Here is a 72,089-nt window from a genome sequence, read left to right on the forward strand (position 1 = left end):
GAGAGTTTATTATATTCCCTGGTTGAGGTACCCCTACTACTACTTAGAGAAAGTGAAAGTGAAAGTGAAGTGCAACACTGCAGATGCAGTTGCAGGGGAATCAGTTAAACCGTATTTAATTTTCACAACCTCCAACTCCACCAACTTACCCAATATTCTTTACTTTCTTCCTCCGTCTTCTTCCCTTTCAAACCCTAGAAACAGCAAAATCCCCCTTTTGATGCAAATGGGATCACTCCACCAACTCTAGAGCCACACCCTTCAAGATTTAGCTCATGCCCACTTCAATTATGGCTCCATTTTCCACTTCCCCCCACTTCACAGCCTTCACCTTCCTCATCTTGTTCCTCAAAACACAAGCTTTTGATCCACTCTCTTTCTTTTCCTTCACGGATTTTGAGAAAGATCCAAATTTTAAGTCAAGTGTGGGGCTTTATGGCAATGCAAAAGTTGTCAATAATGGTTCTGAGGTTCTTCTTTCTGGGAATGGTGGGAGAGTCATCTACAAGAAGCCCGTCAAGCTTGTTCATAGTGGAGCAAGGGAATTGGTCTCATTTTCAACTTACTTTGGGTTTTCAATGTCCTTGGATAGTGAGAAGAGTGGCTTGGCTTTTGTTATGGTTCCAAGTGGTGTTGAAGGTGAGGTTTTTGGTAATAGTTCATATGGGCTTTCTTTTGGATTGAAGGAAAGGGAATTTAAGGTTGTAGGTGTTCAGTTTAGTGCTTATGGTAGGAATGGGGGTTCTGGTAGTTGTATTGTGTCCATTAATGTTGGTAGTTCTGTTCCTGTTAAAACAATCAATGCCTCATCTGTCATTATGGGTCTAAAAAGTGAGGGGAAATTGCATGCTTGGATTGATTATGAGGCGAGTTCAAAGCGCTTAGAAATTAGGTTGAATCAATATGGTCAATCAAGGCCAGTTGATCCATTGCTTTGGCATTCAATGGACTTATCAAATGTTTGGGGTACTGAAGAGATGTTTGCAGGCTTTAGCACAGTGAAAGAGAATAATACTTCTCAAACATGCTTTCTCTATTCATGGAGCTTTATTGTGAGGCATTTTCCACATTGGATGCATTCTGAGCCTCTGAATCCAAAGGTCCTTGCTAAGAAGACTGAAACTCCAGCAGTGAAATCCAGAAGTGATTGCCTTTTGAGGGTTCTTGCTGCAATGATATTTGGTGCTGGATGTGGAGCATTGACAGCATTCATTGTGCTTTATTTGTGGACCATCTTTGGTAATAAACGACCGGTGGTGCCGGAGGAGTATGCTATGCAGCCTGTAGATTTTGAGTACAAGAAAGTGAGCATTGTTGTAGATAAAACAACCATCATAGATGCTAAGGAGTAGATCTACAGTTGGATGCTTGCATTGTAAATCAGTGTTTCTTGTATTCAGGTTTTGCTTTGTTGTAGTTTGATAAAGAACTGTTTTATTTACTTATGTCATTGTCTATTTTTGAGCAAATTGAGATCCAGATCTAACTCTGAATTAAGGATACATGGCTTACCCTTTTTTTTTGTTTCTGAATCATGACCAAATGTCTAAATCTATGTTACTATTAATTTATTATATGATGTTGTTGACAGAGATTTTATTGTCTGATGATGACAAATAACCATAATCAGTTTGTATATTGAATATTGGTTGGCTAACATTAGCAGCGTGATATCTCTTGATACTCGGTCACGGATGATTTTATTGTTGGTTTTCAAGTGTAGATGTGGAATTATTTTATTTAATGATATTATTTTGTAAATTAGCAATTATTCTGTAGCTCCTCCCTTTTATCAGGTTTCTCAGAAGACAAGAACCTTTCTCTGCCCTTATCTTTCTTGATGTCCTTCATGCCTACTGTGAAACCAATTAGAGGTAAAAGAAACTTGTAGCTGTTTCATTAACAGGCACTTTGATTTGTTTGTGTAATCTGCTACCTTTCATCAATATTGAAGCACTTAATGCTACATAGGTTTGGCTGGTATATACTTTTTAGGCATTCTTTCAATCGTATTCCCTGGCTCTCTGCCTTCAGCAGAAAATGTTTCTGCTATAAAATCATTTAAGTAAATATTTCTTTACTATATTATATATTATTAATGATTCTGTTTGGCATGATTCAATCTTATTGGTTAATTGCAGACAATAGTACCTAACCTTGTCCTGGCCATTATCCTCTGGTAAATTAATGGGAATGGAAATAGGTTTTCAAATGGCTGCATTGATGAATATGATTTGTCTATAAGCTGAAGCTTTCAAAGCCTGAAGTGAAGTTTTGAGCGTGTTTCTGTTTTAAAGATTGAACTTAGTTTCTTGTTCCTCTGTCATGCATTTGGAGCACATTTCTATGTGCTGTTCTGAAATTGTCTTTCTAAATGTGTATGTTTGCTTACATTTTCTCAAATAATCTGATCATCACGTGATATTGACTGCCAAATTTTGTGGCATGAAGTATATCCTTCTTTAACTTAATCTTGTAATGCTTCTCGGAAGGAATTTCTGAACGTTGATACATCAATATAATTGTGCTTAGCATTTTACGTTTTGAAAGTCAGACATCTCTTTTGCCAGCATTGCTTTCTCCTTTACCTGGGATACATTAATACATTTAGTATTCATGGCCTATGTGTGACTTCAGATTTGATTTTGTTTGAATTTTTGTATAGAAAGGTCGCACTGGAGTTAAAACTTATGATCAAAATTTCAAAATAAAACTTGGCAGAGCATTCGGTGTGATAAACTTTTGTGTAATTATTACCGCATGTAATTAGTTGTTGATTAGTTAGATGGTCGTGGTTAGTTAAATGGACAGTTATCTTTGATATAACCTACCTAGTATCTATCACTAGGGTGTAGGGTAAGTAATTTCTAACTGTACTTATCTGAGGGTATGATTGTAACTCTTCTTTATTGTGTAGCCTAGGGTTCTCATTTGTGATTGTTGCCTTCCTCCGAGTGTCTAAGGGGGTAGGGGGTATTTTGGTCTGCATAAATATGTAAATATTCGGGATTTGTTCCTGGAAAATTTTTATTACATGTTTTGTTCTCATACAATTAAAATGTATCATCTTTTGTCCTGCATGTAGGTCTAGATATCTGAACCTATGATGATGACTTTTGGCATCAGTTATATATATAACTTATGTAAATGTGACCTTTTTTTACATTGGTCATGCATATAATCAATATAAAATGTGACGTTTTTGTTGTGCATATAATCGATGTAAAAAAGCAATTTATATAAGTTTGGATGTCTAAACCTTGCTCCAAGCCAAAAAAAGACATTTTCATTTTGTGAGGACACAAAATGTACTAATAAATTTGCAGGAATGAATTCCAAACATTTTTATATTTATGAGAACGAAAAATATATTTTGACCTTATTTTGGAAAGATAATATTATGGTAATATTATCTTTATATTATTATTATTATTATTATTATTATTATTATTATTATTATTATTATTATTATTATTATTATTATTATCTCATCATATAATTATTAGTTTTATATCTTATCTTATCTTTTAAGTTTTGCACTCTTTAATGGTCAGGTTGTAGTTCTCGTGAAAGTTATAATGTTTCCGCTAATCAGCCTTTGGGGGAGTGGATGCCTTTGAGGTGCTCGCATGATTTTCGAGCTAAACGCCTCTTTGAGAACTTGTTTGCGATTGGTGTTCAAGGTTGTGTATTGGAATACGTTGGTTGTGGGGAACCTCTTTCCTTGGACCCGTCTCGGTTCCTTTTCTTCCCTTCTTTATTAGCATTTTTTCTCTCACCAACTTGTTCAGCCCACGTCTGATGTCGAAGCTTGGCCAACTCTTCCATCTGCATATACTTAGCCACCCTTTGGCATAACTCATCCATATATGACGTCGACTTCTTATATAAGCTATTCACGAAAAGGCCTTTGTTGTAAGGCTATGGTCCAATGGTGTAAGGCAACACTGAGTCCAATCCTCCAATAGAGGGTGACCTTGTTGAACCTTCCATGAACGTTCTGAGAGGCTCCTTCTTGTCTTGCCTGATATTGACTAGTGCCATGAAAGTCAAGTGATGGGGTCGACTAGTAGCAAATTGAGTGTCGAACCAGGGTGCCAAGGTGTCAAACAAATCGATGGAGTACAAAGGAAGTTTTGTGAACTAACTCAATGTCGGCCCCTTTAACAAAGTTGGGATGATTCAGCATAAAATATAGTCATTACTTGTGTATAGGTTGACTTGGGTAAGATAGACATCTAAGTGCTCGTTCGGATCCATGGTACCATCATATTTGTCCATCTTGAGACCCTTCCAAGAAGGAGGGGGTGCTTCCGTGATACCATCGACGATGGGATGCCTTTAGGTTCTAGTTACCATGGTTTTCATTACTGAGGTACGAACCACCAAAGCGCATGGTGTCTCCCCTTGCTAACTATCCTTGTACCTCACTAGCCGTGGGCATACAAGTGGTGTTAGGTGGGTCTGGGATACCTTAGTTTCCTTTCATATGATGGGTTGGTCTCCAAGTTGGGTCTTGTCGTTGGTTTTGGAGTGTTGCTTGTTGTTGCCAAAAGGTCTATATTCCTCCACATGACATTTTTTCAAGGCCTCCAACTCGACCTGTAATTCTTCAACTGCGTTCGAGTGGTTGATCATGTGCTTATTGTGCACAGAGTGTGCATTGGTGATGCTCTATGCTCCTATGTTAACACTACCTTTCGTGTTCACCTGGCTCTTTATCATTACCATTACGTATAGGTTGTAGGAAATTTTCACTTGGCCCATGATGGATGCCAAAATGTACTTGTCCAATAGTACAATTGTAATTCTCATTTGTTGTGCCGAATTGCCTTCCTCCAAGTGTCGAGGGGATGGGTACCTACAAAGGTATCCCAACGCTTAAATTAGATATCATTCAATATAGTAAAATAAGAACAATAATTATAATGAACACTTAAACTTCACCTCAAGAATCCCATCATATTTTAATGGGCCTTATAATATGATGATATTATTATTTTGGTAAGATAATTTTATGGTAATATTATCTTTATTATCATTATTATTAGGTTGAAAGGGGGGAGGGGGTACATTATCATGTGGTAAACTTTAAAATAATGGTATATCTCTTATGTCCTTTTTATACTATGTAAAATTAGGAACAAGCTACAAGGAAAAAATAATTTGTGTGTATGATGCAACAAAATTAATACCCTTTAGATTGATCTCATTCCATGGTGTTATGGTACACCTTCCACGCCTTACCACCACCTTTCTCCTTTTTTTTTTCTTCCTTCTCTCTCCCCTTCTTTCTATTGCAAACCACCATGATTCTTTGAGGTCTTCTTCTCTTCGACTACCAATAATCCTAAACCGCAACCACACCATCCTTCTTCCTCCTAAAAGATCATGTTGAACAATGGTTTCGTGTTGGTGCATCATGTTCGGCTTTTTTGGTGGTGCCTCGGGCTTAGATTTGGTGGTGATGCATGGCATTGGTTGACGTGGAACACAATGGATCTGGTGGATTCGTTGTTTCTGTGATGGGTTTTGACACAAAGCAACCTCACCCAAGCATTTTATTTTTGCCATCACATTCTTCCTCATCAATTCAAGCCCAAATCTACAATCAGCAAACATTCAAAACATCATCAATTCTCCACCACCAACGTAGCTATATTTCATGTTTCCTCCAAGGAGATGGCTTCCAAGACATTCATACGTACTATGTCCAACGTGGGGTCTACAAACTGTCATAAGCTTTCATACGGTCATGATATATTATTAGTATTAATATTGTTAGTTATGTATACATTTATCAGTATTGTGGTCTATATGGATTCATAGAAATCAAATTGTTTTCAATAATGGCCAACCAGATCGGGGGAGACTTGGAGAGTGATGGAACTTGTTCAAATACGGTCCTAGCAATGGAGTAGAGCAAGAGTGAAATCCTGTACATTTTCGTGGCATGGCTGGAACTCTTTTTTGGCATAGTGCTTGCAATCTTTGCTAGTTAAGAACAGCAGATTCCATCTTGTAGAGTATGGTGCTTTTTGTCCCATTACGGTTGCTGTTTGGAGGGTGTGCTAATCTCGCTATAATCCTGCTGGTATGGAGTGTTAGTCAGTGAAACCACAATGATAGGGAATGCCAATTGGTGTGCAGATGACAGTAAAACTGGGACTATATGTCTTCTGCACTAGGGTGGTCATACCTCACATCGGTTACTGCCTCTATTTATGAGATATTATCACCTAAATATTTCATAACTTTTGTGGTTCTGGACCTGATTTGGTACTACAGTTATGCTGCACCTGTAAGTGGTATTTCTTATACCACTTTCTCTCATTGTTTGGCCGATAAAATTAAATCAGCATTTGCATTACAATTTTATTCAAACCATCATTTTGCAAGCCAACACAAGAAACTCAAATCTGTTTTTTTTTTGTTACAGAAGAAACTCAAACTCAAGAATGTAATATCGTTACAGATATTAGATTAATAATTTAATAAGATTAAGCACCTTGAAGAAATGCTTGATTGTTAAGCAGATGTTATACCAACCAGATATGCACAATGAATTGAGGAAACTACTAGCCAAGCAAGATCTCAGTAAATTACGATTATCTCCAGTTCCTTAGAGGAAACTACAGATAGATAACGCAGTCTCTGAACACCATCACAGATCCCATATATTTCCCACGATACATGCTTTAAGCACTAATAGGCTTAAAAAAAACTAAATACATAGGAACACAAATCTAAATAGAATAAATATACAAAATACACAACAGAACTCTGCAGCTGGTAAAATCCATAGCTGATACAAACAATATTCAATACCCATTCAAAGCTTAAAACAAGTTTTTTTTTTTTTTTAAAATGGTGTGCGACCTTGATTTAGGCCACAATGTCAATGTTTGTACAACAAAATCGCAACAACCACAATTTAAAACCTCGAACTGAAGCTCTACCAGTGGAAGAAACCAAACCATATCAAATAAAAAAATGCAGTCATAGTAGGGGCAAAGGATGTTTATCAGGCTCAATCATATAGATTCACATCACATTGAAATAACGTGGTTTATTAAAAAAAAACATAAATCCAATAAGAACATCAATGGATCTCAGCAATATATGGTTATCTTCAATTCCTTTGGGAAGATTCGGATAGATAACGCCGTTTAAAATAAACATCACCGATCCATAAATCCAACCAACTAAAATGCAAAAAAAAAAAAAAAATCAAAATTTTCGGGTGTGAATAGGTCAAAAAGCTGAAATTTTTAGAAAAAGAATAAAGAGAGAGATTGCAGAAAGAGCATCTCAGAGTAACCATTCCCCATTAGCTTCTTCACTGGCAATCAAAGTGCAAGGATAACATTGGAATTGCTCATCACTGATGCTCGCAAAAACAGAGACGAGAATAAGTAAAAGACAGAATCGCATGTTTGAACCTCAGATTTGATTCTTGGAATTCCGAATGAATCTAAGACGGAAATGAAGGGGACGAGGTTTCTAGTGTAACAATTAAGACTGCGGCGTTAGTGTTCTGAGAATTTAAAGAAGCGCGTAGAACCCTAGGGTTTTGTTTGAAGCCTTTGGATGATGCCTTCATTTTCCGTTTTCTTCACAACGGAAATTTGGGCTTTTTCGTGTCATTGTTGAACTTTAAAAGCAATAGCATTTGCTGTCAAAAGAATCTAATTATAGTATTTTGGCATGTAAAATTTGCTTAAAAAGTATGAAAATTATATACGACAAATATTTATTTTATATTAATAAAAATTGTAATAATAAATATTTAAAATATATAAGTTTCATTATAATGAAAACTATAAAAACATTATTTTTGATATATAAATTCTACTTTATATTTATAATAAATAATTTAAATACTAATATTATATGTTTGAGTGAAATTACACTTGAATCTCATATATAATATTTGGAGTTCGAGTCTAAATAATAAAAAATACGATAACAAAAATTATTTTTAAATTATTGACATTCTTTTAAAGAAAAAAAATGAACCGTTGAAATTTAATTTAGAGTAAAGATTTCTTTTACAGAATTTAGAGATAGAGATAAATAAAAGAATATACATAAAAACAAGCGTTTAACAAATATGTCACAAATGTTGTAAAAAAAATATGTAACAAAAATAAAATATTTGACTGATGTGTGTTCTCATTTTATTATATATGATGATTTGTGATGAAATGATTATCAAAAACTATTTTACACTGAGCATAACCTATTTTCTCCAAGAAAAATAGATAATTAATTTTTTTTTTACAAATAAGAGTTTTCTTTCTTTCTTTTTTTTTTCTTTTCTAATTGCTAAGGTAATGTGAGAAATACACATATTAAAGAGAGAGAAAAATGTTAAAAAAATTAAATGAGATAATGAAGAAAGTACTCACTCCAAAAATTTATAATATAAGATTATACATATCATCTCACTTCAAATATGTTTATTAAAATATGTTTTCTAAGTTAAAAATAATTCGGACTTTGTAAGATAACTAGCTTAGTTAGCCACAGATGTTAAATTCATATTTTATAATTTATAATAGTAATTTTTATATTATTTAGATTTTAATAAAATTATTTAATTTAAATTTTAATAAGTACATATTAGTATATATGTCAATAAATATTTAAATATATTTTATATATACAATTGTGATAAATTTAAAACTTTTTAAATTATAATATATAGTATTTAGTAAATATATAGAATAAATTAATGTTGGTTTAAATTTGTTTATTAGAAAATCAATTAAAATTGTGTGCATATATATTTCATAATAGTAAAATAAATCTATGTGAATTGATTTAAATTTTACTTGTAAAAATTTAAAAAATAGCATAAACAACTCTATTAGTTGTATTCACATAAAATTTACTTTTCACGATAATTACTATATTTCATTATATAGCTGTAATAAAATATTTTTCAAATTTTTACTTTAATCAACAAAAAATATATCATATCAATTTACATGATTCTTAATCTATTATATAAAATTAAAAAAATAAATATAAATCTGAATATTTTAATTTATACTATTATTGTGTATTATAATTGATTTATTTAATTCTATTGAAAATAGAATAAATATAAAATCTGAATTAATTGAATTATTTGGAGAAAATGAATATGAAGGAGTCATAATATCATCCCATAGAATAAATCCTTGTTTATATATATATATATATATATATATATATATATATATATATATATATATGATTAAATATTGTTAAATGCTATAGTTAATTATTTTGTCCTTTTATGTTGAAATTGTAAGTAAAGAATTAATTTAGTTTTAAAATTGGTGTTATTTTCAGAAAGAAAAAAGCTCCAGAGACTAAGACAAACATGAGTTCTTGAAATTAGCATTATCGATTGATTTGACTCAAAAAATTGAAAATACAAGCATGTTTGAGTATTTGCTAACTTGATTCTCCTTGTACTACATCTTTGCTTGCTTCATTATCTTTTGGAAGACTTGTATTTTGGACTTTAACCTAATACAAGTTTGGAAGATTAGTATTTTAGACTTGAACCTGCTATTATACTTCCATTCCATGCAGACGAGAAATCAAGGAATGAAGCAAACATTGAAGCTTTAATAGAACGAGCTAGAATTCCTACTAGATGACGATTTTTTTATGAAAAAAAGAAGATAAAATACAGATCCTGAGCTGAAATTTATGATCAAACCAAGTACTCGTAATGAATTTTCTGTTTGAGTTACTACTAGTCTTGGGTACCTAAGGAAAATGATACAAACAAGCTAATGAGTGATTAAGAGAAAACTGAGGGGGCTTGTCTTTTATTTAAATAATTCACATTTACATCAAAGAATTCACCATCAACACTCAACTTGAATCTAGCCTTCATAAATATAACCTCATAGCTGTGATCCATACAAGCCAATTAATGGCACTGCCGGTATAAAATCTTCACACTATTAATTAATTAAAAATCAATCTTGATATGACTTTTAAAATAGTTATTTTAAAAATTAACAAACTTACGGTAATATATGATAATTCGTTAGTTATTTTACATGGTCAATATATAACCTATTTTTTCATATCATAAAGTTCATATGCACAGCCCTCAAACCCTGAAATCTGCTTGTGTTATTACCAAACCGAACAAACACACAACTCACTAATGTGTAGATGAAACCTTTGCAACTGCCCAATGCTGCAAGGAAGAAAAGTTTCAACATTACAACTTCAACAACTCCAAACAAGGACACAGGCCCCAACAATATCTAGCAGGGTAATAATCCTTCAAATACACCTCTCTGCCATATTCTATGATGTAGAAACTAAAGGATTGCCGACGCTGAGTGTTATGAAGCAACCACAGAGCAAGGAAGCAGCAGACAAGGTGCAGACCAACACTAGCAAAGAGCAGACCAATGTTCATACCAGTTGCGCATACCTCAGTACTTAGAGGATTTCGTAACCTCTAACAGAAACCATCGCTGAGCTGGCAATTTGTGATTGGTCAACGAGATTCTTGTTGCAGACAAGAATAGTGCAGAATCCATTTCCGTTAAAATCTTGCCCTGTATAGAAAGGAATTAGAATAACTTGTGTAATTTTGCCTTATATATATAGATGCCATTGTAAATGGAAAAGAACACAAGCCATAACAGAAATCTTTCCTCTCAATTCTCTTCTTTCTTCTGGAGTTTTCCTAGTTCTCGAATACTAGGACATAACATTGAGACATGGTAACACGAGTTACTGGCAATACTGAGATTGTGTGCTTTTCACATATGACTGTTGCAGTGGCAAGTACTTGAGCCCTTTCTGCAATGACTTCAGAAGAGAATTTGTTGAGAAAATAAGAATCTGCAAAGAAGGTTGGAGTGCATTGGTATGCCTTAGTGTTGCACAATTGAACCCCTTTGGATCTATGGGAAACATCATCTGGTACTGATGCTGCTCCACTAGTTGCATTTACTTTCCGAGTTGAAAGTGTCTTCCTGTAAAAAGCACAAACACGTGTTCCTTTAGCATTGCACTAAAGGGAATCAATATTAAGCATACCATGAAACTGGATGCCTTAGGAATCTCTTAAACAAAGATTATATAGTACCATTCTGGTCCAATATTTATAAGAAACAAAAGATAACAGTTTCTTGATCCTAATTACAAGAAACCTTAGATTACTATATTGTTAAATTTCCTTTTTACACCTAATGATTATTTTCTTTTCCCCAAAAAAGTTAATGTATTTATTGAACTATCAACAAAACAAGACACTCATTTATTGAAAAATTATCTTTTGAAATATAATCATATCTTTAATCATTTAATATCATAGATATTCTTAGAATAAAATTAAAATTTATGACAAATTAACTAATCTAACTATTTTTATTGGTTTTGATAAATTAATTAATTGTTTCTTATGTATGAGAGGGAGATAATATTAAAAGTTGCATTTGATGTTTTGTAAGTTTACAATATTTAACCTAGTCTACAATAATTCTAGTGACAGATTGCAATTCTGCACAAGGAATTGAGCAGTAATGCCCACACATCAAAGTGACACAGGCCTTGCCCCCTAACTAATATTTGGAGTCACTACTTAAACAGTACAAATATTTTTATCATGGTCATGGATAAACAAAGACCATTCAACTATATATAACGATCCATTTTCTAAAAACTCTGCTCTGTATTATTTCAATTGATTTCCTCCTTTCTATCATCTTCTGGGTTTTGGCTTGAATTTTTATTGTGTAAACGAGGACATCAGAATTTTTATTTCAATCAAGTTCAACTTCGAACCATCATGGGAACCTCTGGTACTACTTTTCTCAATTAGATTTTGTATGTTTAATGGATCTCAAATCTATGTTAAACAACTCTCCCATCAAAACAATTCAAAGCTCTACCTCCAGATAATATATTATAATTATGTACAAGTTTGATTATAATTATGCACTCCTCATACCTATTAAAGGTACAAAATGAGGCAAGGTATGATTAGACACAGCCAGATTGACATACCATCTAATAATGGCAAGATTGCGTGCTAGAAGAGAACCACTCCCATTACATGTTGCCCACTTAATTGTCCACGAGATCCATAAGTCACACAAGGAATCTTTCCCTTGCCATTACATTTCACAAATACCAACTTCCCAAATACCAACTTCAGGTCCATTATCCTTTCCGTCAATACTGCCACCAAAGTATGGTTCTGTCTCTCTTATGATTTCTCTTTCCTCTATAAATGTATCTAGAGTTCCTACATAAACATTACTGATAGAGAGACATAAGTGCAGGGAGATGATAGCATGGAGATGATAGCGTAACAGCAGTAACGGGGGTGCAGATAGTAGAGAAAGGAACCACAACAGCAGAAATGGGGGTGCGGATAGCAAAGGCTAAAAGGAGGATTTCCAGACCTGTTTGAGGTTGAAGATGCTGAGCTGGTAGAGGGGATATGCTGGATAGCGCTTGTTTGCTGTTGAGGGAACATTCCTAACCATTTTCCGTTAGTGAGAATATTCCTACATGATTAGGAAATCACAATTCTGTTAGCAGTAGGCCTATATATACGCATATGAAATAACCAGCGATATGAATGAGAAAAATAGAAATTCTTCCCCTAGCTTTCTTCTTCTCCTCTTCTTCTTCTTCTTCAGGTCTCTTCTCTCTTATACCTCTGGAGGCATTGGTTCCTCGAAAACTAGATATCCTTGGCATGCAACACCTCTAACATTTGGTGCTCTCGTTGAGAGTCCATGGTTGCCTTCCATGGCTGTCATACCAGCTTCAACTACCGCAACCCACACCATCCGCTAAACAAAGATCCCGTGGTTTCCTTCCATGGCTACCATTCCAGCCCAAACCATCGCAATCCACAACACCCACCAAACCACCTTGAAGTTTCTCCCGCGAGTGAGGACCTCCTCGAGGCCGTTTTTGCCAAACTTACACTCAATCAGCTCAACCTCGCCGTTGCTGTCGACATCTTGACCACCACCATCAACAACCTTCTTCAGTGACTGAGCCCTCGCAATTCCACTCTACAATTTTCATCTTTCGTCCCTGCGCAGGCAACAATTGACATCATATCACCTCCACCATCCATTTAGACTGTGCTTCCATGTCCTACACCCGTGCAACCATTCACTGCACCCTTGCCGACTCCACGTCCCATGCCTGTTGCCTACCTCCCCGATCTCTGCCACACTCGTGTCATTGTTTCATACAACAAACTCTTCGGTACTTTTGCTCCGTATAGCCGTGCAACAACTCCTAATGTCAAAGCTCCGGAAGGAAGAAACATGACGTTGTTTAAGATAGGAACTGAATACCATGGTTGCATGCAAGCGCCAACCAGCTGCTGACCTAGAGGAGTCTCGCCGGAACAAACCTTGGGATCTCGGTATCACTTTTGGAAGACATGCGTTGAACCCCTAACACCTTGAAGACAAGGTGTTTTTGCAAGAGCCGTGGAATGATAGAGAGATAGAGGTGCAAGGAGATGATAGCATAACAGCAGTAACGAGGGTTCAGATATTGGTGCAGATAGCAGAGAAAGGAACCACAACAGCAGAAATGGGGGTGTAGATAGCAAAGGCTAAAAGGAGGATTTCCAAACCTGTCTGAGGTTGAAGATGCTAAGCTGGCAGAGGGGATATGCTGGATAACGCTTGTCTGCTACTGAGGGAACATTCCTAACCATTTTCCGTTAGTGAGAACATTCCTACATGATTTGGAAATCACAATTCTGTTAGCAGTAGGCCTATATATACGCATATGTAAATAACTAGCGATATGAATGAGAAAAACAAAATTCCTTCCCCTAGCTTTCTTCTTCTTCTCTTCTTCTTCTTCAGGAGGTACTGAAGAAGCAAGGGCTACAAGGCCCAAAAGGGAGACTGCACCACCAACCTACTTGAAGGATTAACTGCAACATGGTTAACAGGAAGCAAAACGCAGGAAGCAAAACGTGCTATTTAGATAAATAGGTTGTTAGAAAAGAATAATATTGTTATCATTCTGTTAGGATATTTTGTGATTTTGCTTATCTTTTTGTTAGTGCTTGTCCCCCAGCACTCAGCCTTATATATGTATGCAGGTGCTTTCCTTTGGGAGGCAGTGAAAATAAAATTTGAAATTTCCTTTCTCCTTGCTTTAGGAGGTTGCTTGGTCCTCGAATTCCAAGTGCTATCTTCTTCTCTTCTTCTTCTTCAGGAGGTTCTAGACCCTCGAAACCAGCTCTTTAATTTCCTGCACGTATCAATTTGGTTCTTTCATTGAAAGCCCATGGCTGCCATACCAGCTTCAACTACCGCAACCCATAGCATTCACTAAACAGAGCTCCCATGGTTGCCTTCCATGGCTGCCATTCCAGCCCAAAACACTACAATCCACAACACCCGCCAAACCACCTTGAACTATCTATCGCTAGCAAGGACCGCCTTGGCCAAACTTACCCTCAGTTAACTGAACCTTGTCGCTTCCATCAACACCTTGGCCACCACCATCAACAACCTTCTTCAGCGATTGAGCACTCACAATCCCACTCCACAATTTTCATCTTCCATCCTTGTGCAAGCACCAACCGCCATCATATCACCTCCGCTGTCCATGCCGACTCCGTCGCCTATGCCACCTCTGTCATCCATGCCACCTCCGCCGTCCATGCTGCCTCCGCCGTCCATTCTGACTGCCCCTCCATGTCATATAACCATGCACCATTCACCGCACCCTTGTCGACTCCACGTCCCATGCCTGTTGCCTACCTTCCCGATCTCTGCCACACTCGTGCCACTGTTTCATGCAACAAGCTCGTCGGTACTGTTGCTCTGTATGACCATGTAACAACTCCTAATGACAAAGCTCTCGAAGGGAGAAACATGACGTTGTTTAAGATAGGAACTAAATACCATGGACCTACCATGGTTGCATGCAAGCACCAACTAGTTGTTGAAGCCCTAACACCTTGAGGACAAGGTGTTTTTGATGGGCTAGGGAATGATACAACTGCACCACCAGGGGGGTCTGCAAGAAGCAAGGGCTACAAGGCCCAAAAGGGAGACTGCACCACCAGCCTACTTGAAGGATTAACTGTAGCATGGTTAGCAGGAAGCAAAACATGCTATTTAGATAAATAGGTTGTTAGAAAAGAATAATATTGTTATCATTCTGTTAGGATGTTTTGTGATTTTGCTTATCTTTTTGTTAGTGTTGTCGGGAGCTTGTCCCGTAGCACTCAACCTTATATATGTATGAAGGTGCTTTCCTTTGGGAGGCAGTGAAAATAAAATCTAGAATTTCCTTTCTCCTTGCTTTAGGAGGTTGCTTGGTCCTCGAATTCCAAGTGTTATCTTCTTCTCTTCTTCTTCTTCAAGAGGTGCTGGACCCTCGAAACCAGCTCTTTAATTTCCTGCACGTATCAATTATAGGCTTCCACTTGATGAATCCTCCATGTTTGAGCAGGATGGAAACCCCAACAGCAACGATGACCAACATGATCAATGAGCAATTCTCGTATCTCTACTTCATCCAAGATTTTCCTAAAAGTGAATGACCTAGTTAACAAGATTATTTGCCAATATAGAACTGGAATATTGAACTTGAGAAATTCATATCATAATGGCCTTTATCAAAAGGCATGCATTTTAAAGATAGTTGCATGTGGAAAGATAGTAAATATTTCAATGATCTATTAGAGGAATTCAACCAAAAAATTCAAATTCAACCAAAAAATGCATTGCCAATTCCATGACCTATTAGAGGAAAGAAGACAATCTAGTAAATATTTCAATGAAGTCTCTTAGAATGTGGATTTGAACTTAACCCAACCTCAACCTCAAAAGTTAACTCATAGAATGATGGTTGTCTCTTACTTATATATCCTATGTTTGCACTATCCCTAGTCGATAAGGAACTTGAGTTTTTTTTCCAATACATCCCCTCACGCTCAATACTTTTGGGTTTGGTTGCATAGATAACATGGTAGGTGAATCGTGTAATGGATCTATGATAGACTCTGATATTATCTTAATATGGATTTGGACTTAACTCAACCCCCAAAACTAACTCATGGATGAGGGTTGTTGGATCAAGTGGCCTTGGAATAATTAAGAAGGGGGGGGGGGTTGAATTAATTATTAATGTACCTTGACTAATTAAAAATCATCATTCTTAATGTTACTAGATTCAATTAGGCTTTTACTACTAATTTAAGAAAGTAAAGAATAGAAAAAGAAACTTAACCAAAAGTAAAAGCGATAATTAAAGTGCACAGCTGAAATTAAAAAGTGTAGGGAAGAAGAAGACAAACACAAGAATTTTATACTGGTTCGACAACAACCCGTGCCTACATCCAGTCCTCAAGCAACCACCGGTTCTTGAGATTTCTTTCAACCTTGTAAAATCCTTTACAAGCAAAGATCCATAAGGGATGTACCCTCCCTTGTTCTCTTTGAACAACCAAGTGGATGTACCCTCCACTTAAACTGATCCACAAGAGATATACCCTTTCTTGTTCTCAGTTACAACAACCCAAGTAGATGTACCCTCTACTTGTACCACAAAGGATGTACCCTCCAATATGTTAAGACAAAGAATTCTCAGGCGGTTAGACCTTTGAATCTTTGTAAGGGGAAACAAAAGATATCTTAGGCGGTTAGTCCTTTGAAATCTTTTGTTTAAGGGAAAGGGAAGAATCAAAAGAATTCTCAAACTGTGTCCTTTTGAATTCTCTTGAAAAGGGAAAAGGGAGACACAAAAGAATTTAGGCGGTTAGTCCTTCGTTCTTTTGGAAAAGGGAGAAGAGAGACACAAAAAGAATTCAGGTGATTAGTCCTTGTTGAATTCTTTTTGGCAAAGAGAGAAGAGAATGAAAAGATATAGCACACTTTTGTTTTATACATAATTTTCACTTACAGAAGAACAAGGTTTGGAAAAACAGAAAACTTAGAAAGCTTTTTGGGAAAGGAAGAAGAAGAAGAAAGATGAGTAGGAAAGGTTTCAAGATTTCTTAAAAGTTGTTCAAAGAAGTTCAAAAGTTATTTGAATGCAAGTCAAGGTCTTGCTTTTATAGACTCTTCATGTTTGGTCAAGAAAACCATTGGAAGAGTTATGACCTTGAGAAAATCATGTCAAGAGTTACATCTCTTGACCTTTTATTCGAAACTTGTCACTGGTAATCGATTACCATAATCATGTAATCGATTACACAATGCATTTTAAGAAAAGATGTGACTCTTCACAATTGAATTTGAATTTCAACGTTCAGATACACTAGTAATCGATTACCAATATATTGTAATCGATTACACCATTTAAAAATCATTTGGAACGTTGCAAATTCAGTTAAAAGCTTTTTGAAATCAAATTTTAACACTGGTAATTGATTACAGGAAATTGGTAATCGATTACTAGAGAGAAAATACTCTGGTAACTTATAAAAATTTGAGAAAACTCTTTTTAAAACAAAATTGTGCTATGTTTGGTTTTTGAAAAATCATTTTCAATACTTCCCTTGTGAAGTCTTGACTTGTTGCTTCTTGATTTCTTCTCTTGAATCTTGATTCTTCTTGATGTCTTTTCTTGAATCTTGAAATCAATCTTGATCTTGAACTTGTTGACTCATTCTTGAAATCATTCTTTTGGGTTCTTTTGGGCTTTTTGTCATCATCAAAACTACTTGACTCATACTTGATTCATCATCATGAAGCTTGCTTCTACAAGGGTTTTCCCCACTTATATATTTTATCTTTGCACCATCTCTAATAGTTGTGGGACTTAAGTTCTTTCCAATGAAGTCAATTGTGATGAAAAGTTTATCTTGCTCAACCCCGTTAATTCCTCTCCCCTTTAAAATTTTTAGAGCTATTGCTATTTTCTTAAGTGCAAAAGGGAGTAGTAATATATCTTTATGAATTGGAACATTTCCACAACAAATAGACTCTAGTATATAAATAAGTTGATTTGAGTTGTATACTTGTGCATGATTCCAAATGAATGCTGCAAAAGACCACCACCCAGATTAGATATATTTACCTACACATTTTCAGGTAGCAAAAGATACCTTGGTTCCATGGAGGCCATATTTAATCAAAGAGACCTAAATCAACCCTTTAATATCAAACTCCATATACCTTAGTTTCTTTTTTCTTCCCTGAAGTCATGGCTATACCCCCTCATCACTCAGAAAGCTACCACCTAAAAAGCCCCTTGCAACTATAATTTTTATGCTTTACAATTCAAAGTAAATAACCTCTTCATAATAATTGAATCAATCATTCCAGGTTTATTCATAAAGCTTTAAGCCAAGAGTTGTATGAGAGACTAGCCAAGATCTATCCACATAATATCAACAATTCATAGAGTTAGCAGCTTGATGGTGTGTTGATCTATCACGTAGCTTCTTTAGTCTAATGCATAATGTCACTTTTATCTAAAGTGATTGGCTATCGTTCTTTAAAAAACATTTTTTGCCAGTCCATACTTTTATATTTATTATATTTTCAACATCTAATTTTTGTCACAATAAGGTTTAAATTCGTGTAGAATAAAACCAACTATTAATTCTTTTAGACCACAAAACCAAAACATTAAATAGCTTCATGCACAACCTAGTTTCAATATGAGAAGTTACTTGAAATATATCTTTCATAGACTCATTCTAGGTGATTATACCTTTGGAATTGGGGTATGGGTCCACCATAATCTCCTCCATATCCACTCTGATAAACAAGAGTTTGCTCTGTAACAACTAATAATGTATTCAACATCTAGGTTTACATACATGCAAAATATCTTCTGTAATAAACTTAAACAAGAAAACCTAGCAACTCTCCATTTGTCTTATAATTATTATAGAAGACATTGTTAAAGAAAAACAAGCAATTTCTCCCAATTCAAACTCAAATGCTAGTTGTACAATGATTGTTTAATCATTAAACAACAAAAAACAAAGCTGAGGCAACATTTACATGAACCAGTGATGCAAATCAAAATCAGGAACAAGATCAAAACCAATCATCAAAGGTTTAAAACCGGTCCATGGCTGTAATTTCAACCACAACATCAAGGTTTTTGGAGTATTTGTGACCACAATTGTGGCTTCTTCAGCCACATTTGTTTGCAATTTTGGATGATCCACATCTCAGGGTTAGACATTGATCAACACATTAAACTATCCATGTGGTTGAGAGCCTTCACAGTCTTATTTTAGTGTTAGGCTTTTTGTTTTCATACCATAAAACTTTTAACAATTTTTATTTTAATTAGAAGAAAACATAACTTGATAAAAAGAAACTTTTGGATTGTTGAATAACAAAGTGATATAAAAAACATCAGAAGGAATATAATAATTGGATTTTGAAATAATATTCATTTTTCTTTCTAGTAGAAATTGAATTCTATTCTAGAATAATATATCAAATAATATGAAAGATTTTCATTATCGTGTGATTAATTTACTCAATTCATGAGTTGATTAATAAGTCTATTGATTTGGAATCACAGGATGAGTAGATGTCATAGATGATGAATTTATTTCTAAATTATGTCATTCCATTTCTCTTTTTATTTGTCTGTAATCATTTATTGATCATCTCATCTATAAAAATTGAAGTATTTTGAAAAAAATGTTTATTTTCAAAATATTTCAAAAGGTACACAGGAGATATGCATTCAATCCAGACTTGGCCTTATCTCAATCCAATCTCGAATCTACATTAATTATTGAATATGTTGTTGTTGCTGAGTGAATAAGTGGTCTTGTCGTATCCGCTCTGAGCCTATCTGCTATAAGAAAGCTAATTGAATGTCTATCCATCCACTCAAAGATGAAAATAGTTAAAAGTAAAAAACAACAGATATTGAATCTTTTTGTCTTCCATTGCTAATGTAAGGAAATGAGACGACTAAAAATAGGATTTTGTGTAATAAGTTTTTGATATTTAACAATTCCTGTAAAAAAATAATCACAATAATCATAACATTTATCGAACGCAAATTGTTTGCATATATTAACATATTATTGTCCTTCCAAACTACTTATTAAAAATAGAAATTTATTGTTGCATTGAAACAAATAAATATTTATTAATCTTATTAATATTAAACTTGGTAAAAAAAGAAGATTAATAATTGAAAAATAAGATTTTGAAAGAAGGTTTATTTAAAAGATTTGTGATATAACCAGGAAAATGTTTTAAATATCACACGTGAGTTATTAGGCATGCTAGTTTTATATAGCCGGGCTGAGGAAGCGTAGGACAAAAAAATGGAGATTAAAATATTAGGACATACTGAATTTATTTAATAATATCCAGGATTTATGAATATTTTTTTAATAATAGTCACATCAATTTCCCACAATGTCAAGGATTATGATGAAATTGAAGCCATGAACACAATTTAAAACCTTGGCAATAATCACAATTGAAATGAGGATCAGGAACAAGAGCACACACTCCTAGGATCAGGTTCAAGTAAACCAACCAAGGCTCCATGAAGGGAAGTAAGATAATAGCCGAAAGAAGCAACAACAACAACAGATTGAATTTCATCCACACTCACTTTAGTTCCACCAAACGAAACAGTTGGTCTCACAGAAGTGGTTCGACCCACATATTGATACGAGTTCCGTTTTCCACTCTCCTCCTCTATCGATCCACTTCTCTTCTCTAATTCAAACCCGATAGAAAATAAAAAATACCTAGATTCAAAATCGATGTAAATATTCAAAATCAACAATAAAAAATTGAAACTTTACCATCAAGGAAGTGAAATTGTACCTGATGATAACAGAGCACTACTACAAAATAGGTCTTCTACATCGGTTTTGAGAGGGTTTCTATATCGGTTACAACGCGTGGTTGTAGCCGGAGTCGTTGAAAACCTTAGGCCCTACAACATCGGTTGAATGACCGTCTTAGACTGTGAGGTTTTTACATCGATTCTAGAGTCACAATCGATGTAGAATGTGGGGTTTCTATATCGTTTCTGAAGTCGCAACCGATGTAGAATGTGGGGTTTCTGCATCATTTCTGGAGTTGCAACCGATGTAGTATGTGGGGTTTCTACATCGTTTCTGGAGTCATAATCGATGTAGAATGTGGGTTTTCTACATCGATTATCAGTCAACCGATGTAGAATGGTATTTTTTTTATTAATTTCGCAAAATTTAACCAGTAACATAATGGAAATATGATGTACTTAGGTAATGTCTCATATGAGACTTAATTTATAAACTCAGGTCAAATTTCAGCTATCAAAATAGTTAATGAATAAGTACAAAAAGCTACCTTGTTTTAGTAGCTAGAAGTTCAATACAAAAAAAAACTTATAATTAAATAACAATTTGTACATGTATACATGTATGTAGTTATATAGAACACATATTCCTTATATATGTCATTAGAAGAATATGATGCAAGACCTTTTTTCACCTGCTTCATTTTCCGTACGACCATCCCAAAAGGCCTTGTCCATTGTCTGCTTTATTTTCCCCTGCAGAAAATAAAATCACTCATATTACTCGCATAGAAGATAGTAGCATTAAACTTCAAAAACAATTATTTAGTCTCATGAGAAGCAACCAATTTCCGATTTTACTTTCAACAATTCAACTGAATCTGAATCGTAAAAAATGAACCTCAAAAAATTAGTAGTTAGAAATATATTGGAGGATTTACATCAAAACAGACCAAATAAACCAAGAAAACTAAGTATGTGTCCTCTTGGATGCCACCTAAGCCACTGAAAGATTTCATGGCACCTAAGCCACTAAGGGTGGGTTTGTTTTGTTTATTGTTTTCATTTCCAGTTGATATTTCTTTTACTAAAAGCTACAAAAATAAAACCTTGTTTTCACTAACAATCTCACCTCAATGCCCCCTGCAGGTCCTTCAAATTTTTTACCTTCCAAATTTCACTTTAATAATTCCATCTAAGCCTCCTGATGCCAAACAATGTCCATCATAGCTAAAAGCTAAATTGGATACAAATTTTTCGTGACCTGTACAAATTAACATCTAACATTAAATAATATTAACCAGTTTTGTTAATATTTAACTCCAGGGTAGTGCTATTGTACTTCAAAATGATTAGGAGCGAGAGAAATTGGTTACATGCCAAATAAAAATCTTAGATACCTTCTAGGTATAAAAAAATAATCATAATCTTAATATTAATCCCAACAACTAATTGATTCAAATAACGTTAGAGTTAGGTCCTTTAAGCAAGAGGTTAAATATTTGAATTCTAACTCTCTCATTAGTAGAAAAAAATGGTAGAGATGAAAATTTTGTCTTTAAATGCTTTTATATTTTCTAAAAGAAATTAGTTTTAATAAATAATTAGAAATAATCTTTATAATATGTACAAAATAAATATCATAATTAATCTCAAGAGTCTTGGTAATCAGACCTTTTTTTTTTTTTTTTTTTTACTTTTCTTAGAGAATATGGTAAATATCTTATTACATTAAGCACACTTTGTGACATAGCAACTCTAATTGGCATTTCTTCTAAAGCAGACAATGGCATGAAACCATCACCGAACACAGGATTTGGCTTAGTTAAATTAAGAGTTAATGGAGCAATACAATATTATGTGCAAAAATGCTTCCCTATAATGATTAAGCACAAAAGCTGCAGCGTGATTTGGTCCCTATATTACAGAATAGGAAACAAGTTCTTGACATGCTCGTGATTATTAATGATTACAAAAATCATAGCATAAAGTGATATTCTAATAGCTCTGCAACAACAATAGCTATACTATATTATTTTTCTGATAATTTTGTTGACATATGTTATGAACTTGTAATTTTTCTACCAAGACATATAATTACTCCTATCCAAATTAACATGAAGGAAATCTCTATTTCAGAAGGTTGTTATTTCTCATTGGATTATGATGTTAGAAATTATTATAAGTTAAAGAAACAAGGAAGCAAGAAGATATATTCCCTACATCTGTTCTATGGGAGGCCAATTCATTCTGCAATAAACAAATAATTTTCATCTTGAAATCCATGTTTACATACACACACACACATATTAGTTAATGAAAATGCAGTTGCCTGTCTAGCACTACAACAGCTGAAGGACGCTAGGAGCTCATTCATATTTGTAGTATAAAAAAAAGTATAAGATAGGACACAAGCAATTAGCTTGTAGGTGCTTCCACTACTTGTTAAAAAAAAGCCTACATAAACCAATAAATATATAAATCAATCCCATAAATCAACTCAAACTTACTATCATCGAAGTAAATTATTTTGATGTTTGAAATGAAATTCATACTTTAGGACGACCCAAAAGTTAGGTACCAAGTATAAATACCATGAAATGAAGCTGAGTAATAAAATCTACAAGAAGAAACAAAGGCTATACCAGGAAAATGACGTGCAACAAGAGTAGCAACATTCATGGTTGATTTTCCAGAGCACTCCACAAGATTGGATGCTTTACCCTCAAAGTTTCTTTCTAATTCAATCCCAACCTAACAATAGAGTGAACAATATTACGCGTTTGGTCATCAGACTTGCTCATCATCATAGCTAAGTTCACAGAATTGAAGGGAAACCTTTGGAAATAAACACTACGAAAGTATTCTTACTCTCTTCCTTTCTTTTCCCTTTTTTACCAAAACCTCAACTCATTTCTAGGTTCCTAACATGCAGGGCAAGAACTCATCAACCCCTAGCTTTCCATTCTAGAAGATCATAACCAAATTTCATGGCTAACACAGGCTGAATAACCTTGCCTGCAGAATAACACAGATCATACAAAAATAATAATAGCCAATAATTTAATCCAAGTGAAGCCAAAACTACCAAACTCTAAGGGAGGAAGATTGATTCTGAACCCAGAGAGTACTCAACCTAAATCCTGGCAGATTGGAAAGGATATGATGAAGAACCAGGAAACAACAGCCCCCAATGAAAGGGGTCCAATGCTGCAAAAACTAATAGGTTTTTGTCTTTGGAGCCTTCTTGGGTACCCTTCTAGGGATAGAGTTTTTCATGCCAATGAAAAACAATAAAGCCCCGAAAAGAGCCATGTTCTGCAAGGAGTAATTATATTTGATGAACAAGTGCAAAAATACATCAAGTCACATTGTAATAACAGCTTGAATATGGCACACATGAAAATAAATTCGAAATTAAAAAAAATCACTTCTCCGACCTATGTCAATTTGATGAACAATTGAGTAAATTCTTTGTCCTCACTGTCATAATTGTAAAAATCATAATGGATTGGGGTACCAATCAACTGGTGCAGGAGCTAATACCAAGAAAAAAAATTAAATTAAGAGTTATAACTAGAAAAATAAAGCACATGAGAAGAAAATGAAATCCAATATATTCATAGAGAAGATTTTGACTACAAACCAGAAGCAAAGCTCCAAAAGAGCTGCCAAATATGAGAAGAACCCCTCCAAGGCCCTTCAGAGCAATAGCCCCAGCAATTAAAAATTTCAGTTGTTCAAAACATTAGTGATATCAGAGAAATTCTACCATACAAGATAATATAATATGCATGCAAGAGAGAGGAAAAGTACATTTTGATGTATAAAATAAGAAGGTGTTATATGCACATAACAATCCTAATGCAAGAAAGTCAATTATTTTCAATTGTAATTTTAAATTGTGCATAACTTCCCCAACCCCTGTCTATCCTCCAACATTTTCAATTATATTGACAGATCTACTATTTCATTATTTTTCTTTTCAATTTCAAGGGCAATGATCCTCAAAGCTTATGGCCAGAGAAGAGAAACAATGAGATTATATATAGGAAGAATAGACTAACATTACTCCAAAAAAAAACGAAGATGGCCAGTTGCTTGATTGACTGCAGAAGCTAGTGACTGCTCCAACTCACTGTATTCCACTACGTTAAGAGAACCACATTTACCTCGTCTTACAAACACACCAACCTTTTCTTGTGGATGTGCCTACCATATAATGACAAAATTTAACATGCAAACAAAATTAATTGAATTATTATTTTTATATAAAAAAACTACTTATCATTTGTCTCGTGCAATTTTCATAAATTACTGATTCTGAATATTACCAACATCACAACAAGATATAGAACTCTAAACATATTAGAGTTGAACAATACCATAGGTATATATATTTAATGCATGCCTCTACTCTTTTCCTAGGCTATCATTTCTTAAACATATTGGTTTTATTTCTTCGCACAGAGATGGCAAACATAAGCAATAAATAACTTGACCTCTCAAATTTAGAAATTATATATAATGATTACCTCAATATGAATTACTTAATTGATCTGTTACCTTGAGGACAACTTTTGCTGCAACAACAACACCTTTATCAATGAAGTAACCTAAAAAAGCTGGATCGGCAACTCAAACCTGTTTCACAAATCCTAATCAATATTTCTTTAAATAAGAAGTGATAACTGACAAGGAAAACTGAAGAAAGCTTGGTTAGCCCGAACCTTACGAACTAGTCTTCGGAAACATGAAACACTCTTTCACTAGCCTCCACATTGACAAACCCTAGTTCAATAGAAGCGAAAATGAAAAAAAAACAGAAGAAATCAGAAACTCACATTTTGCCGACACCTCTGGTGGTTTCGGAGGAGATAGTGGAGAAAGGAAACTCGCAGATGGCGATAGAAGCACCATAGTTGGTGGCCAAGCGAGCGGCTCGAACCCCGTCGCTGCCTACGTCGATGGTGAAGAGATTGAAGTCGTAGTGGGTGGGAACGGGGTTGACGCCATTTTGGGATTCGGCGCGGACGGTGAAGGTGCGGTGGCGCATGGAGATAGAAAGTAGGGATTTGGGGAGTGGGAGAGAGAGAAAAAGGAGGGTGAGATAATGGAAGCGCTTTGGCAATGAAGAGAATGCTGAGAGATAGATGAAAAACAGAGAGCGACGTCGCCATTGTTTTTTTTTATTGGCTCTAGAGGTTAGGAGATGCTTAGGGTTTAGAGGTTTGGAGAGAGAAAAGGAGACTGAAATAGAGAAAGGTTCAGAGGTTTGGGGAGCGCGTGGATAATTGGCCTAATGTTTTAAAAAACAAAGACAGGCCTATATAAGAACTCATCGTAGAACACTACATTCAAGGACGGGTTAAAAAAAACCGCCTTTATTTTAGATCATATTTACAAAAATGCCACCGGCATACTTTCTAAGGCGGGTCTATTGGAACCGTTGTAGAAACCACGTCTTAAAAAATAGTTTTTTTAGTAGTGGAGGCTCCTCCATGGTGGGGTGGATAGTTGAGAGTGTTGGGGAATTCGAGGGAGTGAACACCGGGAAGATTTACACCAATGGGCCATGAGTAACCACATAAGGGAGCTTAGAATAGGGTTTTCTAGTTTGGGTTAAGAGTAAGGTTCCCTTAGGCTTATATTCACAAAAGGGCCCAAGTGTTGGATGCCTTAGTCTCTTTTTCTGGGTGGGAATTGTAGATTGTTTGTGATTACCTGTAAGGATTCTTGATGCATAGTAGAAATCTAATTCAGGTTGTGGACTAGATAATTGGATTAGCTTATGTAGAAATAAAGAGTAAACCAGTATAAAAGATTGTGTCTTTGTCTCTTGATTCCTATTTTTCACTCATTCAAGGTTTGAAAAGATTCAAGTTTTATGATTTTGAAAGAAAGAAAGTTAATGAAGGATCATGTCTAAGGAAGGATAGATTAAGTATTGATTACATTCGATTCATATTTGTTTCGTGATATGATCCGTTTAGAAAAGTTTATTTCTGCAACTCTATTTTTAAAAGTATGGTTTTGTTTGAAAACCAATTCACGCCCCTTTTGATTTATTGAGTTCCATCATGTTTTTTCAATTTCCTTCTAGGATGAACAAAAAATCAAAATTTCGTTCTTCTGAGCTGTTTCATGTGGATAAATATTGGAGACATGAATTGAGAAGGCTTTAGAAAAGATCCTTCTGTGTTCTTCAGATTGCATGTTATGATTTTATATTCTGAATGCATCTATGATTGTTTGTGTGTTGTAAGATAACTACCTTGTGCTTTGTCAATATCATTTGTGTCATATATGTTTCAATTATACGATGTAGCTTGTTTGACTATTGTCTTAATTTGATGTTGTACATTTCCTCTATAGTTTTATCACCATTAATTTTTGGATCTTTGTAAGGTCCTAGTTGGTTAGGGTGAAATTTATGTTTTTCTTCTTTGCCTTTACCTAGATGAATCGGGAAAAGTTAATGAAGATGGCCGGCTTAGTAACAACTAGAGGAAAAAGTACTATGAGAAGGTATATGTATGCATTTAACTAGGGATTTCAATGAAAAGTTAGTTCTGCTAGTATTGCCAATATTATATTTTAACTTGCTATGTTCTTGAAATTGCATTGATAAATCTTGTTCCATAAATATTGGATGTATCATTAGTTTCATACGGACATATGAATATTTAAGCTTTTCTCCCCTTCCCTGCTCTTCCACTATGCACTCGTTTGAGGGTTTTCACTTTATTCGTTGGTTTTATAGTTTTTTCTGGAATTAAACACAATGCATCTGCCATGTTGAATGCTGTCTTTATGTTTTGTCTTATCTTAGTTCTAGAAAGAAGAAGGTTGTCCACAAGACAACAACCACAAATGACAAAAGGCTTCAGAGCACCCTGAAGAGAATAAGGTGAATGCCTTACCTGCTATTGAAGAGGTCAATATCTTTAAGGATGACACAATTATCTAGTTTCTAAATCCCAAAGGTAATATCAGGTCCACGATATTTAGAACATTTTTTTATATATTTTAATATGATATGCTATATATAATATTTTTTACTCCACTTGTTTGTACTCTGTCAAATTCTTATTTGTCTACAAATGTGCAAACCATAAAATGAATTTTCAATATTGAATATACTAAGACCTTTCAAGGAATATGGTCTGGAATTAAAACTATACCCCAATAGCTTAGGACTTGAATTTTGATAAGTGATGTCAAAAATTGTTCAGGACCTCTTGCGAATGATGTAGGTTGTCTTGTAGCTGTTAATATCAGAAGCTTTGGTTACCAAATTTTATGGATGTTACATATTAATTCTTTCATTTTTTTTCATTCACATCAATCGTTGAGTAATTTGTGATTTTATTGAGTTTGTATACGTAGTGTATGTACACAGAAACAAGCACAACACAAATCACCAAAATGTTGACATATGAATGGTAAAATTTATGCATGATGATGAATATATAAGTATCGAACTATGAAACTATTCATGAGGTTCATTCAAAAAATAATGAATAAAAAAAGTCATAAAAAACTTCTATTCTTTAATAAATGATTAGGTTTGTTTTATATTGACTGCTATTGATAACCTTTGTGACCTGATGAACGAGATCCTAGGTGATTGTGAAATGCATTTTCATTTTCTTGATTAACATGTTTTTAACCATCTAAGAAGGTTATTAGTTAAAAAAACATCTTAGAATGCTAGCATTTAAAGATGATTCTTAACTAAAAATCGTCTTAAAATAATAGCATTCAAAGACGTTTTTTAGTTAAAAACTATCTTTAAATGGTAGGATTTTCAAAAACAATTATTAAGGGACCATCGTGGAAACTCAATACTATCCACAACATTGCCTTTTAAGATGGTTGTCAATCGTCGTAGTAAGCTTGTTAAAATTGACGTAAAATCATCTTTGTGCACTAGTGATAGAAGCCTTAATTTCATTTTTTCCTTAACCTTTTAATTTTTGGTGAATTTTATCTCATCAAATTAAATTGACATATTTTACATCCAACTTTAAAAAACTTGTGAATTTTATCCCTAGTTAATTATCCATTAAAAGCTTGTCAAAAAAAAGTTAGGAGTAAATTTCACCAAAATAAATAAAAAAATATGGGTGTAAAAAAATGAGGAGTTTAGAATAAAAAGTGCAATTATGTTAGAAGTAAAAAGACAAGGGATAAAATTGGCATGTTTCTTAAAATTCATGGGTAAAATTCTTCCAATTAACTTGTTAGAGATAAAATTTACCTAAAATTGAAAAATTGAAGATAAAAAGTACAATTAAGCCTTTATGGAAAGATAAAAATGTTTTGTTTTCATGTATATCTCATTTTCTATTTAAGATATTTATATAATTTCATATTGTTTTTCATTTTCATTTTTACATGATCAAATAAGAAAAAAGAAAAAAAATTCCTTTTATTTACACTTCAGTCCCCTTCCATCCCAGCCTCTCTCGTCTCCTTCTGACCCCATCATCACTTTCGTTGGGGTTGGGATCCGAGAAGACGTGGAGAAGCTTCTGAAAGATTATAATCTTAACGTGGTCAATGTTCGTGACCTTCGCTCCTTCGCTGCGGAGAAGCTTGGGGACCTTGGACTGAAGCGGGCCGGGCTCAAGTCCTTGGCCCTCCGAGGGATGGGCCTGGAGGTTGCCAAGCCCAAGCGGGTCACGAGGAGTAGGTGGGATAATCCCTGGCTCACTGCTGAGCAGGTTCAGTACGCGGCCGTTGATGCCTTTCTCTCTTACGAGACTGGTCGCCGTTTGAGTTCTCATAACTAATTGATTAATTAATGCCTTCTCATTCTCTTTTCTCACTGACTTGCCATGGAGTATTTGTGAATTGTAACTCCCTGGTGTTACTTGCTATGTTACCATCCGAATGCTTAATTTGATGTTTCTGAATTTAGGACCTTGGTTCTGATATGATGATTATTATTGCTATGTAATGCAGTTAGCTACGACTGATTTATGCCTTCTTGGCCCTTTTTCTTATGTTTGATATTGTTTTTGTTGCTCGTTTGCTTCGCGAGTGATGAATTGATGCGAATGCATTAAGAAATAGATTTTTGGGTTTTTACATGGAGAAGTGTACTATAAAAGATTTGCACGGGTGTATTGGATTAAGTTTACGAAGGATTTTAAAGTTTTTTTTTATAAAAGAATCTTGAAGTATTAATTGGAGATTAGATGAACGCTAACAATATTTTTTTTAATATATTTTTTTTGTGATTGACTTGAAATTTTTTTAAATTATCAATTTTTATTAGAATTTTTAGTATGAATTTTGATGCATTTTATGTGATTTTTCAATAGAAAATACACATTAAATGGTTTCATAAAAGATTTCCTGATAGATTATTAGAATTCCATTTGGGTTTGAATCCTACTAATTGGTTTGCCAGCGATTAACAAATGTTGTTGAAGAAAGAAAAAAGAAACATTTGTTCTTTCATGCAATCGAAATTTTTTTAAAAAAAATAATGATTTTATTTAATATAATTATGCCTTACAAAACAACATCTCAACTCATTCTATTTCTTTCATATTTAAGATGTGATATGATTTCAAAGAGTGATTTTAATAAAATTCAATTCTTGAACAAAAATCTTACAGATTAATTGGAGGGAGGGTTCCATTGTCAGGCATCCAATAAGAATTGAACCTACAAATTCACCCATTATGAGTTGGGCACCTTGGATACTTTTATAATTTTCAATAACCACATGTTAACTACCATGTACACATTGTTTTTACTTTCTCTTTTTCGTAACAACTTAAAATGATTTTATTTTGTTTATAAAGGCATTGAACGCTTTGCCTTATATATATATATATATATATATAAGGGATGAATGTTTACTATATATAATGATAAAATACATTGTTCTGTCTTACAAATGTTTTCATGGTCGCATAATTTAAATAATCATACTGTGAAATTGATTGTAACAGAATAATGCTCTGAATATGTAATTCATATATAGTAAAACAATTTTTTATTGGATTTGAGAAATCGCTAGTCATTTTTGTTTTATTTTGGCCATTGGACACATATTAACAATGTATTAATTCCCTCTTGAATGTAATGTCCTTGGAAGAATTGGCACGCCTTGACACCCTTCTTCTGCGCTCTTAAACAGTGTTGATACTCGAGATTTATACTCATCAATATCTTTGTATTGAAGCTTATAATTTTAAATATTTTTAAAAAATATATGAAGTGTTTTAAAATCTTATAAATTCATAAAAATTTTATAAATTCTATAAATTAATGTGTTATAAATCTATTAAAATCTAAACTATAAAATTTTAATTATAATTTTTTTAAAATATCTTAAAATTCTTTATATTCTCACAAAATCTTTTAAAATTCACATAATCTCTTAAAAGTCATCTTACTTTTTTAGTCTGCTGATGGTTACTTTAATGAACGAGTGCTTGTAAAATTTCTAAAACTTTAATTCCTAAATTTCTCTTTCTATTGTTATTGTTATGATTTCTTTGAATATATTCTTGGTTTTCTTTAAAATAAATGAGTAACTGAAATTTAAATCTGCCATAGATTTATAGAGTGTTAAACCTCAATGAAAGCAAATGAGTTTACGAGCAAAAGCAACCATTAATAAGTGACAAAATAAAAATATATGTACATAAAGACAAAATAAAAAATAAATAAAAAAACAGAGATAGTAAAAAAGAAATTGGCACCAGCACACGTTTTGCCCACTTTTGGTTTAAGTCAAAGCATGCTTTCAGCCGATATCTGATCATTTAATTTCCTTTTACTCCGATGCAATCTCCAATTACACCAGTGTACAACCACTACTTTTCCCACGCCCACAAAATAAGAGAGGTCTGAGCATTATAAAGAGAAGCAGAAGCTTTGGAAAGAGGGGATTTCCGGATTCTCCACCATAATTTCCTCTCTTTTACATTGGTATCGATCCTACACTATATTGGTTGATCAATCTTCTTAATCTTTTGGAATATAGAAATAGCATTATGGACTTGGGTAAATCATTAAACAGATTCTATTCTTTATACAATAGTTTAAGAAAGTTGTAGGATTAAATTTCTACTCATTCTTTAAGTTCTTAATCAACTTGTGAATCTAACCTGATTGTTGTAGACCATTATCATTGACAACAAAAATGAATGCAAATATGGGATTGAAATAGTGTGTTCATTAAATCAAAAGTACTTCTTTAATTTTTTATTTTTTTAAAAAAGAAGAATATTTTAACTTCTATGTCCTTGCATTATTTTCTCTTACATGTATGTACCACCATTTTTGGTGGTTTTGTTATTGAATCTTATTTCATAACATGAAGATGATAGGCCTTTCTTCACACTATCTCTTATAGTAAGCTATTCACTTGATTTTCAATTATGGTCATCATGAAGACAACAACACATAGTAGCACTAACTGATTGAATATCTACCAGGATTTCTATATGAATTCATAAAAATAAACAATTTTCAAATTGGATATACAACACTAGGAATAATAATGCATGGTTTTATTTCACACTTTTCAAGAAAATGAGATAGAAAACAGAATAATGTAAATATGATATAAAAATATTCATATATACCTAAATTCTAATTGATACCTTCAAAGAAAAAGAGAGAAGAGAGAAGAGAGAAGAGAAGGAAATATATCTATGATAAGTTACATAATGTTAAAAAGGAAAATAGAGATAAATAAAAATAATAATTAATGTTAATGAAATGTTTGCTAGATAAAAGATTATATATCATTATTCAGATATGATATGTGATACTAGTATAATAAAATAATAGAGATAAATAAAGTGAAATAAAAAGTGTTAAATGAGAATTTATGATAAAAGCATTAGTGTAATAGTAATAATACTAAAAAATTCTCTAAATGACGGAAGGGATGAATACAAATGCTGGACAGATTATGGAATGACCAAAATAGTCACCACTTAGCGGGAAAATGCCTCCATTGTTACTGAGACATGCCTAGCCAAAACCTTCTATTCTTATTGTAAAAGTATAATGAGCATGCTTTATTAGCAACTGTGTAAATAAACACTGACAAAGCCGTGAGCTTCACTAATAAAAACATCACGTGTGTTGCACGAAGCAATGCTAACGATATCAATCCATTGAAGAAAATCAACAGCCATACAATTAGTTTGGAATCTACTACAAACTGCTTTGACAATTTACACCACAATCCTTTTTCTTACTCATGATGTTTTACCTAACAGTTTACCTAATACAAAGCATGATAACAATAGAAAAGCTACTGCTCTGATATATGTAAGAGTGTATTTTGTAGCACCCATAACCAAAGTTTTAAATTGTGGTTCCGGCTCCAGTTTTGTTGCAATCTTTGAAATTGTAGAAATTGCATACACAGATTGCAGTCGTGATACAACTGCAAGGAGTCTAAAAACTATGATGTTGTGGCTAAAATTTAAAACCTTATTTATAAATTTAGACCATGCGGAAGTGATTGGTCCATTCTCCTCAGTGGTTTTTATGAAGTGTTTCAGGCCGTTTGTCAAAGCAAATGTTGAGGTCAATGAAGCTTTCAATATTCCAAGACCCTGCATCATTCAATCAGAAAGTGTGATGTAATCTCATTCATACAAATAAGTGAAATAGCACAATGCAATGAAAGAAGACTCTCACACAGGTTCTTACCTCCTTCACACCAATTGTTATGACCCTTTCCTCCATGTCAGAGAGTGGTACTGGAAGTCTTTTTAGATATGAAACAGCAGAAATGGATGACATTGGAGTCACAACCAAGTCATCTGTCACCATGTACATTGCTGGTCCTTTCACAAATCCTAGAAGACTTGATGATTCTCCAGCTGAGGACTTAGGATCAACAATATTAAATGATCTACCATAAAATGAGTAAGTAAAAGGAAAGCTTTCTGCTCCAATTGGTAATATCTGGTTGTTGAGATTAAATTGTGGAGCACATGGAGGATTGGCTAGTTTCTCTTTGATTCCTTGTGAGGTTAAATATCTGTCTGAACTCAACTCATTCATGCTCCTATATAATTTATCTATGCAGCTTACAGAAGAAAATCCTTCAAGCATATGAAGCACTCCTCCCAAGGGAAAAGTGAGAAAACTAAAAAGAAAGTCTACAAACTCTTCCTCTGCTTCAGCAAACAGAATCTTCCCATTTGATTTTCTTATTTGTATTTTCACAACCATTTGCCTACCCTTATCAGATGGTGTTTTTCCAATCTCAAACTGGTTTTGGTTTATTGGGTTAAAATTATCAACATATTGTTCCTTTCTTAAGAATAAGTCTGTCAAAGGGGTCCTTGAGATCAAGGAAAACTTGAGCAAGTCCACTACCTACACTCAAATATGAACAATCCAATGAAACTAAAGAATGAAAAAAAAAAAAAAAAGCAAAAATGAAAACCAAGTCGCTAAAACTTACCTCCTTCTTGCTGATATCAACAATTCGTTCCTCAACCGCTTCCATGTCTTCGATTCCAAGCTTCTGAAACAGGTTTACACTTTCTCCAAAAACATTTGGCGTTATGTAAAGATCATCAGAAACTATAAAAGAAGCAATCTCCTTTACAAAGCCATTTTCTAAATTCAGTTCATCTGAGGATCCCAGCACCCTATTCATTAGTTTTCCACAACGACATCTTTGATTCCTAAAAGTAGTCACAAGGGGCGGCTTTATAATACATTCGGACCAGTTCTCACAAAAGTAGTACCTCTTGGGCTCAGTATCATCGAAATTCAGCTTCAGTTGTTGACAATAATCTTCCATGGAGTTCCTTGGCTGCAGTAGCATTTCTTTGCATGTCTTTGTCCATAAATGTTTTTCTTCAAAATGTGACATACTTTCATACATTGAACTCAGGCTACCAACTTTCACTGGTTGTACATTGGACTCCTTAGCCACTGTTTTAGCAATAGTCCCCAAAGGCAAAGTTAAGAAACTCAATAGAACATCCACAAAATCCTTCCCTGCTACAGCAAACACAACATTATTTTTCTCTTTGTCGACCAAAACCTCCAGGGGAATTGTGTATTCTTGTTTGCCTAATGGAGTTGAATTTGCAACCATTGTAACTTCATTATCACAGAATAGCTATGCCAAAATCTACTTATAGAGCATTACTATCTTTTTAATTAAGGGCTTTCATAGTTAATTCAGTTGACATGGTACCGATAAAGGAGGATGTTAATTCACATTTTCTAGTTTTTAGACGACTTTGAAAAAGCAAAATATTATTAATCACTAAGTTTAACTTAACAATCACATCTTATTGATATTATGCTGCTTCCTTGAAAATTATGAATCAGTAACAATGAATTAACGCATCTCCAAGAGACTAACAAACTCTAGTAGCATAGGAAAAGAATAAAGGATATTTAAAAAAATTTAATGTATTGAATGCAATGCTGTATTTTTCACTAATTGCTTTTAATTTTTTTACATGCTGACTCTTTCTAATATAGTGTAAGACTTTTCATTAATTGGGCTTCAGCCCCGTCCTTTTATCAATCAAATATAAGGGGACATGATCAATAATTGATATTATGTATCAAATTTTGTAAACCTATTTTTTTAACCTGTGTTGGTTTAGTTATTATAGACAAGATACAATAAAATGTTATATTAAAATTTTAATTTTAAATATATAACTAATATAAATAAATATATAAATGAATACAATTAAATAATTTTATTTATTTTATTTAAATAGAAAATAAAAACTTTAAAAAAATTAATAATTTAATTTTTATTAAAATACTTTATACTTATTTCATTGATTAAAATCAGAATGTAATTTAAGTGGATGCAATCTGGATTATTATTTCCCATGAGTTGATGCAAATTTTCCTACATGATATTATCATGTTGGCATGCTAATATTATGAAATTAACTTTGTTTTGTTGAGTAACTATATGTACATGAGGACTTATGAATACTAATATGTTGAAGTCATGATACATATATATGTCTTAATTATTGTAGTAAAAAATGCTCATAATTATGTTAATCGATGAATATCTTGAGTTGTTTTGTTTTATGATTATAGTTGATTTTATGTTGACATCATAAGATTCACATTTATATGAGTTTTTAGTGAATTATTTACAAGAATTCAAAGTGTAGCAATGCCTTGTTATACTTATTGATCGAACTATAAGTGGGTTCATGAATATGCTTAACATATGAATGGAATCTATGATGTTATAACTTCTTATGGTGTTGAGATTGATAATGAATTTGTAAATATTGTATGATATTTTATTTGAATGGTGCGATATGCATTGAATGAATGACATTGTAGGTTATTAGGCACATAAGTTGGGAGTGTTGTTAACTCAATTGGCTAGTGAACAAAATTACACATGTAATAAATAAACAATAAAATTAAGTATTATCCACAAGAACTAAGTTTGTACTAAACAATTTGTGTAAAACCAAAGTTCCTAGATAAAATATAATTCAACCTGTAAAAAGATAATGCAAGGATTTAAACTAAAAAGTAATAAAAATAGAACAAAACTCTCTTAGGCAAATGATTGAACAATTAGTGGGCTAAAGTGGGTTTGGTGTTGAATTTTGATAAGAGTTTGGTGCTTGACCTTCCTAAATCACCCCTAATGCAATATTAATAGTTTTCACCATTCAATGCTAACATAAGTGTTACTATAATCCAAAAATATTCTTAACCAAGATTCTTAGTGAAAGGCCTTAAATCACTTAACTTAACTCCTAATCCCTTAGAAAGTCAAGCCAAATGATTTAAGAAAGGAGCAAAGCATCTTCGCCATCTAGGGGATAAAGCAAAACACCATTATCCGAAGCCTTCTTTATACAAAGAAGAGTTAGATAAGCATGCAGCTTAGACTATCATCCGAAGTATTGAATACGCTTTATTTATTGCCAAAATACCATTTAATGGACTCGTTGATAATAAAAGGGACAGGAGATAGCTTAAAAAAAAAATAAGATAACAAATAAAGTGTAAGTGCGAGGGGTCAAACTGGATCAATATAATCGGATCACTATATGAAATATTATTTAATCGTGGAAATGCCATGTCAGGTGCACCTATTCGAATTGTAACAAACCAATTACCAGATCAACCTATCATCATCGGCATAACCATAAAAAAATTTGCTGTTTATTAAAAAAAATATTCATAAACCATGAATATTATTAAATAAATCCAGTATGTATTCTTTTTTCTAAATTAAACTAGGTAAGTACTAACTCTCGATAGAATATATATTTATTTATAAGCTTTATCACTTGTAATAGAACTTATGTTGATTTTGATAAAACAAGGATTAAAAATATAGGGGCTTGTCCACGTCAGCTTGGATCCCAACCGCGGTAGGGGTGACGTAAGGGTTGCAGAGGAAGGAGTAGAGATAGCTTAGAAGGGAGGGGCAAGGAGGATTTGGAAGACGAGGCAATGATGGTCCACGCAGAGTTGGAGGGTGACGACGAGGTTGGTGTGGGTGTCGATGGTGACTTGGTAGAGTCTATAGTGGTAGGTGTCATGGAAGGGGTGGCTTGCGCGCTAATTGGCATGCCGTTTTCTTCTATGGGCGTTGTCATCGTTGTGGATTGGAGACGATACTAAGAAAGAAATAAAGAGAGGGATAGAGGATTTTGACTCTTGATCTTGGTGCGGTGTGCTATGCGTGACCTATTGAGAAACCTGGTGGAATTCGGGGTTTTGATCTTGTGTGGGTGAGAGAGGATTTTATTAATAATTTTTATTTTAAAATAATAAGTATACAAGATGATATTTTAAATTTGGTTAAATCAATATGCAGGGCTATTTGTTAGCTTTTTTTTTTTAAATGACCATTTGATAGCTTTTTAGTTAGGTCATTTAATTATTTTTGTTTCAAACTACATTCTTCTTATTTATATTAAAACTTGATTTTCGTAAAATTGTCTATTCCTTTTAATCTACAATGTCAATTTTTAAATTTAATTTCAAGAGTTTTTAAAAGTTAATTTTCAATAGTTAAAATCACAATTTTTAAAAGTTAATTGTCTATTCCTTAAGGCATACTACATAACAATATTTTTTCAGTATCTCTCATTACATGTAGGGGTGGAAATGACCCAAGTTGTTTGTCGAGGGCCTTGGCTCAGCCTATGTAAGATTCGGCTCAGCTCGGCTTGTTTACTATAAAGGTCAAGCTTAAGTTTTTTAAAAAGTCTTTTTAGATAAAAAGGCCAAGCTCAAACTATAAAAAAAGCTTGTTAAGCTTGACAAGCTGGCTTGTTTAACTAATAATAATAATAGTAACTTTATTTTATCAAATCTTATCTTATCCAGATTTTATTCTATCTAGATTTTATTTTATCAAGATTTTATTTCATCTAGATTTTATTTCATCCAATCTTATCTTATCTTGTCCAGATTTTATTTTATTTCGTTTATGGGCTTGGACTTAAAATAGATTTGTGAGCTTTGGGGTTGAGGACCTATATAACAACACCAAAATTTTAGTTTAGGAAGTTTTTTTCGGAGAGGAGAATAATTCTAGGATTTTAGAATTCCAGTTTTTATTACTGTTCATGCACATTGTTCACGTAGAATAAAATTCATTTTCTGCCATTTCGTTTCGACTTCAATCTACAGTTTCATTTCTACTGATTAATGGAAGGCTAAGTCTCCAACATTGTTTTCTCTCGAGGATCAAGCACAGTCCTCTTTGATGTTTTGTTATTACTATTGAATACAGATCAGTTTTTCCACTTCACAAATTACTTTGTATTTATATTTATTGCTATTAATCCATGCATGCTTAGTGCTTGATTAATTGTCTCTGTGCTTAATTTACATTCATGTTTAATGATTAGTTTCGTTCATGATTAATTAGTGTATGTGTTATTTAATCACATGACCGTCTTATGTTAATTTTCGCTTAGTAATTTAATTTAGGATTGGATTAAGTGGTTGAACTGATTAAGAATAAATTCTCGTAACTTAGGATAAGAGACTTGCTTGTGAATCAAGGGGAAACATGTTTTAATTCTTTCTAATTCAAAGTTACTTGCTGTTTAATTTACAAAAACAAACAACCCTCCAATTCGTTACTGTTTTATTACTATTTGAGGGAGACAACCGACGACCTGCATTTTTAATGTTTATTTGATTCGGGTACGGCCTCGATCAATAATATATAAGATATGACTTAAGTAGACTAAGATGAAATTATTGTAGATATATTTTTTAAAAAATATTTAATATAATTATATATTCAAAAATCGGATTAAAAATTGTTAATTTAACTAATAATAATTTTTGTTTGGCTATATTAGTGTAAACCATCTCTAATCCATACATTTTTTAATCTTATGCTCTTTTTATTTTCTTTTGATATACTTTGTGCTTTAACGACTTGAATTCAATATGATTTTGTTTATCAATTATTTTTGGATTTGTACATTACTTACAAAATTTTATAAGTCTCTTTTTTTAGTTAATATTTCACTAGGTTTTAAAATAATTAATTAATCAAAGACGTCTTTAAGCAAGCTTTTAAATAGGCTCGTGGGTCAAGCCAGGCTTTTAAGTAAGCCGAGCCGAGCCTAAAAAAAAAAGCCTATGACCGATAATGAGTCAAACTCAAGCCTTACGTATTCAACTCAAGTCGAGCTCAAACTTAGTAAAACTTGACTCATTTCCATCCCTAATTACATGCCTTATAGCAAATTAGTATAACATGGCCTTATAAATATCGATTTAGATGCTCATGATTCTTTAATCACTAAGTTTAACTTAATCACATCTTATTGATATTATGCTGCTTCCTTGAAAATCATGAATCAGTAACAATGAATTAACGCATCTCCAAGAGACTAACAAACTCTAGTAGCAGAGGAAAAGAATAAAGATATTTAAAAAAATTTAATATATTGAATGTAAATTTTCCTACATGATATTATCATGTTGGCATGCTAATATTATGAAATTAACTTTGTTTTGTTGAGTAACTATATGTACACGAGGACTTATGAATACTAATATGTTGAAGTCATGATACATATATATGTCTTAATTATTGTAGTAAAAAATGCTCATAATTATGTTAATTGATGAATATCTTGAGTTTTTTTGTTTTATGATTACAGTTGATTTTATGTTGACATCATAAAATTCACATTTATACGAGTTTTTAGTGAATTATTCACAAGAATTCAAAGTGTAGCAATGTCTTGTTATACTTATTGATCGAACTATAAGTGGGTTCATGAATATGCTTAACATATGAATGGAATCTATGATGTTATAACTTCTTATGGTGTTGAGATTGGTAATGAATTTGTAAATGTTGTATGATATTTGATTTGAATGATCGTGCGATATGCATTGAATGAATGACATTGTAGGTGATTTGAATTATCTTTTTAATTAAGGGCTTTCATAGTTAATTCAGTTGACATGGTACCGATAAAGGAGGATGTTAATTCACATTTTCTAGTTTTTAGACGACTTTGAAAAAGCAAAATATTATTAATCACTAAGTTTAACTTAATCACATCTTATTGATATTATGCTGCTTCCTTGAAAATCATGAATCAGTAACAATGAATTAACGCATCTCCAAGAGACTAACAAACTCTAGTAGCATAGGAAAAGAATAAAGATATTTAAAAAAATTTAATATATTGAATGTAAATTTTCCTACATGATATTATCATGTTGGCATGCTAATATTATGAAATTAATAATTTAATTTTTATTAAAATACTTTATACTTATTTCATTGATTAAAATCAGAATGTAATTTAAGTGGATGCAATCTGGATTATTATTTCCCATGAGTTGATGCAAATTTTCCTACATGATATTATCATGTTGGCATGCTAATATTATGAAATTAACTTTGTTTTGTTGAGTAACTATATGTACATAAGCACTTATGAATACTAATATGTTGAAGTCATGATACATATATATGTCTTAATTATTGTAGTAAAAAATGCTCATAATTATATTAATTGATGAATGTCTTGAGTTGTATTGGTCAAATTATTCATGATGATATGAGATGTAATTGAGATGATGTTGTTTTATGATTATAGTTGACATCATAAGATTCACATTTAGATGAGTTTCAGTGAATTATTTGCAAGAATTCAAAGTGTAGCAATGTCTTGTTATACTTATTGATCGAATTATAGGTGGGTTCATGAATATACTTAACATATGAATGGAATATATGATTTTATAACTTCTTATGGTGGTGAGATTGATAATGAATTTGTGAATGTCGTATGATATTTGATTTGAATGATCGTGAGATACGCATTGAATGAATGACATTGTAGGTGACTAGGCACATAAGTTGGGAGTGTTGTTAACTCAGTTGGCAAGTGAACAAAATCGCACATGTAGTAAATAAACAGTAAGATTAAGTGTTGTCCATAAGAACTAAGTTTGTACTAAACAATTTGTGTAAAACCAAAGTTCCTAGGTAAAGTATAATTCAACCTGTAAAGAGATAATGCAAGGATTTAAACTAAAAAGTAATAAAAAATAGAACAAAACTCTCTTAGGCAAATTATTGAACAATTAGTGGGCTAAAGTGGGTTTGGTGCTGAATTTTGACAAGAGTTTGGTGCTTGACCTTCCTAAATCACTCTTGGTGTAATATTAATAGTTTTCACCATTCAATGCTAACATAAGTGTTACTATAATTCACAAATATTCTTAACCAAGATTCCTATAATGAAATGGCTTAAATCACTTAACTCCTAATCCCTTAGAAAGTGAAGCCAAGTGATTTAAGAAAGGAGCAGAGCATCTTCGCCGTCTAGTGGATAGAGCAAAACACCATCATCTACACTATTTCAGGTCGTCTTTCGTGTCTCACACAAGAGAAGCCTTCTTTATACAAAGAAGAGTTAGATAAGCATGTAGCTTAGACTATCATCCAAAGTATTGAATACGCTTTATTTATTGCCGAAATACCATTTAATGGACTCGTTGATAATAAAGGGGAGGAGAGCTTAAAAAAACAAGATAACAAATAAACTGTAAGTGCTAGGGGTCAAACTGGGTCTATATAATCGGATCACTATATGAAATATTATTTAATCATGGAAATGCCATGTCAGGTGCACCTATTAGAATCGGAACAAACCAATTACTAGATCAACCTATCATCATCGACATAACCATAAAAAAAAATTCTGTTTATTAAAAAAATATTCATAAATCATGAATATTATTAAATAAATTCAGTATGTATTCTTTTTTCTAAATTAAACAAGGCAAGTACTAACTCTCAATAAAATATAGATTTATCTATAAGCTCTATGACTTGTAATATAAGTTATGTTGATTTTGATCAAAACAAGGATTAAAAATATAGGGGCTTGTTCACGTCAGCTTGGATCCCAACCCCAGTGGGGGTGACGTAAGGGTTGCAGAGGAAGGAGTAGAGATAGCATAGAAGGGAAGGGGCATGGAGGATTTGGAAGACGAGGCAATGATGGTCCACGCAGAGTTGGAGGGTGACGAGGAGGTTGCTCCATATCCAAGCCTAGGCGGTGGTTGATGTTGGAGAGCTAGGAATCGACTTGGGAGGGGGAGGAAGTGACGAGGGTTTGGATGGTGACTTGGTAGAGTCTATAGTGGTAGGTGTCGTGGAAGGGGTTGCTTCGCGCGCTAATTGGCATGCCGTTTTCTTCTATGGGCGTTGTCATCGTTGTGGATTGGAGACGATACTAAGAAAGAAATAAAGAGAGGGATAGAGGATTTTGACTCTTGATCTTGGTGCGGTGTGCTATGCGTGACCTATTGAGAAACCTGGTGGAATTCGGGGTTTTGATCTTGTGTGGGTGAGAGAGGATTTTATTAATAATTTTTATTTTAAAATAATAAGTATACAAGATGATATTTTAAATTTGGTTGAATCAATATGCATGTCCTGGGCTATTTGATAGTTTTTTTTTTAATGACCATTTATAGCTTTTTAGTTAGTTCATTGAATTATTTTTTGTTTCAAACTACATTCTTATTATTTATATTAAAACTTGATTTTCTTAATTGTCTATTCCTTTTAATCTACTATATCAATTTTTAAATTTAATTTTAAGAGTTTTTAAAAGTTAATTTTCAATAGTTACTATATCAAAAGTTAATTTAATTCCTTTTAATCTACTATATCACAATTTTTAAAAGTTGATTGTCTACTCCTCAAGGCATACTACATAACAATTTTTTTCACTCTCTCTCATTACATGCCTTATAGCAAGTTAGATAACATGGCCTCATAAACATCGATTTATAGATGCTCATGATTCTTTAACTATTACATTATTCATAGCATACAAAAAAAACATTTAACTATCATGTAAAATATTTTAACGTATTTTTATTTACTTTTTTCTAAAAATTAAAACGAACAAAACGGGAAGTGTTTCAAAATGATTAAAAAAAAAAGAAGGAAAGAAAGCATCCATTTGAAGAAGTTAACCGTTTACCGTTTACAAAAAAAAAAAAACCGTATCCGTTACAACAAGATGTCTAATTGTTCTGTGAATTACGAGTCTCTGTTCGATGGATTCTACCATGGCTGCAACAGCCATTCCATGAGATGTGCAAGTTCACAAAGTTTCCCTAAAAATCAATGTCAATCAACCAAACATATTCATCCACACCATAATCTCAGCAGCCTTACCATCAAAGCAAAAAGTTAAACAAACCATGCATTTGTAGAAAAAGAAAAAGAAAAAAAAAACAAGTTCAGTAATTATCCATCACCATACAGAACCAGAATCATTTTCATTCCTTTCTTAAAGATCAAAAAATGTAGAAAACGAAAACACTACCAATTTCTATCCACGTGATGAATATTCAATAAACCAGCATTGTCTATTCATCACAACCACAACAAGTATGACACAAAATAGTAAAATACCAGAGGCTAATATACCAAGTAATAGTGATTAGTAAGAAATGACGAAATTACCGAACGCTACATAATCGCTGAAGGATCATTCAACTGGCGTCCAATCTCATAGGAGAGAAAGGCATCGATGGTCGCATACTGAACCTGTTCCTTAGTGAGGCGACGATCATCCCACCTGCTCCTTGTGATCCACTGTGGCTTCTCAACCGCCACGCCCAACACGTGGCGGGCCAACGTCGCCAGCCCGGCCTGGCTCACGTCAGGGTAAAACGCGCGAGAAAGCCTCTCCACGGCCAAGGGGCGGAGGTCACGGACATTGGCCACGTGAAGATTGTAGTCTACTAGAAGCTTCTCGGCGTCGGCGCGGATCCCGACACCGAAGAAGGTGATGTTAGGGTTAGCCAGGAAGGAAATGAGAGCGGCTGGGATGGAGGGCGCGTGGATGATCTGGAAGATGAGGCAGCGGTGACCGATGCAGAGTTGGAGGGTGGCGACGGGGTTGGGCTGATAATTGGGCCGCCACTCGACATCCAGGCCCACCATGAGGTTGTTGCGGCGGCGGACGCCGTCGTTGTTGGGGAGCCAAGAGGCGACTCGGGAGGGGTCGGAGGTGAGGAGGGTGTGGATTATTGTGTCGTAGTGGCAGCACTGGAAGGTGACTTCGTAGAGGTTGTAGTTGTGGGTGTGGAAGGGGAGGTTGTGGTCCACCACGCTCATCGTGACCACTGGGTACATTCTGTTTTGGATCCAAAGCGGCACGCTATTTTCTTCTACCATCTTCGCGGATTCCAGAAAGAAAACTTCAGAGAAAGAGAGAGAGAGAGAGAGAGAGGGAGGGTTTGATTTTGAAGGGTTATGTCTGATGGATGAGAGAAACCCTATTTCTATTGAGTGTGGTACCGTATGCTTGAAGATTTGAAACGACTTCTTACTTTACTACGGTTTTATATTACTTACTTTATTTTCGTTCTTTCTTGTTTGTTTTTTTCCCCTAATTTATTAAGTTTCACTTTTCATCTCTATTTTTTGATTGTTTTTAGAAATATTTTTTCAATAGTTAAAATCACAATTTGAACATTAATCACACTTTTAATCATCATATTATTTATATATTAAAAAAATTAATATCAATTTTAACTATATAAAAACAAACATTTGTCGTTTGAAATGTAAAAAAAGCTACAGCCTACAATACTAGGATAATCTCTTTTTCTTTAATTAGATAAGAAAATTTCCAAATTTTTTAACTTTTGAGAATTTTTATTTTGAAGAAATAAAAGAATAGTGTCATGCGAAAATAAGAAGTGAGAGGAAACTTTTCTTTTCTGATTGTTAGTGAAAACTGTGAAAGTCATACTTGAAGTTGAAAGAGAAAAAAAAAATCAGAAGTGGGAATTAGTATAGTATAGAATAGATTTATTGGAACAAATAAATGGAAACTAAAATTAAGGAATTTCGTGCACTTCAATTGTGTGAAAGAGGATAAATTGCTTTCTTGGTGTTTTTTTTTTTTCCTTTTATTTCGATCCATTTCCTCTTCAATGCAAAACATTTTAGGCACGCATGGCCCTCTGTGCATCATACATTGATTACATTTTGCAGCACCTGCCTCCACCGATCTGACCAATTCCGTCTAGCAGTGTTTTGTTTTATACAAATCCCCAAATGAAGAATGAAAAGACGTTAGCACGTGGGGTAGCATTAAAAAAATGCAAAAAAAGGGTTAAGTTCATCACATCAACTATATATAGAATAGATTTACTCGAACAAATAAATGGAAACTAAAATTAAGGAATTTCCTGCACTTCAATTGTGTGAAAGAGGATAAATTGCTTTCTTGGTGTTTTTTTTTCCTTTTATTTCGATCCATTTCCTCTTCAGTGCAAAACATTTTAGGCACGCATGGCCCTCCGTGCATCTTACATTGATTACATTTTGCAGCACCTGCCTCCACCGATCTGACCAATTCCGTCTAGCAGAATTTTGTTTTATACAAATTCCCAAATGAAGAATGAAAAGACAAAACACAGCACATGGGGTAGCATTAAAAAAATGCAAAAAAAGGGTTAAGTTCATCACAACAAGAGTGAAGAGGATAACGACTGCTTTTGTTCATCATTTTTTCTACCAAGAATTCAATGGCATTCCCTATGTTTGAATCACCATGAACCCAAATGATCACACTGTTACGAATAACAGAGACCCCATGCAGCCGGCATAGTACGCGAAGGTAGTGCACAGCACTAGCATGTTAATATGCACGTACTATTTTCTCATTAGATAACCTCAAAACATAACATAACAATTTTTTTCACTATCTCTCATTACATGCCTTATAGCAAGTTTGAATAACATGGCCTAATAAATATTGATTTAGATGCCCATGATTCTTTAACTATTACATTATTCATAGCATACAAAAAAATATTTAACTATCCCCTAAAATATTTTAACGTATTTTTATTTACTTTTTTCTAAAAATTAAAGCGAACAAAACGGGAAGTGTTGCAAAATGATTTTAAAAAAAAAGAAGGAAAGAAAGCATCATATATCAAGAAGTTAACCGTTAACCGTTTACAAAAAAGGTTAACCGTTTCCGTTACAACAAGATTTTTAATTGTTCTGTGAATTATGAGTCTCTTGTTCGATGGATTCTACCATGCATGGCTGCAAAAGCCATTCCATGAGATGTGCAAGTTCACAAAGTCTCCCTAAAAGTCAATGTCAATCAACCAAACCTATTCATCCACACGATAATCTCAGCAGCTTTACCATCAAAGCAAAAAGTTCAACAAACCATGCATTTGTAGAAAAAGAAAAAGAGAAAAAAAAAAAAAAACAAGTTCAGTAATTATCAATCACCATACCGAACTCGAATCATTTTCATCCCTTTCTTAAAGACCCAAAAAAAAATGGAAAACGAAAACACTACCAATTTCTATCCACGTCATGAATATTCAATAAAACCAGCTTTGTCTACTATTCATCACGATCACAACAAGCATGACACCAAAACAATTATCTCCGAATGCAGTAGCCAATAACCACGTGCATGCATATCAACAATAGAAAAAGGTGTGGAATAGGCATAAATCCGTGGAAACGTAGCTAACAACAGGTATGTAGTCGTAAACACTGAAACACCAGATTAAGCATTCGGATGCTAAGAAAGAAATCACAAAATTACGAAATCAAAATGCGTCGTCCAATCTCACTGGAGACAAAGGCGTCAATAGTCGCGTACTGAACCTGTTCATGAGTGAGGAAGCGATTGTCCCAGAGGCTCGTGGTGATGTGGTGGGGCTTGTTAATGTCGACGCCCAGGAAGAAGCGGCCCAATGCGGCGAGCCCGGCCGAGCCCAGCCAAAACACCTTGAGCTTCTGCTCGGCGAGGGAGCGAAGGTCGACGGCATTGGCCACGTGGAGATTGTAGTCTCTCAGAAGCTTCTGGGCGTCGTCTCGGACGCCGACCCCAACGAAATTGACGTGGCGGTTGGCGAGGAAGGAGGTGAGGGCGCGTGGGACAAGGGTCGCGTGGAGGATCTGAAAGATGAGGCAGTTGTGGTCGATGCAGAGCTGGAGGGTGGCGACGGGGTTGGGCTGCTGACTGTTGGACTGGGTGTTGGGCCGCCACTCAACGTCCAGGCCCACGATCTTGAGGTTGTCGTGGGTGTTGCGGGTGTTGGTGGAGAGCCAGATACCGACTTGGCAGGGAGAAGTGGTTACGAGGGTTTGGATGGTGTGGGTGCCCATTTTCACTTCGTAGCTTTTGTAGTTGTTGTTGCCGATGCCGTTTTCTCTTATCAGTGTTGTTGTCATCGACATTGTTGTGGAATAGAGAGAAAAGGAGAGAGGGAGAGAGGTTTTTGATCTTGGGGTGTGTGTGTGTGTTATGTGTTAAGCATGGAGAAACCGTATTTCTACTGAGCCTGTGGAATTTGGGATTTTGATCGAGTGTCGGTGAGTGGGTATCTTACGATTTTCGATTTTAGTTTGCTAATTCTCGTTAAATTTTTTTTCGGGTAAATGATACTAGATGATGTAGATGATGCTCAATGCCGCATACCTCTATAATGTTTAGTTGCCTAAAGTGAATAGATTTATTGGCTCGCTTGTAACCTAGATTTCATATATGATTGCTTTTGATTATGTTTGGGTAACACATTTTAATTATCTTTGAAAAAATTATTTAATTATTTGATAAACATATGAGTTTTAGTATTTATTAATATTTTTTAAAATATTGTTTAAAATAGTATTTATTAATATTTAAAATAGTATTTTATAAAGTGTTAGCTTTTAACTTTTTAATTTATTTAATATATTTATTTAATTTTTTTTATAAATTTTTAAATAAATTATGATTTTATTATTTTATATTTTTTAACTATTTCAACAATTAATTTTATCGAACGTTATAATTTAATAAGTTAATTTTCAACTTTCAACTTTCAAAGTTAACTTTTCACTCTAAATAGTAATTTTTAACTAACTTTTCAATTAATTTTATTAAACATAAACTTAATTTTAAAATAATTGTTCATCTTCATTTAAAATGTTAGTTAAATTAAAATGATTGTCCACAAATGTATCATCACCTATTTTCAATTTTATCCTTATATGAAAAAAGTATATTTGATTCGGATTCTATGTAAAAGAAATGTTATTAACACCCAAATTTTAGTTCTAACTTTCTTTTGTATTACGACAAAGATTTCTAACGTTGAAAGTTCAAGAAAATGTGCAAGATAAATAAATCCAAAACCTTCTCATATCCTTAGCAACATCCTTTGTAAAAGGATAAAGTTTAGAAGTGTTATTTTATATGGGTGCAACACAGTAGTATTGAAGAAACTTTTTTTAAGCAGAATTATATTAGTCTCAGCTGTAATACAATAATATAATATAATGTAAAATTAGTATAATAATATAATAATTACAATGTGTGATAATTTACAATAAATTAGTATGCTCATGCATGCATTGCTCCGGCTCCGATACTAATTGGAAGAAATTTGAATATGTGAAGAAGTGTCAACAAAAGCAAGCATCATCAAATTTCGTCCAAGAACATAATATTGAGCAATATCTTTCTATGCTACCAAATTATAACTATATTCACACTTTTTATAACCAAAACTAGTTATTCTTTTAGGATTTATGCTGTAATCTAATCATTACTTTCATTGTTCGCCTTCAAAAAAAGAACAATCACTTTATCGTTCGTCAAATGTTGTCCAAACTCCAAACGATAGTCTCAGTAGCTAGCTATGCCATCAAACTAAGTATGCAAGTTCAATAATTCATCGGCATACGAAACTATAGAATCTTTTTCATTCTTTTCTCTCAAAAGACCTAAAACTCGAAAACGAAAGAACATTACCGATTTCTATATATCCCATCATTTTCCACATCACCAACATTCAACAAAACCCAGCATCATCCATTCATCACAATCACAGCAAATAGACACGAAAACAAAATCCGAATACAGTAACCAATTATGACCACGTGCATATCAACAATAGAAAAAAGGCATAATAGACCAATCAACAGGTATGTAGTCCTAAACAGTGAAACATCAAAATATGAAAGAAATGACAAATACGAAAGCAAAAGGCATTAGTTATCAGAAGTCAAAGTGCGACCAACCCCACAGGAGACAAAGGCATCAACAGCAGCATACTCAACCTGCTCCTCAGTGAGGGAGCGATTATCCCAACGACTCGTGGTGATATAGCGGGGCGTGCTAACCTCAAAGCCCAGGGTGCACAGACCCAACGTGTCGAGCCCTGCCCAATACAGCTCAGGCACGTTGAGCTCCTCCGCGGCAAGGGAGCGAAGGTCGCGAACATTGGCCACGCGGAGATTGTAGTCTTGAAAAAGCTTGTCCACGTGACCATGGATGCCGACCCCGACGAATGTGACGTTGGGGCTGGCGAGGAAGGAGATGAGGGCGCGTGGGACGGAGGGCGCGTGGAGGATCTGGAAGATGAGGCAGCGGTGGTCCACGCAGAGGTGGAGGGTGGCCACGGGGTTGTTCATGTTGGGCAGGGTGTTGGGCCGCCACTGCGCGATGAGGCCCACGATGAGGCCCGGAGGGTAGCGGGTGGTGTTGGTGGAGAGCCATGAGCTGACTTGGGAGGGGGAAGAAGTGAGGAGGGTTTGGATGGTGTCGGTGTCTTCGACGGTGACTTCGTAGAGCTTGTAGTTGTGGGTTTCGGTGCTGTTTTCTCCTATTAGTGTTATCGTCGACATCTTTGTGGATTGGAGAAGACTCGGAGAGAGAGAGAGAGAAAGAGAGAAGGAGAGAGGGTTTTGATCGGTGTGTGTGTGTGTGTTATATATGCGTGACGCATGGAGAAACCGTTTCTACTGAGCCTGGGGAATTTTGGTTTTTGATCGAGCGTGGCGTGCGTGAGCGAGGATTTGAACCTGAACGTACCATTTCGCCATTTCGGATTTTGGTTTGCTAATTATTTTCAATTTTTTTTGGATAAATAAATAATGAACGTTTTTTTTTTTGGAATGCTACACTAGTAATGTATTCTCTTTACAAAAGGCAAGGTGTTAATACTTGATAGAGTATAATTGATTTGGTAAATTTGATTTTTCTTACGTAACGTAATAATGTTTATGTGAGTTGGATTTCAAAGGTTATCAAAGTCAAAACAAGTGGTTAAAAAAATCTTTATACAAGTATGATAGGAATGAAGCATTGCAGTGAATTTCATATAACAAATTCCACTAGAGGTGTTGAGCTGGCGAAATAGGATTGGGTTGTGGGAACATGCTGTCTGTCATTTCCTATTTGTTATTTTTTCCTTTATGTTATATTGCTGTTATCTTGTACCTTTCTGTTATATCCTTTTCGTTATTCTGTTTTGGTGTAAATCAGCAAGGTTATCTTGCTATATAAGTGGGTTGTTGGTGTAAGAAGGCAGATATGACAAAATACAGAACGCTTTCCTTTTGCTGGAGGTTCCTAGCCCTCGAAGCTAGGCTTGTTTTCCTTTATCTTCTCTGTTCCTACCATATTTATAGATTATTACCAATAAAGTCCTTATATTAGCAATAGAAAATTGAACTCATATCATGTTCTTTTAGGACATAAGTATGTTGTTTATCAATTAAACAAAATTTTGTAATTATTTGATAAATTTGACCCAGTCAATTTTTTTTTAATTTGAATCAAATTAATTATAATGGATTGGGTTTTTGGATTTATTTTTTTAACTTAAATTAAATTGATGATTCGGTCATTCTTTTTTATATTTAAAGTTGAATGCTTCTTTTATCTTTGTATTTTCTTTTATACTATAATTAAAATTTATGACGATGCTCAACGTGACATGCCTCTATAATGTATATAGTTGCCTAGAGTGTATGGATTGATAGACTCCCTTGCCTTGGGCCAATATTTCAGATACATTTATTTGAATATGTTATTCAATTCTTCACTAATTGAGTCTTTTATTCAAGAAAAAAGAATTGAGTCTTTAATTAATTAGTTTTCTTAACCTGCCGTTTTCTATTTTAATTGACAATTTGACATCGATCCATATACTAACAACTCATGCTATGTAAAAAAAAAAAAAAACTCATGGATTTTACAATCGTACAACATATATCATTCAGTACATAAAAATGTATATGTACGTGATGATTAATTTTGTTTCAAGAATAGTGTATAATTGTTATATAATCTTCATTTATAGTTTTGGTTAAATTAGAATAACTGTCTACAAATGTATCATTGCTCATTTTCAATTTTATCTTTATATGAAAAGGTTTATTAGTGTCGGATTATGGGTAGATATTTTTACTAACACATACCCAATTTTGGTTTTGACTTTCTTTTACTTCAATTTATTTAACCTTTTATACAAAAAAGAAAAAACAAGAGGATGAAAAAAAAACAGTAATAATTATTATTAAGTTTTTTTTATAAAAGAAAGTTAAAAAAAAACTCAAAAGAAAAATATGAAAAGAGGAAGAGATGTATGTATATATCATGCATGCATGCATCTGGCTTATATGAAAAAAAAAAAAAAAAGTAGGCATGCATAACCCTCCGTACGTGCGTATCCACCCAACAATCTGACCAATTCAGTCTAGCAGTTTCTTGTCTAATATATCCTCAAATGAAGGAAAAAAGAAGACAGAACACAACACATACAGGGGTAGAAAAAAAAAAAGAAAATGCACAAAGGGATTATTTTATTACAACATGTAAGATTGTAGAGCATAAGAACTGCTTTTGTTTAGCCATCATTGTAATTTTCATTTCAAATTTTTAATTTTTAGAAAATTTTACTTCAACAAATTAATGTGATGCATTTTATCACAAACTTTAAAAAAAAATTGTAAAGTTTACTCCCCATCATCTTCTTCAACCAAGAATTCAACGTCATTCCTTATGTTTGATTGTTTGAACCGTCATGAAGGCATGAACCCACATTGCCACACCCACTACCAACCAAGTAATAAAACTCCCTGCCATTCTCCATTGTAAGCCTTTCAACCACCATATAATACGTAATTGTTCTCCTCATGTTTTAGTTTGTCACACCATGATTGTGAAAGAATAACGATTTAAAATGATTGCCTTAAATTAAATATACAAATTATTGTGAATTTTGAATTATAAAAAAAAAAAAGTATGATAATCAGATTCATAAAAATACAAAAGGAACAAGATCTATCATTAACCTAAAAAAAACCAAGGTTCCTATCTTCCTTTCTTCAAAAATGAAAGATGTTAATATATTGGTGACCTTGCCCTATCTGATGATGATGTTGATCTAGAACTCCAAGTCAAGCCAAATGAAGAACTAGCTGCTGATCTCTTCGTGTGCCTTGTGGGGCGCTTCTTGACTAATAAGACTGTCCGTGCCCATATTATGAAAGAGAGGATGACTGCTATTTGGTGTGCAATACAAGGAGTTACCATATTTGAGATTACTCTAGGTCTCTTCCTTTTCCAATTCTATCTTCAAGTTGATATTTAGAGGGTTTTCAAGAGTGGTCATTGGAGCTTTGACAAGAATCTCCCTATCTTGAGAGTGACTAAAAGGGGAGAATCCTAATCAAGTTCCATTCTAGGTTCAAATGCTATGTCATTCAATTTGGAATGATCCAAATTTGATTGTTGGAGACAAAAAGAGACGTTAAGAAGACAACAACATTATTACCCATCAACACCGTACCCACCAACCATTACACAAAACAATAACCCCTCAGCCAACCTTCCTTCGTCTGTCGCCACCCCAATTCTTCCTACCAACACCAAACATGCAACAAACCCTACCACATCCATAATCTTAGCCCAACAAAACCTAACCCACTCCCACAAACCCCAATTCATCAATAAACCCTACCCCGTCCATAACCTTAGCCTAACATACCCTAACCCACCCCCATAAACCCTAATTTCTAGAAAAACTCTTCATCTGATAATTCTTTTTTAATGGTGGGCCTTGGCAGAGAGGCTATGCCAGGGAAGATGAGTTTCATAAGTTGGAATTGTTAGGGCTTAGGCAACCCAAGTGTAGTTCCTATCCTTTGAGATTTAATTTGTGCCTACCATGCAAATGTTATTTTTTTATATGTGAAACTCTTGTTAATTCTCGTTGTATTGAAGAAATAAAAACTCTTATTGGTTTTGATGGTTGTATTTTTTTTATATGTTAATTATTGTCGTATTGAAGAAATAAAAACTCTTATTGGTTTTGATGGTTGTATTTAAGTAGATGTTAATGGCAGGAGTGAAGGCCTTGCTATTTTATGGAGGAATCCTTATGACTGTCACTTGTTTCAATTCTCTTTTAATTTCATCAATGTGGAAATGCACAATGCTAATAATCCCATTTAGCGTCTCAAGGCTTCTATGGATACCCTCAACGACACAGAAGAAGAGATTTTTGGGACCTTTTGCATCATTTATCTCAACTTTCCCCTCTCCCTTAGTGTGTCTTTGGTGACTTCAGTGACCTCATTTCCATCGATGAAAAAGTGGGAATTCATGATCATCCCACTTGGCTTATCTGAGGCTTTTGTGAAGCCATCTCTGACAATAACCTCCATGATTTTCCAATGGAAGGCTACAAGTATACCTAGATAAGAAGGAAAGGAAAACCTGGTGAGATTGAAGAAAAACTTAATAGAGTCGTAGCTACTTGTGATTGGCTTGATTTATTTTTGGATTTTCAACTTTCTAATCTAATTAATTCTAAGTTAGATCACTTTCATATCCTTCTCAAACTAGGCTCTAATCAGAGGAGACCTTTATGCAAGAAATTATGTTTTGAAAATTCATGGCTTTTTGAACGTGACCTAAACTCCATCATAAATGAAGAATGGATGCTCTTTGAAAACAATGACCTCATATCCAAGCTTGATATCTGTTGTTCGAAAATGGATAGTTGGGGGTGCCAAATCATAAATGCATACAAAAGCCAAATTGATAGTTGTAGAAAACAACTAGAGGTGTTTCATAAAGCTTCAAATGAAAAATCAATAAATCGCTTCTCCTCAATTAGCGAGACCATCAACAATCTTATTGCCCGAGAAGAATTATACTAGAAACAAAGAGCAAAACTGTACTGGCTAAAGGAAGGTGACATAAACTCTTGTTTTTCCGCTCTTTTGCCATGACCAAGAAGAGAATAAATCTCATTTCTAATCTGATAGTGATGATGGCACTCCTACTTAAATTCATAATGGTATTTGTAACCTTGCCAACCATTATCTTACAAATTTGTTTTCTATTGGAAATGTTTATGTTAATACAATAATAAATCAAATTCCATCTTACCTCTCGTCTAATGATAATGTTTCCCTTCTTGCACCTTTTCGCTATTGATGAATTTAAAATTGTCCTTTTCCAAATGAACTCAAATAAATCCCTTGGACCTGATGGCCTTAGCCTTGCCTTTTATAAAAGAAATTTGTAACCTTTGTCGAATGGATGATTTTGTAGCAACAACTTCATGGCTCAAAAGTGGTTATTTCCCCCCTCAAGTCAATTCTACCGTTATTGTGCTTATCCCTAAAACCAATAACCTTCAAAGCATGAAAGACTTCAAATCCATCTCCTTATGAGTCCTCTTCAAAATTATCTCTAAAACACTAGCCAACCATCTTAAACCACTCCTTCAGATATCTATTTCCATTGAGCAACCAATTTTTATTGAAGGTTGCTCAATCCTTGACAATGTCTTTATAGCCTATGAAATAATTCATCATATGAAGTGCAAGACAAGATGTAATATTGAACATCAACAAAGCCTTTGACAAAGTCCATCAGAGTTATCTTTTAGTTGTAATGAAATTGTGTTTGGAAACTGTTAAGTACTTAGTAATTGTAAATGAGGATTTTGTTCGATATATTTCTCTTAGAATAGGTCTTAGACAGGGTGGCCCACTATCATTCTACCTTTTTATTATTTGCACTGAGGGTCTTTCTACACTTATAAAGAGAGCTAAGAGTAGTGGTGATATTCATTGTATCAAGGTGTGTAAGGGGGCCTCATCCTTCTCGTACCTCTTATTTGTTGATGATTGTTTTCTATTTTGTAGGGCAATTGAAAAGGAGACAAATGTTCTTGTGAAAATTCTAGATTTCTATGGACAAGCTTATGGCCAACAGATAAATTTCCAAAAGTTTGAGATTCTTTTTAGCACCAACACATCTCAAACCATGAAAGAAAAGATCATGCTATCAACTAGAGTCTTTGCTTAGATTGGGTCAAGGAAATATCTTGGTCTCCCATCTATCATTGGCATAGGAAAAGCAGTCTTTGGTTTCTCGAAGGACAAGTTATGGAAGCAGATACACCATTAGGTTGGCATAAATTTATCTAAAGTAGGGAAGGAAGTCCTCATTAATCCCGTGCTCAAGTTATCCCTTATTATTGTATGAGTGTTTTCTTGCTCCTAATTACTCTTCAGGATGACATTCGGAAAATGATGAACTCATTACGGTGGGTACATAGAAAGTTTACTGCAAAAGGAACTAATTGGTTATCTTGGGAGTGCTTAACTATGAGAAAGGAAAATGATGGTCTAGGCTTCAGAAACCTCATGGATTCATACTATCCATGCTAGGGAAGCAAGGTTGAGAACTCCCTACCAACCATGATGCTATAGTGGCAAAGGTACTTAAAGCCAAATACTTCCCACATGGGGATTTTCTAAATGCCCAACTAGGGCATAATCGTAGTTACACATGGCATAGCATACATGCTTCACATGTATTGGTCAAGAAAGGAAAGCAATGAAATAATTATGAATGACAACAAAAGTCATGTTTGGACACAACCATGACTTTGTGCACCAACCAACCCACAAGTACCATCTCTTGCTCCTTTTGGTATGGAAAATTTAATGGTAAGCTCCCTCATTAATTGCACAAATAGCTGTTGGAGGTTAGACATCATTGAACAAATCTTCAATCCTCATTATCAAAATCCTATCCTTTCTTAAACTTTTTTATGTGAGTGTTAATGACAATTTATTGTGGTGCCTAATTCCTAATATGAACTATTTTGTAAAATCTGCATATCACTTTCTCATGGAAACTATGATCCAAAATGATGAACTTAGGGTGAATGATAATCGGATGCTCCTATGGAACATGAAAATTCCACCCAAAGTGAGACACTTTATTTGGCGCCTTCTCCTTAGTTGCTTACTAACTTGTCAAAGACTTCAAACAAAAAGTGTACTTTGCCCGTGCTTATGTGCCTACTATGATACAAATATTGAAGATGATTAGCACATTTTTTTGGATTTGATCAAGCTCATCAGGTTTGGATTGTTGCTAGGTTATGGGACTCCGTCTATGCTCACGTTTAGCAAGTGAAAAGTGTGATTGATTTGGTCTTCCACTTTCTGGAATTCTCAGTAATGAGTATAAGGTAATTTTCTCCATGACTTGTTGGTGTATTTGGCACCTTGCAATGTTACATGAGTGGAACCATGCAAGGAAGCCTTTGCATCTTGATGCTGCTCATGATCTTCAAGCCACAACCAATTGGAACAAACCATAGCCAAGCTTCCTCAAATGTAACATTGATGTCACAATTTTGAGCTCCACAAATAATTATGGAGTTGGAATTTGTTTGCGAGACCACAATGGATCCTATGTCAAGGCAAAAACATTTCATTCAGTAGGGAAACTTGATTCACGCGGGCTGAGGCAATGAGACTATTTATGCACTATTGCATGACAAATAGGATTGGAGGCAGTTGTTGATTTAGTTAATGATTCCAATATTGGTCATTATGAGTTTCATTTCATCTTATCCAAATATAGAAATTTACACTACTGGAAAAAGAACTTTTCACAACGGTTTTTTGACTAATTGAAAAACGGTTTTGAATCGTATTCAAAGCCAACATCGTGAAAAGTCTTGACTTTCCACGATGGTTCTTAAAAAACCGTCTTAGAAAAACTATCATTCTAAGACAGTTTTCTAACAAATAATCGTCTTAGAATATATTTTAAAATAAAAAAAATGAATTTGAGCATTAAACAATGTATTCTTATAGTCATTCATTTCACATCACAAGTTTCATAAATGTTGAAATTTAATATTCTGTATTTTTTATATTACTCAAGTACTTAACTACACCTTAAACATGACAATTATATAATTACTAGAATACTCAAGACATTATTGTCCTGTTTTCTTTTCTATCCATTTCACTCTGTCAAAACTGAAAAGCTTACCCAATGGTCATACTAGATTTATAAAGGTCATACATATTAAAAAACGACTCCTGAATATTCCTAAAACACGTTGTTCACAAAGAAGTGCTCAATGGTGCTTCTTACCAGAGTTGAGATGATTGTAGCGATTAACCACCAAATGGCCGTAAAGGTTATATCCTCCTCGTCACTAATTAACCACCAAATGTCAAGAGACTCCATATGCTCATCTTGCAAGGCAACACTTCAAGTAGTTACATGTACTGCATGAGAAACTCATCATATATTCACAAGAAACAAGAATGATATAAAGGGGATTAAAAAAAATAGAATCAGGCCGTTATAGCTTAAAACTATATTGAAAGCTACCAACATGAACAACTAAAAACAACTATTATAACAAAGTAAACTAAATTGTCCAAAACTTACATTCTAGCTAACTGATAGTATCGTATCCCCTCTTAATGATACATATAATAATGAATGCATTGATTATGCAAAATTCAATCCAATGTACTTAAAAAGTGATTTAGTGGCTAGTTATTATCATAAATACATGAGGACCCACAATCAAAATTCTATATATCTGTAGAAATTTAAATAAGCTACCAGTGAACTGAGTGAAGTAATAATTATAATTTAATATACTAGAGGAAATGTCAGAATAAATGGGATTGCATAGTGAAATCTAAACAATTCATAGAAAATTCATACATTTTTTTAATGAAAAACACATGTTTCAAGGTAAATTTATGATCAAGATTAATTAGATGTGCATTTTAATTAAGTTCAACGCTTCAAAATCAATTTTATCAAGATTAATTATACTTAATTTTAAACAAAAACAAATCTTCACATTAATTGGCTGAATATGTATGCTGCTTAGAACAAGCATTTTTTTCATATAATTCTGAATAAAACGAGTTCAAAATTGGCAGGACCATACTCAACAAACCATTTCACAAGTCTTCTTTAATCACGTGCATTGTACAATTAAAAGAAATTCTTTGATATTTTCCGAGTGAGGAAAACTTTCTTACATATAACGTGAAAAAAAAATAGGTAGACAATATCTACCACAAAGTTAAGTAAAAGTTTCTCACCTAGACACGATATACCAAAGATATATATGTTAGCTATCATATCACAAAAAAATTAATAGGAATACGACAATCACCAATGGGGCACATCACATGGAACATGAGTAGCAAAGTCATCCAATAGTAATGACAATTGAGGGAAGTCGGCAACAGCCATGCCTGTAGGCATCAACAAGATTCAACTATACACCTAATTTATTATTCACAAAGATATAAGATTGATTGAATGATAAGAAATAGAGAAAGAGAAGACAAGTCACATATTCAATCTTTTTTACTAATACAAATTGACATTCTAATAGACTAACCTATGTCAATAAAAGAAAAAAAGCTAATTCATTACTAAAAAAAAATAATGAGATTCAAACATGTGTTCAAAATTTCAAATACCCTAATGAGATTAGTATTCATTGTGTAAGCCTATAAAATTGAAAGATCAAAGAATCTTGCCATGATAAAGTATAAAAATGTATGTCTTCCGGCCTTAGTGTACCTTGACATGAAAAAGAATACAACTCCTAGTTTAATATACTAAACAACAAATTAATTTTATTTGGAAATATAACCTAATAAAAAATGCACCTTTTCATCAAAACTTTTATCTTGCTGATCATGTGTGTTAAGTACATAAGAAAGATTTACCTGTTGAAATCTCCTAACATGTGTTAATCCACTCAGGGCACCATTGGCCTCATTTCGATGCAAAACCCTAGAATAAAAAAAAAACAAAGAGGAAGTTCTGCACCTTTATGGACTGGTCAGAGGACCAGTTTCCACCTTCACAGTTAAAATAGAAACTATCCAATTTTAAAAAAATGGTTAACACTTAATAACTAGCAAATAAAGCACTTCTAGCAATAAGGTTCTCATGACTATAAGTTATTTGGAAAACGACATATTATATATCATCCAAATATGCTGATGAAGATTGGAATTCCAAATACAATAACCAATGAAACCAAAGTACTTGCCATTGACATTTGTTAATGGATAAATCAAAACTAGAAATGGTATAATGATAAAATAGTTTATACATACCTTTAAGCACACAATTGCTTTGACAAAGGATGCATTAGGTATATGGGGTCCACGACACAAATCACCCAAGGGACCACATATGTATATTGTGATGGTTTTGTTGGTAGGGAAATCATTGATAATCTCAATCTGATCACAATAACCATAGAGCCAAAGCACCAAATTGTTAATTTGAGATATAAAAAATTATAAATTATAGGTGAAAGAAAATAGGAAATATGGCTCTGATCAATATGATTATGTAATCTAAAAGACAATAGATAAGATCATAAAAACAAGAAGTTTATCCACACCCCACACCACTCTAGCAGAAGAAAAAAAAATTATACTTGCCTTAAACTTGTTATTTGAAAACTTCTCAAGCGCCTGATCACATGTAACTTCAATATGCTCAAAGGGTTGCTTTTCCTAACAAGTGCATTGAGACCTTAACCTACTATAATTCAAGGATGGATACACCATTACTTGCACTCCAATTGGAGAAAAATTGTCTTTAGAAGAGCATTTTCCATAAAAACTAAATCATTTCCTTTTCTTTAAACATTCCAAACCCAAGTTTTGGTTTTCAAATCAAATCGAACCCCATTTAAAACATTCTAAATACACTCCTGGTGAAAATTAGACTTCTAGATAAAGAAAATATACACAAAGGCGCCTAAATTTGGAATACAACTTGATATTACATTCTAGACAACCGTTCAAATACAAAGTCTCTCTATGTTTTGAAAACACAAGACTTCGAGGAGAAATCAACATAAATATAAAAACATTTGAACATTATAACTATTGTTCATCATAGTAACCAGATATAATCCCAATAAATCAACATAAACAGAGTAAATATTAAAAAAACATAAATAAGAAAAAGCAAAAACACATAAATAACAAGAAGAAGAAGAAGAAAAAGAATACAACAACAACCTTCAATGCTCTAGCCTCAATCTTCTTAAAGTGATCGTCCTTGAGACCCAACTCCCCATAAATGCATCATAATAGAATCCCGACCTAAACAAAAACGTTGACTTTCTATTTTGATACACACATAAAACATCACAACAGAGTCAACAATCCACAAACACGTTAAAATAAAAAGGTACACACTGAATGGAGATGAACTTGGCTGAGAAGGTCGGCACTGGAGTGCCAGAAGGTGTCATGGTCTTCATTGTCGTTGAACTTGAAGATCTAGAGCTGGCATTCGTCCTCAAGAGGGCGAGTCATGTCCCAAAGCACGCCATTGACCTTCATGATGAGCGCGCTGTTGGCCAAATTCTTCGAGATATCACGTGCAACATCAAGCAGTGTCGTATGCCACTTCTTCGCCTCCTTGATGCTGTCGTCGGGGAGAGTGACCTTGATAGGATTCGACAAGAGCAAGAGGCGCTGAGTGTGCTACTCTGCCAGGATGGTCTCAAAGAGATGGATGCGCTTCAGAATCGTCGTGTTGGGTATGCCTCATCCTTCGCGTGAGCAACCGTGGTGGTGAAGGTTGACGCAAGCTCCGATGAGATGACAACGATGTGGTCCTCTTGGTCGCAATGCACGCCGTTCTTGTAGTCAAAAGAGATCAAAGAAATTAAATTGTGTAAGAGAGAGGTAGATAGAGGGTCGGAATACAAATAGGGTTAAAGCATTCGACAACAGTTATATAATTAACCGTCGTTGAATGCAACCTTTTAAGACAGTCTTTATAAAACCGTCGTCGTCAAAGTCAATTATATTACAAAATTGTCATCGCACACACATTCTAAGACGATTTTCAGGAGTCGTCATCATTTTACTGTCGTAAAATGTAGTTTTTTTTAGTAGTGTTACTTTCATCTATCACAAACTCAAGAGTGAGTTTTATAAAGAGACACGCGAATCAAATTTCTCATAGACCACCTAGGACATCTAGGTGTCATGTTAGCCACCGTGTTCATAGTTGTATTCCTCTTTGTATTTTCTATCTTATTATGAATGAAATAAACTGAGTTATGTTTTCTAAAAAAATACATAGGAAGTTTCAGTAAAATTATTTTTAAATCATAATAAATATGAGAATAAAATATTATAAAATCTCTTTTATATACATTGTTAATATTGTTACCATATCTTATTAATTTTTTTTGACAGAAATCCTTTTAAAATTAGGATCTCAAAATCACAACTTTTTAAAAAATAGTCATTGATGACATGGTTGATTTTGATTTTAAAATAATGACATTTAGCAAGAAAGCAAGTGAATTGAGAACACGTTATAGCAGATGAAGTTATTGGCTACCTGGAGAATTGTTTGTTTTTACTTCTTTTTTTTTTACTAAAAATCAATTTGAAGAAACAAAAGTGTTCTTTCATACTGTTCTATCATTCAATGAGCCGTGCAATGAATTGAAAGCTAAGAACAATGTTTACAAATATGGTGTTTTCGTTTTGAACATATGACATTAGGGAAACCAGTCAATCATGCATACTCTCCCACGTGGGAATAGTATGGCCAGTTTGATTGCCTTTAAATTGATTATTTTGTTCATTCTTAATATTTAGTTTTCATTTTTGTATATTCATTTTTGTCTTTTTAATGTATCAAGCTTCAATTTATTTTTGATTTTCAGTTTTATGTATCATAATGAAAGAGTTATCGGGATCTCGATCGCCAATGCTTACAAATGAACGAAGGGTCAGCTATTATTCCTTCTCTTAATTTTCTTATGCAAGAAAATGGTCACTAATCACTATCTCTTCTCTTGGACTTAGATAGCTGTAAATGATTGTTATTCGTTTCAGTTTTTCAATTAATGAATGTTAAGAAAAATGTTTTCTCAATTAATTACGCCTAACGCAGCCCCTGCTCACGAGGTATGAGAAGCGGCAGAGCCACAATAACATCAGCTGAGGTTATAGAATAGATCCCTACAACAAACTCTTATAGTTATATTAAGTTATTAACTTTTTAAAAATATATTTATTACACTATATTTTATATTTTATACAGTAAACAGTTTTTTAAAATACTATTATTTTCTTCTTTTTTAATTTTTTTTACCAAGAAGAAATTGCCCTTATTTTCTTAATCTACTGATTATCATTGACCTTAATATATATTTTTATTTTTCTTTACATATATTTATCAAGAATATCTTATAGTAACTTTTTCCTATGTCATTTTAATTTGATTTGATGGCATCGCTAAGCAAATTAAAAACTTCGCAAGTTACTTATTAAAACAATTTTACAAAAAATATACTAATTATTGAAACGATTCCTTTTCTTTTAAAGTAACATTTAACTATCATATAAAGATTTTAACATATTTTTATTTTTTTTCTAAAATAAATACAAAAAGATGGGGATAAGTAGTTAGTTTTGTTGGTGTAATTCGCTCATAAATATGTGTGTGAAAAGAATTATTTTATCTGTCAAAAATGTAATTGTGAACGAATTACACCTTGACAACAAAAATGATTATTTATTAAAAAAAAATCAAGACAGTTGTGGGTGGGTCTTGAAAAAAGTAAAAAAAAAAAAGAAAGAAAACATCCATTTCATTAAGTTAACTATTTATAAGTAGATTTTGGCTCTAGAAGTTTTGCTATTGCTTGAGTCAGTTTCTTGTGGGTGGTTTCTACCATGGCTGGAACAGCAACTCCATCAAATGAGCAAGTTCACACAGTCTCCCTGAAAGTTTTGGTGGGTAAAAAGAACAACAAAGTTCTCTTTGCTGAGGCAAAGAAGGATTTTGTGGACGTTCTGTTGAGTTTCTTAACATTGCCATTAGGGACTATTGCAAGACTCGTGGCTAAGGAGTCCAATATAAAACCAGTTAAAGTTGGAAGCTTGAGCACACTCTATGAAAGTTTGTCACATCTCGAAGAAGTGCATTTTCGGACAAAGACTTGCAAAGAAATGCTACTGCAACCAAGGAACTCTATGGAATCCTATTGCCGACAAATGAAGCTGAACATCGATGACACTGAACCCACGCAGTACTTCATCTGTGATAAGTGGGAATGTAGTAGAAAGAAAAATGGAAGCCGTTTGAGCATTTTTCGGAATCAAAGATGCCATTGTGGAGATCTATTGAAAATGGTAATTACCCCAGAGAATAATATTTCGAAAGAAGAAGGCTTCGTTAAGAAAAATGCTACTTTCATCGTTTTTGATGATCTTTATATAACGCCTAATGTTTTTGGAGCAAGTGTGAAAAATCTGTTCAAGAAGAATGGAATCGATGATATGGAGGATGTTAAGGAAGAAACTGTGCTTATCAGCAAGAAAGAGGTACGTTTCCTCAGCCTGGTTTTGTTATTTTTGCTTTTACCTTTTGTAATTTTTTTTATTCTTTTCCATTTTTCATTGGTTTGTTCATATTTGAGTGTAGGTAGTGGACTTGCTTAAGCTTTCATTGGTCTCAAATACTCCTATGACAGACTTCATCTTAAAAAAGGAACAATGTCTTTATAAATTTACCCCTACAAAGGAATATGAATTTGTGATTGGAGAAGTGTCATCTGATGAGGTAAGGCAAATAGTTGTGAAAGTACAGCAAAGAAAATCAGATGGGACGTTTCTGTTTGTTGAAGCAGATGAAAAGTTTGTGGACTTTCTTTATAGTTTTCTCACTCTCCCCTTAGGAGGAGTGCTGCACATGCTTGAAGGATTTTCTTCTGTGAGTTGCTTAGATAAATTGTATGGGAGTATGACTGAATTGAGTTCAGAAAAATATTTAAGCTCACAGCAGGGACTCAAAGACAAACTTGCTAATCCTAAGTGTGCTCCACTGTTTAACCTTAGCAAGCAGATACTACCTATTGTGGCAGAAAGCTTGCCTGCATTTTATTGTCATCCTCATAAATTTCCTGTTATATCTTCTTATGCGGGTGAAATTTATGCACCATTGGACATTGTTGATCCTAAGTCACCTAGTGGAGAATCTTCAAGTTCTGAAGGATTTGTTGAAGGACCAGCAATGTTCATGGTGACTGATGACTTGGATGTGACTCCAATGTCATCCATTTCTGTTGTTTCATATCTAAATAGACTAAAAGTACCACTCTCTGACTTGGAGGAAAGGGTCATCAAAATTGGTGTGAAGGAGGTGAGACACTGCATGCGTGAGGCTTCTTTCATTGCATAGTCTTATTTGTATGCGATTACATCACACTCTTTGATTGCATCGTGCAGGGCCTTCGCATACTGAAAGCTTCATTGACTTCAACATATGCTTTGTCAGACGCTCTTAAAGACTTGATAAAGATCACACAGGAGGAGAATTGACCGATAACTTGCATCTTGTCCAAGGTTGTAGAATTGTGGTTGCTACAAATTTTACAAAATAATAACCTTAGTTTTTCAATCTTTTGCTGTGTATAATTTTTTGTGGGTTCTGTTTTATCAAATTATTTAGTTTTGCTATGTTTCGTGTAAAATTCTGTGTAGGAATTGGAGAAGGTTGCTGTGTTATGCTGGAAGGGAGAATTATGTATGAGATGAAGGTGGTTTACTTGCTGAACGTAGTGCACGTTGACGGGAATGATTGCCTAGTAAAGCAAATTAAGTAGTTTCTAGTATCTTTCAATTCATTAATACAATCATGTCTATTTTTCTTTCTTTTTTTGTGTGATTAAACTATTATGTCTGTTGATTTCCTTTAATGAACATACATATGTTCACGGTGCGTGTAGAGCTCTAGTGATGATGGTAATTTTGGTCTTTTATAATCTGTTCATCAGCTTTTGTATTCTTCGTATCCATTGCATTATTTTTTAGAGCGTTCTAGTATTAGTATTATTAATATTACTATTATATAATCAACTTAAAAAATATTTTATATTACTCATTCTTACAAAAACCTTAATACAGGGATACTATTGTTTTCCATCAAATAGGTGATTTATACAATTTTTGTTCCAAATTTTGTTGAATAAAATACCCGTGTATAGCTTCCTATTTTTTCTCTCTTTTTAAATCTGAGTTATGATTGTGAAATATCCTCCAGTTGCGTTCATAATTTACTTTCTGCCTGAAAATTAATCTGACCATCCTGAATGAGGTCTTTTCATACCATCAATATTTTTCGTAAAGAACCAAATCAGTTCAACTGTAACGTTATTGACAATAGCTTCATTTTAATTCATGCAATCTCACCCGTATACATTAGTTCTCATTTTTTTAATGACAAAACCTAGATGCAATATTTTAAATTCTTTTTTGACTGAAATGTAATCTTAATTTTGGAAGACGTATCCTAGATTTTTAGTTTCTTTTTTGTATAAAAATGTGGTATGGGGATTTGCACTCTTAATTTGATCATTTTAAAAAAAAAATTAGATGTTTCTTTGTCATTTTTTTGTGTGTATCAACTAGTGCATGTTTTTGTGCGATGCTAAAACAAATTACTCATAGGAAATAATATTTTTTTTAGTATTTTGAAAAAATCAAACTTAAAAAGAATACTTAAATAAATATATATTTTTATAAACATTAATATGATGTCAACATAAATTTATTTTACCTTGACATCATTAAGTTATCTCTAAGTTATGATTTCATCGAAGAAGCTGACAAAATCTCACAATTTCAAGAGTTTGTCTTTAACTCTTATTGTTATGCAAACCAAACAACAACTGAAAATTATTAATGCTGAAAATTTAAAGAAATTGTAATACTAAAGGAGTCAATCATAACCTTAGAAGAAGCTCTTCATTTAGTTTATTTTTCCAACATAAACATATTAACATTTTATGATCCAGTAAAAAAACATTTTATGATAAAGTTATATATATATATATATATATATTAAATTTGATCAATGTATATTATTTTAATAAATTTGCAAAAGAAATTTTCTCGGAAAAAATCTATATATATTTTGTTAAAAAAGTAATAATATATATAGATTTGAAAATCTGTTTCTTTTTTATAAATTATTTAATACTTTAGTCTGCCAATAATATATCCCTTATCATGTCATAATTTTTATAATTCTAATATATTTATTAGGTTGAATTTGGATCCTTTTATTCAAATTAAGAACTAATGCTATTTACTTTAGTAACACGTTTTCCTATTACATTTATGTTGTTAGCTACTAAATATAATAAAAAATATATTTTAATAGGAAATTTTTGGCTCACTATGATAAGCTAATATTATTTAATCCTTGTTACTAAATTATATTTTTTTATTGGTTTAATTTTGTTTGTGGGTATGTTTTATTATTTTCATTTTACTTTCTTCCGACGGTAATTGTATATATAACCTCCATATATTATAAGATATAAAAATAATCTTAATTAGTAGTAATTGTGATCGTCGCTAGTTATGAGACTTGTATGTAACCAGCCAAAAATTTTAATTAGGAATATAAAAATAAAAAAATACGATTATTTCCTATTGGTGATATTGCAAGGAACATCGAATTTCATATATATATATATATATATATATATATATATATATATATATATATCCTAGTGGTGATTTCGTCTATACAGTGGATGTTAATTTAGTATGATTAAGGAATTAATAATATTTTTTCTTAAAAAAAATATGTTAAGGATGAACTAGAAATCCCTCTGAGGAGCATAAATAATATTTTTAATATTTTTTTACTTTAGATATTCCTAAAAAATTAGTAAAGACGTTGATTAACATTGACATTATTAATTAATTCTTGTAAAGACGTTGATTAACATTGACATTTTTAATATTTTGCTTTATACCATGGCTTCAAGTGCAACCGAGGAACAAATTTCTCTAAAAGTTTTGGTTGACGAAAAGAAAAATAGAGTTGTGTATGCCGAAGCAGGGAAGGACTTTGTGGATATTCTGCTAAGCTTCTTATTTCTTAAACTTGCCCTTGGCACGATTGCTAGGGTTGTGGGTGAGGAATTAAACATGAACAAGGTTATCGTTGGAAGCCTAACTTCATTGTATGATAGTGTGGTGTGGCCAATGTGGAGAAAAAAGCATTTTTGGACAAACACGTGCAAAGAAATGCTGCTTCAGTCAAGGAACTCAACGGAAAGCTATTGCCAAAACCTAAAGCTCAACATTGATGACACGGAAATTGTATAACTAGGATACAAGTAAGAAAAAGAAATAGAAAAGTGTAATATAAAATAACTAATATTAGACTTCTATTTACAAATTTTTTACACTACTATCCTACTGATTATCTAGGCAAATTTACAAAACTGGATTTTTAAAAAAAATACAAAAATGGATAAATTTTGAAAATAATATAAAGTAGGGATAAGTCATATTTTAAAGCATGACTTTAGAATGTCGTAATTTTTTTAAAATACTTAAAGTCGTGATTCAAAATAACATTTTAATAATTTTTCTAAAAAAATATAAAATACTTGAAGTTATGTTTTGAATCATGACTTTAATATAGTTTTTAATTATATTTTTAAAGTTGTATTTTCAAATATGATTTCTTTATATGAAATCGTGTTTTAAAATACAATTTATTTATATCCTATAATATTTTTAAAATTTACCAATTCCAATAATTTTTTTAAAAAATTACCTTAGTTTTGTAAATTTGCTACTTATCTATCTTTCTTGCCTTTCTTTTTCCTAACAAATGGTTTAACTTTAGAAAGGTATAAAGTAAAAGTAACATGAGCCAAATGTTGTGCAATGTTTAGTAGATAGTGGACCTACATAAAGAATTAAAGATAGAGTTGAAATAACAAGTGTACAACTACAAATATTGTTAGTCTAGATTTCAAAAGATATTCTGTACAATGGCTCTTACAGTGGCTGCAAATGCAACTCCATTAGACATCCAAGTTCACACAGTTCCGCTGAAAGTTTTTGGTAGACAGAAAAATAAAGTTGTTTTTGTTGAGGCAGGGAAATATTTGTGGCCGTTCTATTGAGTTTCTTAACTTTGCCGTTAGGGACTATTGCCTGAGCTCGTTTTATGAAAGTGTCTCATCTTGAAGAAAAGCATTTTAGGACACAGACATGCAAAGAAATATTGCTACTGTACCCAAGGAACCCTATGGAAGATTATTGCTAGCAATTAAAGCTGAATATTGATGACACTGAGCCTGAGAAGTACTTCTTTTGTGAGAACTCTGTATTCTAAAGCATGAATACTTTAAAATTATCGATAACAATATATATATATATATATATATATATATATATATATATATATATATATATATATATATATATATATATATTTTGTTATATATTTGCTTAAATGTGTTTGAATGTAAAAGACAAATAAATGTGAATATTATTTTATGACCTGAAATAAAATTAATAAAATGACTATGAATTGTTAATATCAATAAGTATGTGGAGGCCATATATTTAGTTGGAATTAAATGCATGATGAATTTGTTAGTCATCAAAGTGACCAAATTTATAAGGTTATTTAATTGCATATTAATGATTATTTCAATTACTCATAGAATAATGGATGCTAAATTATATGATAGTTGGTTTATGGGTAATTGAAATTCATTGTTATAAGACATTTATGGATTATCCAAAGGTTGATTAGTTGTTCTTATAATTAATGAATATAATTGTAGGTGATTTGTGTGTATCATTAGTTTTATTTATATACCTAAAGGTAATAAGTACTATTAATTGATGCATATTTAATTGCCATATAATGATAAGAATTTTATTAGCATCATCATGTTTGTATGTTGTGTTGGTGTATCACCCAAAGAAGAGCATCAATATACATTGATCGTTATCTGAATGAATCATATATATGACACGTGTTTTATGTCTCAAAACACTTATGTGAATTTTATTATGCAATACATGTTCCCAATTCACTGAATTCTCATGTATCAATGGCACCAATTTTAATGGACTTCTCTGACTGGAATGAGCAAGTCCAATTTAACCTCAGTGTTTTGGATCTTAATCTTGCTACGTTGGAAGATAAGTCTATTACTATTACTGATGCTAGTAGCAATGAAGAGAAAACCCATTATAAAGTTTGGAAAAGATCTAATAGACTCAACTTAATATTGATGAGAATGAATTTTGCAGACAATATTAAGACAACTCTTCCTAAAATAGAAAGTGCTAAAATGTTTAGGGGGTTAGTGGGAGAGCGCTCTTAAACAGGTGATAAGTCTATTGCTGTGACATTAATGAATACATTGACCACCATGAAGTTTGATGGTTCACGTACTATGTATGAACATGTCGTTGAGATGACAAATATTGCAACAAGACTAAAGACCTTGGGAATGACCGTGAATGAGAACTTTCTTGTTCAGTTTATTTTTGAACTCATTATCGTCTGAGTATGGCCCAATTCAAATGAGTTATAATACCATAAAAGATAAATAGAATGTACATGAATTGCATAGTATGTTGGTTCAGGAATAAATGAGGCTTAATAATCAAGGAAGTCACTCAGTCCAATATGTAAGCCACTAAGGGAATCAAAGAGATGAAAAGAAATTTATGAAGAAGCATGATTAAGACAAAAGGACATTAAAGATCAATGACGACTCTTTGCAAATCTGGACATTTCCAGAAAGATTGCTTAAAACGTAAGTCTTGGTTCAAAATGAAGGGTGAGCTTAATGCTTTTGTATGTTTCAAATCAAATTTAACTGAAGTTCCCCATAATACATGGTGGATTAATTCTGGATGTACGACTCATGTTTCTAACACTATGCAAGGATTCCTTATAATCTAAACCATAAGCCTAAATGAGAAGTTCGTCTTCATGGGGAATAGAATGAAAGCTCTAGTAGAAGCAGTTGAGACTTATTATTTAAAACTCAACACTGGACATCATTTGGATTTAATGGAAACTCTTTATGTACCTTGTTTATCTAGGAATGTAGTTTCATTATTTAAATTTGATGTTACTGGTTACTCCTTTAATTTTGGTAATGTATGTTTCAGTTTATTTAAGCATAATCATCTCATTGGTATTTTTGTTCTTTGTGATGGTTTATATAAATTGAAATTAGATGGTTTGCATGTTGAAACTATTTTAACTCTGCATCATAATGTTGACACTAAACGTAGTTCAATGAATGAATGATCTGCTTTCTTGTGGCATAAACGTTTAGGTCACATTTCTAGAGAAAAGATGGAAAGATTAATAAAGATTGAAATTCTTTCTGATCTAGATTTTACGGATCAAAATATTTGTGTAGATTGTAGTAAGGAAAAACAAACAAAATATACAAAGAAATGAGCTACAAGAAGCACTCAGCTTCTTGAAATTATGCATACTAATATTTGTGGACCTTTCGATGTTAATTCTTTCGAAAAGGAAAGATACTTCATCACCTTTATTGATGACTATTCACGTTTTGGTTATGACTACTTACTGCATGAGAAATTTTAGGCAATGAATGTCTTACAAATTTAGTTGAATGAAGTAGAAAGACAATTAGACAGAAAAGTAAAAATTATTGGATCCGATAAAGGTGGTGAGTATTACGGAAGATATGATGAAACTGGGCAACACCTAGGTCCATGTCCTAAACTTCTTCAGAAACGTGACATTTGTGTGCAATACACAATGTCTGGTACACCACAACAAAATGGTGTATCAGAAAGACATAATAGAACTTTAATGGACATGGTTAGGAGTATGTTAAGCAATTCAACTTTACCCGTATCTTTATGGATGTATGCTGATGTGCCATCATTTTCTCCTATTTCTTAACCCTTTTTGCCCCATTTTAAATACTGATTAGTCTTAATTGTCAAATTTATTAGGCAGTTTTATTATTTGGGCCCATTCAGCTAATTTGATGTTTTTAATCTAATTTCAGGAATTAATGAAGCATTGGGCTTGAATCTAGCATTGGGCTTGAATCTAGAATTGGGCTTGGACTTGAAGAGGGCAGACTAATTTATTCTATAAAATTAGATCTTATCTTATCTAGATATTATTTAGATTTGATCTCATCTAGATATTATTTCATCTAGATCTTATCTTATCTTATCTTATCTAGATTTGATTTGATTTTACTTATGGGCTTGGATTTAAAACATATTTGTAAGCTTTGGGGCTGAAAAAAACTATATAACAACACCAAGGTTCTAGTTTAGGAGGCCCCCTCTCTCCCTGGCGGGAGACTCTCTCTCTCTCTCTCTCTCTCTCCCTCTCTCCCTGGCGGGAGACTCTCTCTCTCTCCTCTCTCTCTTCTATTTTTCGTTTTTAGTTTTAGTCTCTCTTCTCTTTCTCTTTTATTTTCGTTTTTTTACAATTCCAGTTCAGACTTTTAGTTTTATCAATAAAATTTCATTCTCTATTTGATTAATGGAAGGCTAAGTCCGCAGCGTTGTTTTCCCTTGAGGATCAAGCACAGTTCTCTTTGAGGTTCTATTATTACTGTTAAATTCTGTTTAGTTTTTCCTCTTCACTAATTACTTTGAATTTGTTGCTTTTAATTCATGCATGCTTAGTGCTTGATTAATTGTCTCTGCGCTTAATTTACGTTCATGCTTAATGATCGTTTATGAGTAATTGGTGTATGTGATGCTTAATCACATAATGAATGCCTTATGTTGAATTTCGCTTAGTAAT

At 33.3% G+C, this 72,089-nt stretch overlaps 7 protein-coding genes, 4 non-coding genes and 1 pseudogene across 11 annotated transcripts; 4 read left to right on the plus strand and 8 right to left on the minus strand.

The window, feature by feature from the left end:
• The first annotated feature begins 35 nt into the window (after positions 1 to 35).
• On the plus strand, positions 36 to 1,592 carry LOC114397677 (L-type lectin-domain containing receptor kinase VIII.2-like). The gene has a single exon (XM_028359849.1). It carries the CDS (start codon positions 276 to 278, stop codon positions 1,350 to 1,352), a length of 1,077 nt encoding a protein of 358 aa, XP_028215650.1. The 5' UTR covers positions 36 to 275; the 3' UTR covers positions 1,353 to 1,592.
• Positions 1,593 to 6,586: 4,994 nt separating this feature from the next.
• On the minus strand, positions 6,587 to 6,677 carry LOC114397813. Its single transcript, XR_003663436.1, has one exon. It is a non-coding gene; the product is annotated as a small nucleolar RNA snoR27 (small nucleolar RNA).
• Positions 6,678 to 7,104: 427 nt separating this feature from the next.
• Positions 7,105 to 7,194, minus strand: LOC114397812. The gene has a single exon (XR_003663435.1). It is a non-coding gene; the product is annotated as a small nucleolar RNA snoR27 (small nucleolar RNA).
• A 110-nt stretch (positions 7,195 to 7,304) lies between these two features.
• Positions 7,305 to 7,394, minus strand: LOC114397811. The gene has a single exon (XR_003663434.1). It is a non-coding gene; the product is annotated as a small nucleolar RNA snoR26 (small nucleolar RNA).
• A 2,827-nt stretch (positions 7,395 to 10,221) lies between these two features.
• Positions 10,222 to 25,816, minus strand: LOC114397320 (annotated as a pseudogene).
• Positions 25,817 to 26,854: 1,038 nt separating this feature from the next.
• LOC114397804 lies at positions 26,855 to 26,940 on the plus strand. The gene has a single exon (XR_003663427.1). It is a non-coding gene; the product is annotated as a small nucleolar RNA Z159/U59 (small nucleolar RNA).
• Positions 26,941 to 27,244: 304 nt separating this feature from the next.
• LOC114397321 lies at positions 27,245 to 29,700 on the plus strand. The gene is made up of 3 exons (XM_028359387.1): positions 27,245 to 27,288; positions 27,593 to 27,670; positions 29,210 to 29,700. Exons 1-3 carry the CDS (start codon positions 27,245 to 27,247, stop codon positions 29,556 to 29,558), a joined length of 471 nt encoding a protein of 156 aa, XP_028215188.1. The 3' UTR covers positions 29,559 to 29,700.
• Positions 29,701 to 32,999: 3,299 nt separating this feature from the next.
• Positions 33,000 to 33,698, minus strand: LOC114397322. The gene is made up of 2 exons (XM_028359388.1): positions 33,460 to 33,698; positions 33,000 to 33,362 (listed from the first exon to the last, which is right to left on the minus strand). Exons 1-2 carry the CDS (start codon positions 33,586 to 33,588, stop codon positions 33,000 to 33,002), a joined length of 492 nt encoding a protein of 163 aa, XP_028215189.1. The 5' UTR covers positions 33,589 to 33,698.
• A 9,864-nt stretch (positions 33,699 to 43,562) lies between these two features.
• LOC114394807 (Werner Syndrome-like exonuclease) lies at positions 43,563 to 44,597 on the minus strand. The gene has a single exon (XM_028356478.1). It carries the CDS (start codon positions 44,483 to 44,485, stop codon positions 43,775 to 43,777), a length of 711 nt encoding a protein of 236 aa, XP_028212279.1. The 5' UTR covers positions 44,486 to 44,597; the 3' UTR covers positions 43,563 to 43,774.
• Positions 44,598 to 46,891: 2,294 nt separating this feature from the next.
• On the minus strand, positions 46,892 to 47,675 carry LOC114397323 (Werner Syndrome-like exonuclease). Its single transcript, XM_028359390.1, has one exon. The coding sequence runs from the start codon at positions 47,531 to 47,533 to the stop codon at positions 46,892 to 46,894; it is 642 nt and encodes a 213-aa protein (XP_028215191.1). The 5' UTR covers positions 47,534 to 47,675.
• A 1,455-nt stretch (positions 47,676 to 49,130) lies between these two features.
• On the minus strand, positions 49,131 to 50,235 carry LOC114394834 (Werner Syndrome-like exonuclease). Its single transcript, XM_028356507.1, has one exon. It carries the CDS (start codon positions 49,964 to 49,966, stop codon positions 49,331 to 49,333), a length of 636 nt encoding a protein of 211 aa, XP_028212308.1. The 5' UTR covers positions 49,967 to 50,235; the 3' UTR covers positions 49,131 to 49,330.
• Positions 50,236 to 63,169: 12,934 nt separating this feature from the next.
• Positions 63,170 to 64,816, plus strand: LOC114397324. Its single transcript, XM_028359391.1, has 3 exons — positions 63,170 to 63,820; positions 63,921 to 64,637; positions 64,724 to 64,816. Exons 1-3 carry the CDS (start codon positions 63,170 to 63,172, stop codon positions 64,814 to 64,816), a joined length of 1,461 nt encoding a protein of 486 aa, XP_028215192.1.
• Positions 64,817 to 72,089: the final 7,273 nt, after the last annotated feature.

The sequence above is a fragment of the Glycine soja genome, chromosome 18, assembly GCF_004193775.1.
Source record: "Glycine soja cultivar W05 chromosome 18, ASM419377v2, whole genome shotgun sequence".
Lineage (NCBI taxonomy): Eukaryota > Viridiplantae > Streptophyta > Magnoliopsida > Fabales > Fabaceae > Glycine > Glycine soja.

Bases quoted from the DNA above. Each gene is read 5' to 3' on its own strand.
- LOC114397322 (XM_028359388.1), bottom strand. From the start codon at position 33,588: ATGTACATGGTGACAGATGACTTGGTTGTGACTCCAATGTCATCCATT. The intron at 33,363-33,459 runs GTAAGAACCTGT...TGAATGATGCAG, and splicing joins TAACAATTGGTGTGAAGGAG to GGTCTTGGAATATTGAAAGC.
- LOC114397321 (XM_028359387.1), top strand. From the start codon at position 27,245: ATGGCCGGCTTAGTAACAACTAGAGGAAAAAGTACTATGAGAAG. The intron at 27,289-27,592 runs GTATATGTATGC...GTCTTATCTTAG, and splicing joins GGAAAAAGTACTATGAGAAG to TTCTAGAAAGAAGAAGGTTG. The intron at 27,671-29,209 runs GTGAATGCCTTA...TTTACACTTCAG, and splicing joins AGCACCCTGAAGAGAATAAG to TCCCCTTCCATCCCAGCCTC.
- LOC114394807 (XM_028356478.1), bottom strand. From the start codon at position 44,485: ATGGTAGAAGAAAATAGCGTGCCGCTTTGGATCCAAAACAGAATGTAC.
- LOC114397677 (XM_028359849.1), top strand. From the start codon at position 276: ATGCCCACTTCAATTATGGCTCCATTTTCCACTTCCCCCCACTTCACA.
- LOC114394834 (XM_028356507.1), bottom strand. From the start codon at position 49,966: ATGTCGACGATAACACTAATAGGAGAAAACAGCACCGAAACCCACAAC.
- LOC114397324 (XM_028359391.1), top strand. From the start codon at position 63,170: ATGGCTGGAACAGCAACTCCATCAAATGAGCAAGTTCACACAGTCTCC. The intron at 63,821-63,920 runs GTACGTTTCCTC...ATTTGAGTGTAG, and splicing joins TGCTTATCAGCAAGAAAGAG to GTAGTGGACTTGCTTAAGCT. The intron at 64,638-64,723 runs GTGAGACACTGC...TGCATCGTGCAG, and splicing joins TCAAAATTGGTGTGAAGGAG to GGCCTTCGCATACTGAAAGC.
- LOC114397323 (XM_028359390.1), bottom strand. From the start codon at position 47,533: ATGTCGATGACAACAACACTGATAAGAGAAAACGGCATCGGCAACAAC.